At 45.5% G+C, this 72,089-nt stretch overlaps 1 protein-coding gene across 1 annotated transcript; it reads right to left on the bottom strand.

The window, feature by feature from the left end:
* Positions 1 to 34,087: 34,087 nt before the first annotated feature.
* On the bottom strand, positions 34,088 to 65,891 carry LOC123191642 (wiskott-Aldrich syndrome protein homolog 1-like). Its single transcript, XM_044604303.1, has 4 exons — positions 64,968 to 65,891; positions 64,148 to 64,200; positions 34,250 to 34,402; positions 34,088 to 34,156 (listed from the first exon to the last, which is right to left on the bottom strand). The coding sequence occupies exons 1-4, from the start codon at positions 65,554 to 65,556 to the stop codon at positions 34,088 to 34,090; spliced, it is 864 nt and encodes a 287-aa protein (XP_044460238.1). The 5' UTR covers positions 65,557 to 65,891.
* Positions 65,892 to 72,089: the final 6,198 nt, after the last annotated feature.

Raw genomic sequence — 72,089 nt, 5'->3', positions numbered from 1 at the left:
AAACTCACATTGATAGGGAAGGTGTTTCTAAGGGTTTTCAGAACAACAAGTAAAATCATATATTTCACATAAATTCCAAGCATAGCATTGCAAACGATGAATTTGACCCAGTAAAAGTTTCCCTTTTTCAGATATTCGGTGTGGCCACTACTAGGAAAAACACTACTAGTAGCGTTGGTTTTTTCCATACTAGTAGCGCGGGTTCCCGCGCTACTAGTACGATGCTACAGCTAAATATTACCAGTAGCGCGCTTTTTACCCCGCGCTAGCGCGGTGCCACCCACGCTACCACTATTCTACACCTACGCTGCTGTTATCCTAAGTAGTAGTAGCGCACCATCCCCCCCCCCCCCACGCTACTATTATCCTAAGTAGTAGTAGCACACCATCCCCCCCATGCTATAGCTAACTAATTAGAAATTAAAAAAAAAAAGTCAGATGCTATATTCGTGGATGGAAATCAAGACATGTCCAGTGCAAAATAAACTAAGATCACAGAACCAATCTTAGCACTTGCAGCGTTCATGGACGCAACATTGAACATCTCAACTCGTAGAGTTCACGAGATCCCATTTAACACCAGACGCAAACAACCAGACCACTTGTCTAGATGTATCTACCAAAACTCGGAGTTCAACTACCAGTGGACCCGAACCCTCCCTCCCGCCGGACGGTGGCGTCGAGGTCCTCCACCTCGGTGACCTGCGGTGTCGCAATTCGCAATCACCTAGACGGTTATCTGCATGATGCAGTCTCCAGGCTTCATGGCGAAGTCCGCCTCCTAGTGGTTGAAGAGCACGACACACTACAAAAAAGACACATCCGTGACATTTTGGGCCGAACAAATTTTTTTTCTGTCATACATATGACACTTCTATGACGATAATTGTGAAAAAACCCGGTATCATCATAGATGTGGTGGGCTCCTACTTCTATGACAAAAAATCATGACAGAAAATGGGCTTTTCATCCTGGGCGGGCCGGAGACACAGCTGCATGACATTCTTTGGGCCGTCCATGACGGAAAAAACCGTGGTAGAAGCGAGGGCGAGGAAAATTTCGGGGAGTTCTCGGTTACGGTGGGAGGTTGGGGCCGAGCGATGCGCGTTTCTCTCGTACACGTACGCACGTGTGTGCGAGGCGTTGGCTCTAACTGAACCCGAGCAAGGCGTTGGACTCTAAGTGAACCCGAGCGATTGCACTGCAGGCTACGCGTTACTGAACCCGAGCGATCGATCGTTGGCTGTTAACTGAACCCGATCGAGCGATTCCTTCGCTACTGCTGCTAACAGAAGCCGATCGATGCTTCCTCTAGATGAACAGTGAGCATTGCGGGGGGGGGGGAGGGGTTGGATGAATAGTTCCCGGTGGGGGTGGATGAACAGGACCCCGTGGTGTTGCCTCTGGATGAAAAGGACCCCGATCGATCGAGTCGGTTGGGGCTGGATGAACAGGACCCCTTGGAGGGCTGGATGAATAGGACCACCCCGTGGAGGGCAGGATGAGCAGTAGATGGTGGAGGGCAGGATGAACAGTAGCCCGTGGAGGGGTGGTTGAACAGGAGCCCGTGGAGAGGGCTGGTTGAATAGTAGCCGGTGGAGTAGCGCGCGGTGGAGGCTGGATGAACAGGAGCCCGTGGATGAACAGTCGCAGGTGTAGGCTGGAGGAGGTCGACGGTGGATGAACAGTAGCTCGTGGAGGCTGGAGGGGGTCGACGGTCGAGATGAACAGTATCCCGTGGAGTCCCGTTTTGCGGTACGCCACACCCCTCCCGATGAACAGGACCCCCGTTTCGACCGTAGCGCTCCAACACAAGTCCGTTTCCTTCGTTTTGCGGTACGCCACACCCCTCCCGACGAACAGGACCCCCGTTTCGACCGTAGGAGGTCCGTTTCGTCCGTTTTGCGGTACGCCACACCCCTCCCGATGAACAGGACCCCTGTTTCGACTGTAGGAGGTCCGTTTCCTCCGTTTTGCGGTACGCCAGACCCCTCCCGATGAACAGGATCCCGTTTCGAACGTGGCCGGTCGAACACAAGGCCGTTTCCTCCGTTCTGCGGTACGCCAGGCCTCGTTTCCATCGCATGTTCCGTCCAAGCCCTCCCGATGAACACGACGCATTCCGTTGCCTCCCCATGAACATGACACATTTTGTTGCCTCCCCATGAACACGACGCATTCCGTTGCCTCCCCATGAACACGACGACGATGCTGTTTCTCCGTTCCGACCCAGCCATGTACATGAGCCCTGGCCATACGTATGCGCGAGTAGGCGTTCGAGACCCCGCCCATATGTACACATGCGTGTTCGTATTTTCTTTCTTGCACCCTCGCCGCCTCTACTACGACACGTGCGCGCCTCTACATCCACCAGTATATATGTACATACACGTTCGCGACCAGAATGACAACGCTACGTACGCTTCGACCAGGTGGGTCCCGACTGTCAGGCACTTCCTTGCATGCGAAGATGTAGCTGGTGGGTCCCAGCAGTCAGGGGGGAGAAATACGGTGGCCCGTCCGGTGGGTCCCCGCTGTCAGGTGGAGGAATAATTATTTTGCATGTAATAAGGAGGCACTTACTTGCTGCGGCCGTGGACCCAGCTGTCAGCCTCTCCATGTACAGTCCACGTCCGATGGAAGCCGTTCCTTGACCACGTTGACCACGCCACGCCGAGAGCACCAGGACGGTGGACGATGGCGAGGCCTAGGAAGGGGACGACGCAGAGCCGGGGAAGACGCAGTAGTGGATGCCCACGCATAGAGGAGTACGAGGGTTCACTGGTTCGCTGCGGTGTGAGGCTGTCATCACCGCAGAATAACAGGGGTGTGGGTGAGTAGAGTGATGGCCTGGCCAACGGTGGGAGTAGTAGGGGGCGCTGAGGCCTCCACCGCATCGCAGCCGGCCACGGGAGGCAGGAGCACGAGGCACGACCGGCGCTGGTTTGGGCGGCTGGAGCAAGAAGACCAGAGGTTAAAGAAGCACTACGGCCGTTGGATGGACATCGTATGGTTTGGGCGGGGGAGTATTCATTTTTTTGTGCGTAATAAGGAGTCACTTCCTTGCGTGCGGAGATATAGCTGGTGGGTCCGAGCTGTCAGCGGCGGTAACGTTTTTTTCACGAAATACAGAGGCCCTTTCGGTGGGTCCCTGATGTCAGGTGGAGGAATCATTATGTTGCGCGTAATAAGGAGGCATTTCCTTGCGTGCGGCCGTGGACCCAGCTATCGGCCTCTCAACATAAAGTCCACTTCAGATGCATGTCGGTCGTTGACCACGTTGACCAGGCAGTGCCGAGAGCACCAGGGCGGTGGACGACGGCGAGGCCTAAGAATGGAATGACACGGAGGCAGGGAAGACTCGGCAGTTGTTTCCCACACGGAGGGGAGTACGACTGTACGAGGGTTTACTAGTTTGTCTCCCGTCGCCGGAGAATAACAGCAGGTGTGGGTGAGTGGAGGGATGGCTAGGCTAGCGATGGGAGTACGGTGGGGCGGTGAGGCCTGCGCGGCAGCAGAGCCGGCCGCGGCGAGGAGGGAGCATGCAGTCCCGCCGGCGCCTGTTTGAGCGGCTGGAGCAGGAAGAGTAGAGATTGAAGAAGCACGACAGCCGTTGGATGGCCATCCAACAGTCACTGCTTGTGCGTCAACCTTTTTTTAGGAAAGCCTCAAATCTGTGGAAAACATCATACCGCCCATCTGCCATTATTTCTAATAATTTACAGCCCATTTGCTAATAATTAAGGTTTTTTTGGAGCCCATATTGTTTTTGTTAGCATCACAGCCCATTTTGTGGCCATGGTTAAAAAAATATACAAAACTTTGCATATTTTGGTGCGGTACGAACTGTTTTTAATCCCGAAATTTCTTCTCACATTCAAACTGATTTAAAAAATAAATATATATCAATATAAAATCCAACAAATTCTCCACGCATAAAAATTAATGTAATTTCAAATCTCGAAATGAAAAAAAGATATTTGACACTAATTGTCGGTTTGATGTGTTTTAAAAATGTGCAACTGATTTCTCATTAATGATGGGCCATTTTCTCGGCCAGCCGAATGAAAGCTCTCCTCGTCTTGGAAGATTTGCAGCCCAACAGGCCTGACAAAGCGACTTACTTGGCAAATCACCAAAAAACAGGGTTGTGGCCATGGACCCAGCTGTCAGCCTCTCCACATACAGTACTCTTCCGATGGAATGTCGTTGACCACGTTGACCATGCCGCACCGAGAGCACCAACGCGGTGGACGACGGCGAGGCCTAGGAAGGGGACGACGCAGAGCCGGGGAAGACGCGGCAGTGGATGCCCACGCGGAGAGGAGTACAAGGGTTCACTGGTTTGGCTGCGGTGTGAGGCTGCCGTCACCGCACGGCCTGGCTAGCGGTGGGAGTAGTAGGGGGCGATGAGGCCTCATCGGCAGCACAGCCGGCCACTGGAGGAAGGAGCAGGCGGTCTCCCCGGCGCTGGTTTGGGCGGCTGGTACAAGAAGAGCAGCGATTGAAGAAGCAGCAGGACCGTTCGATTCAAATCCAACGTTTACTGCTACTAGAATCGTTTGTTAACTAAGTTGACAAGCCCAGCGTACGCGTCAACTTAGTAGGCCCACAGGTCAGCCTCCCAACCGGTGCACCCCAGATGTCAGTGGGAGGAATCATTTTTTCGCGTAATAAGGAGGCAATTGATTCTGTGTGGCCAGGCCAGTGGAGGGAGTAGGGTGGCCCGGGGAAGCCTGTGCGGCATCACAGCGGGCCACAAGAGGAGGGAGCAGGCAGTCCCGCCAGCGCTAGTTTAGGCGGCTGGAGGAGGAAGATCAGAGATTGAAGAAGCACGTCGGCCGTTGGATGGACATCCAACACTAACTGCTGCTAGAATCGTGTGTTCACTGACAAAGCCTTGCGTAAACAAGTCAGCCTCGAAATCTATGGCATGTACAGCCCATTTGCTATTATTTTTGTAATTTTTACTCATTTTCTAATTCATATGGAATTTATTGCAGCCCGTTTTCCATTTTTAGAATTGCTGACCATTTTCTGGTCACTAGCAGGGTCAAAAAATTAACTAAATATGTGGGAAATTTTAAAAATTCGCAAATTTTTGCTGGGGAACGAAATATTCTTAATCCAAAAATTAATAGCCATACTATAACAAATTTAAAAATAAATTAGTACTATGTCATGTTAAATGCAATGAAATACGTATAAGATATCAGTGAAGAACAAAAAGAAAAAAGAAACTTATATCCCATTTGCTATAAATTTTTTGGAATTTCCAACCCCTTTTGATATTACTTTTAACAGACATTGACCATACTCTTCAGCCAGTCCGGAATGCATCCCTCCTTGTCTTGGAAGATTTCCAGCCCAGTAATTCAGAGAAAACAAATAGGCCTAGCTTGGGTATTCTTCAAAAAGAAATACTGGGCTACCTATTTTCCCAAAGAACTGGTGCATGAGCATTTAGCTTTATTTATTTATTTATTTACTTATTTATGTTTAGGGGACCATGAGCATGTACCTGGGCCGGATTCATGTGAGAGCCTCCCTTCCACTTAATTATGGGCTTCTTTATTGGGCCTTCATCAGTGGGCTGCATGTTATCAACAAGTGGAAAATGTGTTCCAAGTTTCAAAAAAATGTGTTCCATACGATAAATAGTATGCGCTACGTACTGTACGGGGCACTAAAGGATCGAACCGTGCAATGACTTCCAAAACATTGTGTTTGTTGTTCTAACAACACATTTATTCAACCAACAGACGAAATATACTACAGATTGTACATTGAAAACAACAGCAGCAACAACCAGGGCTAGGGGTGCAACAGAAGCAGTAAGCAGGCCAGAAGAGTGAAGATGCAACTCTCTCTTCCAAACCAAACATCACCCATCATTACAAAAGGGCTACCAAAAAAGAACAAGGGTATGCATCAAACTAAATAAAGATCCAACTACACCAAGTGTACGCATCTAACTAACTGGCTCAGTTAGACGTTACTATTTATTTTTTTCGAAACGGAGGCAAAAGAATTGCCTCGATGATTAATTAAGAAGAAGAGAATTGCCCGGTTAATCTACGGAAAACCGGGCTAAAACCGAAGATGTTACTATTTATTAAGCTGCAGTGGAGTCGCAGATGGAGAGGAGTGGGAAACTTCACTGGTTCGGGTGCGCGGCAGCACAGCCGCGGTGCCGCCCACGGGAGACAGGAGCAAGAACAGAGGTTGAAGAAGGAGCACGGCTGTTGGATTAACATCCAACGGTCCAGCTACTAGAATCATTTGTTGATTAAGTTGACAAAGTCGTGCGTACACGTCCTCTTAGTAGGCCCACAAGTCAGTCACCAAATATGACGGCTCCCAGCTGTCAACGGGATGAATAATTTTTTTCGCAAAACAAGGAGGCACTTCCTTCCATGCGAAGATACATCCGGTGGGTCCCAGCTGTCAGGTGGAGGAAACATTTTTTTTCCAGCTTAATAAGGAGGAACTTTCCTTGCGTGCGACCATGGACCTCATGGGTCCCAGCCGTCAGGCTCTCCACGTAAAGTCCTCTTCCGATGACTCTCGTTTGTTGACCACGCCGCACCGAACGCAGCAAGGCGGTGGACGACGGCGAGGCCCCGGGCGGGAACGACTCGGAGATGGGAAAACGCGGCAGTGGAGTCACAGATTGAGAGGAGGAGAAGGGTTATAATTGGTTCTGTTGTGGCGTGGGGCTATAGTCTGTGGAGAATAACAGGAGGTGTCGAGGGGTGGAGGGATAGCCTGGCTGGTGGTGGGGTAGCGCTTCGCAGCGATGCGTGCTAAGCAGAGATGCTGGAGGAAGAAGACGAGAGATTGAAGGTGCAAGTCGGCCGTTGGATATAAATCCAATGGCTGTGGATGACACAATCATTTGTTCACCAAGTTGACAACGCCCTGCGTAGGCATCGACCTATTGGCCCACATGTCAGCCTGCAAAAATGTGGCATATATTTAACCCATGTTTTCTAGAATGTACAGTCCATTTGCTGGGCTGGGTGAACAAATAATTTCGCGTCAATCAGAACCAACAAATAAGATCCAAATAATAAGTACAACAAAGATGCCTACACATCTCATTGATTCCTAGCTTGCAAGATTCAGAACCAACAAATAAAATCCAAATAATAAGTACAACAAAGATGCCTACACATCTCACTGATTCCCAGCTTGCAAGATTCAGAACCAACCCATTACAGCCTTTTGATAAAGTGAATATCGGGATTAAATCCATCTTGGCTAGCCATGTCATACAATCGAAGAACTTGGCGAATGCTCTTGACCATCACAACATTTGTAGTTGAGTATTCCTATTTGCACAGCATGTTTGCACAGCACAAACAAGGAGATAGGAGAGCATGATTTCGCTTTAATAGCGGCCTCCTTGAACTCAACCTCCAGCTCTACTTGGATGAGGTCTGCCTAGAGTTCCATGATTCAATTCGTGCGCCTTTTTCTGCAGTTCACCTTAAATGAAGCAAATATTGCATCATTCAGCTAACAAGAAGTACTTGCTCTTGTGAGCTGGCAGGTTCTTCTTTAGTAGTTGCACTAAAATTGAGGAACATTAAGGTTGGCTGTCCGGCTCATGTAAGGTGCAACTATAATTTTCATATCCTTTTGTGCAGTTCCACTAAAATAAAGTGCCATTATGGTGACAGTGATGGCTCCATCTTGCAAAGGCTAATAAAATGTTGCACGAGATTACCAGCAGAAATTGACGGAGATTTTGGAAACTCCAATCACCATTTTGTGCAGTTCCACCAAAATTGAGAGAAGTTTCCCACGTGACATTTTAGTTGAACTGCACAAGACACTCATTCCAAAAAAAGTGTTTTGTGCAGTTCACTAAAAGGTCACAATAGCAACAAGGTGAAATGGATATCCCTATCTGCACAAAAGGATAGAAAGTAAACAGTTGCTGGTCAATAAGAATATATGAAACATATACAAAATGAAAAGAAGCATCTTAATTATGTTCATGGCAATCACGCAAGGACAGTAGAAATGTTAAAACATCAGCAATGCTTCATGTTACCAGAAGCATTACGATCAACAATGAGATTCCTCAAATATGGGATTACTTTAATGGTGGCATTGCTTGTTTACCAGACACGGTAAATCAACAGCAGCTAAAGAGTTGGTTTAAGGGCATGGGACCGTGGGAACACCAGGACACTCAGTAGAGTAAAGGAGCAACTTACTTATAATACTGGGGAAAACAACAGGAGTGCCATTGTACTATGTGAGGGCAACAAATCTAATCTTGGAGACTTTTTACTATGTGAGGGCAGCAAATCTAATCCTGGAGACCTTTTACTATGTGAGGGTAGCAAATCTAATCCTGGAGACCTTTTACTATGTGAGGGAAGCAAATATAATCCTGAGACCTTTAACTATGTGAGGGCAGCAAATCTAATCCTGGAGACCTTTTACTATGTGATGGCAGCAAATCTAATCCTGGACATACTCTGTTGACTTGTCCACCAGCCGCCACTTTCTATCCTTTTTCAACCAATAATAGATCTATTCCTTATCCTTTTTGTACTATGTTTTCCCAGTATTTCCCTTTTCAACCAAGAGACCGGTTGGGTATCCGGTCTCTACTACTTTCACCATATTATTTCCTCTTTGAATCAAGTCCTAGTTTCATCTTACAACTCTCCCCCCTTTCTTCGTTGTTTGAACAAAGCCCTAGATTCGAATGCATGAAGTAGCTTTACCTCTAATAATACTAAAAATTTAGGTGGCTTTGGAAGAGCTGATGGGAGTAGAAAAATATGCACATGCAGACACGTGGGGAGCTGGGGCAGTAGAGCAAGGCCGCTTTCAAAGAACTTATACCTGAGGGTCGCCGGGATGTCGGCGGCGGGAGGTCGGATCTGCGGACAATACGACAGTGAGGAAGAAGGGTCGGAGGACCTCCCGAGCCGGCCATGTGACGAAGAGAACGGCACGGGCAGAGGATCAGGCCCCTTCGGCAGCTGTGGGTTTCCTCCCTCGGCAGCGATGACCGCGTGAGTGATGCACCTTTTAGTCCTCTACACACACCGGCCGAAGGGATCCGGCCGGATCTATGACCAGCGGTGAGCAGAGAGAAAATGTCGCTACCACTGTCTTGTTTATATCTAGAGAGGATGAGAGAATGAAGAGAGCAACCCTAGTAAAGCAAGCGCTCAGGCCCCTACGTCCATATATAGTGGAGTGATTATCTTTTTTTCACCACAACAAGCATTTCAATTTGTGTACGTGGCATTAAAGAAAAGAAACTCTCTATTTAAGGTGACTACTGTACGACTCCTACTTACTACTAGTACTACTATAGTATTGTTCACTTGTGCTCCCCGCCCCTCCATTCATTGAACAACCCCACGGGTGAATAAACATACAGTAAGTACTGTATTTATATAGAACGAACAAGCTCGAACTATTTTCGCGTAGTTAAAAGTTGAGGGCGGGGCTTTTCCCGGGTAGTACGCGCGGCAGTTTTCGGGTAGGGCTAGAAGACTATTTTAATTTTTTTTTAAACTTCGAGACGGCCACATAGCATAGAGCCGACCCCAATGATTTTAAGCTTACAAGCACGGTACACGCTATCCTAGACTACTATACACATGAAACTGCCACACGAGCGTCCGGGCTGCGCTTGGCTCTTCGCCTCTTCGGGAAGTCGAACAATGATGGAATACTACTGCACTGGAGGAGTACTAGAGTACGCTTCTGGCCATCTGACACAGATTGAACTGCTGCATGTCCACCGCGTGCGGGAGGGAGAGCGTGTAGCAAAAGCTTCTCCTAGTCTTGCCAGCCACCACGCTCATGGGCGAGGGAGGGACGCTCCTGCCTTTGCGTGTATGACAGGTGGGCCCTATAGTGTGTGGCCAACCTGTCATATAGCCAAAGGCAGTTGCAGTTAAGTCCGCGAGGGAGAGGATAATCAAACTTCTTGTTGATGTACGAGTTGACGCGACACATCAAAGCACTGCCCTGGATATATTTCAATAATTTGCGGTGTGACTCCCAGATGCAGAGGCCAGGGGTCATCATCCTCCTTTTCGAGAAAAAACAGACGCGTGTGTGAGAGGACGAGTGTGTGCGTGCACCTCTTCTCTTCCTGTATAACGTACTACTAAACTCAGAGTACAAGTTTTTGTGGGTGGCACGATGGTGCATGCGAGAAGTCCCGAGAGATAGGTTTAATGCATTAATTGCAATGCATGCATGCATAAAGTACGTGCATTGGTCAATTTTCTCTTAATACTTGCATGCAATGATTTAATGCACCTTGGAATCTGAACATGTGTTGGGGACAACCAAATTGAGCCTTATAAAATGGAAAAACTAAAATTTTGAGATAAGCCCTATAAAACCGGAAAGGAGGGAGTAGAAAAAGAAGTACTCCATCCGGGAATAATGCCGCACTTTGAAACTAGAACCGTCAATAAATTTTGAGCTTGCGTCTCGTCACATTCCAAATTACTCCACGCTATATTGAATTGCAAACCTGTTCACACTGATCACAACCTAAACGGTTTCCCACTTAGGAGTGTATTAGTACTCGGTTATAAATACTAGTATGCCAAGATGACTGCACATTCCTCCTCAAATCCTCATCCACAAAAACAAACAAGTTATTCAGCATCCTTCCCTTGCGTCTGCCATGGCCAGCGTGATTTCTGGGTCGAGAGATTGCCACCAGGGAGAGGCGAGCATGGAAGCGGAAGCACGAGAGATGTCCCGCCTCACTGCGAGAGCAGCCGACATGTCCCGCTGCGCGGAAGTAACAGCACAGAGGTCCCGCCGCACCGCTGAAGCAGCACGGAGGTCCGGCCGTGCCGCGGAAGCAGCAGAGATGTCCCGTCACGCCACGAATGCAGCAGAGATGTCCCGCCGTGCCGCGGCGGCCTGGAAAAATTTCTCGCGGGCAGGCGACGACTGTTACAGGCGCATGCATGCGATCGTCCATAGCCAGATGGATCAGATCTCCGGCTTGGCGCGGTTCCAGGACGACATGATAGCCTCGTTTGAATAGGCTACCGGCGTCATCCGACAACTAAGGGAGGGCAATGAGAGGCTCCGGGACGAGCGCAACCTGCTGAGGGAGAAGATCGTCCGAAGTGCAGACTTGCAGGAGGAGACCAGTGCCTTGTTGAAGAAACTTATGGACAAGAATGACATGCTCCGCAATGAGCGCCAAAGGCTGGTGGAGGAATCCATGAATGTTCTCAAGAAGCGTCTTGAGGACACGAAAGAGCTCATCGCCGCTCGCCGCGGAGACTAGTTTCCTGGTTTATTTTGATGTAATAATCGATTTAGGATGTGGATTGCGTCGTCGGTTGTGAAATGTTGGGTTCTAGCGCGGATGTTGCGATTTCAATCTGGTAGCTTTTAGTCCTTCGTGTTAGGCTGGAGTTGTGCTGAACTTCTTGTGAATTGTGGTGGTTTTCAGTAATGAAAACCGGAAGCGGCAAGCCCTTCTTTGATCAAAAAAATATTTAATCGTCCTTATATATTCATTAGTCTTGCTATAAGTCGCAGTAGATGTTATATAGGTCTGTCGAATCTTACATCAAGATCCGTGCTTTCAGATTTTCTTTTTTCTCTCTTAAATCTCAGTCAAGTGAGACATAGCCACGCCATTAAATAGAGGCTCGGGCGCCATTAATGGAGACCTTGAGAGTGAGGTGGACGGCAGATGGAGGTCAAAGGGCTCTCCTCCCGATAAGCATGTGCAGGGCTCTGATCGCACGCCTCTCGTACTCAAATAGTTACCCTGCACGGCGCCTCCTAGCTAATAAAAAATGGGGACGCGTGGTGGCACATAAATTGTACTAGTAAGTAGAACGCCCACGGTTTCAATAATACTTGTGTTTCCGATTGTAACGTGACATCACTTGTTCAAAAATGACTTTGTTGATTGTTAATGTTTGCGCCTTCGCAAATCGGACTGCAAATTTACCACAGCATGTTGGTGCCATGTCATGGCACCAAGCCAAGTTTCATTATTTTCATGCGTGTTTTGGATCTACAGGAATTAAAAAACTAAGTTTCTCAATGTTTCCAACCCAGCCACGACGCCCAGAATTTTGAATTTCATTCCCATTTCTTGCATGGAACCTAGAAATTTACCTGAGGACACACATGTGATTTTTCAACCAACTTTGGTGCACTGGAACATGTGCTTGTATTTCAAATTTGAATTATGCACACAGAGGTGACACGTTCCCTCCCAGAACCATGAGTCTTCTTGAGAGAAGCTCCGATTTGCAATAAGCTTATACCAAAATTTGTTCCTATTCGGCCAATTTTTTTACCATGGCATGGTACTACCATGACATGACACCATGCCAAGTTTCATGATTTTAGAACCAGGTTTCACAATGTTCTCGACCGAGCCACGATGCCCAGATGTTTGAATTTTATTCTCATTTTTTGCATGGGACCTACTCCCTCCTTCCATCTATATAGGGCCTAATGTGTTTTTCAAGACAGCCTTTGACTATTAACAAGATTAATAGCACATGAGATTTATACTATGAAAATTATATTATTGGAAGCTCCTTTGACATACAAAATTGAAGGTATGCTTTGTGTAAGTTGCATGTCATATATTATTGCTCTAACGTTTGGTCAAAGTTAGCCTTGAAAAACGCATTAGGACGTATATAGATGGAAGGAGGGAGTAGAAATTCACCCGAGGACACAAATGTGATTTTTCAACCAACTTTGGTTCACGGGAGCATGTACTTGTAGTTCAAATTTGAATTATGCACATTAAATGACCAAAACTCAATTAATGTGTAAATAAGGCCAAACGAAGCCGGAATAATTCCAAAATTTAACAGGGCACTCATGTAGTTCTATGTTGCCTTTGTAAATAAGCTCAAGGGGGACAATGTATACGTTTCGCACTCAAAGGTGGCACGTTCCCTCTCAAAACCACGAGCCTTCTTGAGAGAAGCTTCGGTTTGCAAAAGCTTATACCAAAATCTGTTCCTATTCGGCCAATTTTTTTACCACAACATGGTAGTACCATGACATGACATCCATGCCAATTTTCATGATTTTCAGACGTGTTTTGGATTTACAAGAATTTTAAAACCAAGTTTCTCAATGTTCTCGGCTGAGCCACGATGCTGTAGCGACCAGACCTCAAACAGTCTGATCTCTGTGCTCCGGTGTCATCCCTGGATCAGTAATGCTGACACCACACAGTAATCGGAGGATTTATAGCAGAGTAGCAATCACACACTTATTACATTGAGTGTCTCAAAAGAGAACTTATTACAATAAATATGGCTTAAGGCCATCTAATTATGATAACAGCGGAAGGCTTAAGTGAGTCCATCAACTCCAACGGCATCACTGAGTATAGAACCACGACCTAAAAACTCCTTAATCATCGTCTGAAAAGTCTGCAACATTAACGTTGCAGCCCGAAAACGGGTCAGCACATGGAATATGCTGGCAAGGTAACACATAGAGAGTAATGGAATGCAACAGCTATACTATATGCATATTTGGCTGGTGGAAAGCTCTATGGTTACAGTTTTGCATAAAGCCAATTTTTCCCTACTTCAAAAGGAATAAATTTAATTACTATCATGGTGGTTCTTAAACATTGAGAATGGTTGACAACATTCTCAATCCCAATTAAGCATCATCATTAACCCAACAACATTGTGTAAGTTGCATGTCATATATTATTGCTCTAATGTTTGGTCAAAGTTAGCCTTGAAAAACACAGTAGGACCTATATAGATGGAAGGAGGGAGTAGAAATTCACCCGAGGACACAAATGTGATTTTTCAACCAACTTTGGTGCACGGGAGCATGTACTTGTAGTTCAAATTTGAATTATGCACATTAAATGGCCAAAACTCAATTAATGTGTAAATAAGGCCAAACGAAGCCGGAATAATTCCAAAATTTAACAGGGCACTCATGTAGTTCTATGTTGCCTTTGTAAATAAGCTCAAGGGGGACAATGTATACGTTTCGCACTCAAAGGTGGCACGTTCCCTCTCAGAACCATGAGCCTTCTTGAGAGAAGCTTCGGTTTGCAAAAGCTTATACCAAAATCTGTTCCTATTCGGCCAATTTTTTACCACAACATGGTAGTACCATGACATGACATCCATGCCAATTTTCATGATTTTCAGACGTGTTTTGGATTTACAAGAATTTTAAAACCAAGTTTCTCAATGTTCTCGGCTGAGCCACGATGCTGTACCGACCAGACCTCAAACAGTCTGATCTATGTGCTCCGGTGTCATCCCTGGATCAGTAATGCTGACACCACACAGTACTTGGAGGATTTATAGCAGAGTAGCAATCACACACTTATTACATCGAGTGTCTCAAAAGAGAACTTATTACAATAAATATGGCTTAAGGCCATCTAATTACGATAACAGCGGAAGGCTTGGAAGATAAGTGAGTCCATCAATTCAAACGGCATCACTGATTATAGAACCATGACCTAAAAACTCCTTAATCATCGTCTGAAAAGTCTGCAACATTAACGTTGCAGCCCGAAAACGGGTCAGCACATGGAATATGCTGGCAAGGTAACACATAGAGAGTAATGGAATGCAACAGCTATACTATATGCATATTTGGCTGGTGGAAAGCTCTATGGTTACAGTTTTGCATAAAGCCAATTTTTCCCTACTTCAAAAGGAATAAATTTAATTACTATCATGGTGGTTGTTGAACATTGAGAATGGTTGACAGCATTCTCAATCCCAATTAAGCATCATCATTAACCCAACAACATTAATTTTAGAGTAACATGTTGAGATTCACATGATAATCCAGATACTAGATACTCAAGATGTCCATAACCGGGGACACGGCTAATCATGATTAGTTTGTTACACTCTGCAGAGGTTTGCGCACTTTTCCCCACAAGACTCGATCGCCTCCGTTGGATTTCTCGCACTACATGGTGTTTGAGAAACGGATGACCGAGACACAGTCTTTCAGAAGCGCTAGCACCTTACGATGGATAGACCGGTACACCTACTTTCCCCTACATCTGCTAGTCTACCCTGTAAGAGTTCGCACGACTTAATCAACTATGCCAGAGCCCATAATGGCTTGTGGCTGCACACGGAAGTTTCTAGTTTGAAAAATCTCATGATCCCTTTGAGCCTGGGTGGCGGTCCAAAAGAAAACAGGCAGGTCCTGGAATACCCAGGTGCCTCAATCCACCCAGATGTGTGTTTAAGTTGCCACCTTAGATAAACCATTAATTATCAATCTCACATCTGTCATGGATTTCACTCACCCAATCCACGTCTACTAGCATAGCATGGCATAATAAGCAAACGTAGAAGTAACTCCCAAAGGTTTGATAATAAACAGGTAATAGGTACTACCTCATCTACTTCCCATCCCACAGTTTAATTAGATCCTAATCATGCAAGGTGTGAAGATTGATCTAATGCAAAAAAACTGGGTTGAAGAAAAGGTATGATCAAAGTGTTACTTGCCTTGCTGATGATCCGTGAAACCTAACGATTCGAAGTAACAGGCGGCGCACTCCGGGTACTCTATCGCAGGCAAACAAACAAGCATACAATAAGTACTCATCTAATGCACAGGTAAAACTCAAATAAGAGATCTAACCAGAAGGTTCAACTTAAGAACTCCGGTTGGCAAAAAGAATCAAATCGAACGAAGCAAAGAAAGTCAAACGGCGAAAGAAAACAACTTCGTTCTAGTAATCTGAACCTAAGTCAAATTTTACAGTAGAAAAAACTTGTTTAAGTTGATTATTCGGATAGAGGGTTTCGAGACGAAACTCCAGGCGCTTGAATCGCCTGATTCCGATAAACGAGCGAAAAGAAAAACTAAAACGAAAATCGGATCAGAAATCGCGATCAGAAAATAACCGCGGAAAAAATCCGACGAAAAAGAAAAACGACGAACGGAATTTTTTTTAAACGGCATGGATTTTGAGGTGCGGCGAACCTCGGGCGACGCGCGGCTCCGGCGGATCGGCGGCGGGGCGGCGGCGGCGGCGGCTGGCGGCGGCGGCGGCTAGTGACTAGGGTTAGGGTTCGGGCGGCGGCTGCTGGTGGGCTGGCTCGGGCCCGAGGCGCGGCTTATAAAGCCCCCCGGCCGGCAGAGTTCTGGCCGGTTATGGCCTGTAGTGGGTTCCGTTTTTTTTCCCTCGGAAGAAAAATAAAAAGAAATACTAAACGGACTCCAAAAATCTCGAAATAAATTTTCCCGGGCTTCTAAAATCAAGCCGACAAGGTGAACATTTATTTGGGCCCTAAATGCAATTTTGAAATACGCGCATTTTTCCTAATTCAAATAAAACAACAAAAGAAACTCTGAAATAAAACTATTTGATTTTTTATTAAATCCTCAATATTTCTATATTTTGGGAAAGTCATTTTATTCCCTCTCCCATATTTTTGTAATAGAAATAATTGATGATAAAATAAATAAAATCAAATGATCCTATTCTCAAAATTTGAGAAAAAACTCAAATATGAAAATAACGAAATCCCCAACTCTCTCCGTGGGTCCTTGAGTTGCTTAGAATTTTCTTGGATCAAAACCCAAAGCAAATAAAATATGATATGCATGATGATCTAATGTATAACATTCCAAATTGAAAATTTGGGATGTTACAAACCTACCCCCTTAAGATGAATCTCGCCCTCGAGATTTGGGTTGGCTAGAAAATAGGTGAGGTGGTCTTTGAGCAAATCTTCCTCTCGTTCCCAGGTGGCTTCATCCTCCGTGTGGTGGCTCCACTGAACCTTGCAAAACTTGATAACTTTGCTGCGAGTAACTCGGCTGGCAAACTCGAGGATCTTAACTGGTTTCTCCTCGTAGGTCAAATCGTTATCCAACTGAATAGTTTCCGAAGGCACTGTGTCTCTCAATGGTATGTCAGCCATCTCCTCGTGACACTTCTTTAACTGAGAAACATGGAACACATCATGAATTCCTGACAATCCTTCGGGCAATTTCAACTTGTAGGCCACTTCTCCCATACGCTCCAAAATTCGATATGGTCCTACAAATCGTGGCGCTAACTTCCCTTTAACTCCAAAACGCTTTGTTCCCCGAAGTGGAGATACTCGAAGATAAGCTTTGTCTCCCACTTCGTAAACTGTCTCCTTGCGTTTAGAATCTGCATAACTCTTCTTTCTGGACTGGGCTACCTTGAGCCTATCGCAAATCAACTTCACTTTTTGTTCAGACTCCTTAATCAAGTCAGGTCCAAACAACTGACGGTCTCCAACTTCGTCCCACGACAACGGTGTCCTGCACCTCCTTCCGTACAAAGCTTCGAAAGGGGCCATCTTCAAACTAGTTTGGTAACTGTTGTTGTAAGAGAACTCTGCATATGGCAAATTATCGTCCCAACTAGATCCATAATCTAGCGTACAAGCTCTCAACATATCCTCCAAGATCTGATTGACTCTCTCGGTCTGTCCATCTGTCTGCGGATGAAAAGCTGTACTGAATTCTAGCCTGGTTCCCAAAGTTTCGTGCAACTGCTTTTAGAACTTTGAGGTAAACTGGGTTCCTCTATCTGATACGACACTCCTCGGAACTCCATGCAGACATACTATTCTGGTCATGTATATTTTTGCCAACTTAGCACTGGTATAAGTGGTCTTTACTGGGATGAAATGAGCTACTTTCGTCAATCGATCGACTACAACCCAAATCGAGTCATAGCCTGAATGAGTCCTGGGAAGTCCCGTGATAAAATCCATGCCTAACTTATCCCACTTCCATTCGGGTATCGGCAATGGTTGTAACAATCCTGCTGGCTTCTGATGCTCTGCCTTTACTCTCTGGCATACATCACAAACTGCTACATACTCTGCTATTTCTTTCTTCATTCCGGTCCACCAGAAAATATCCTTCAAATCCAGATACATCTTGGTATTCCCTGGGTGAATCATGGGCCTCTTGCAGAATTAACTTCCTGATCTCTGGGTCATTGGGCACATAGACACGGTCTTCAAACCATAGGGTATCGTGCTCATCCTCACGAAATCCTTTAGCTTTTCCTTCTTTCATTTTCTCCTTTATGGAAGCAATCTCCTTGTCAGTCTTCTGAGCTTCCTGATTCTGTCCATCAAAGTTGACTGAATTTCCAACATTGCTACATAGCCTCTCGGAACTATTTCCAAACATAGTTCACGAAGATTTTCTGCTAACTCCTTGGGTATTTCTCCCGTCATTAACGTATTGACATGGCTCTTGCGGCTTAATGCATCAGCTACTACATTAGCCTTCCCGGGATGATAATGCAATCTCATATCATAATCCTTGATGAGCTCCAACCATCTCCTTTGTCTGAGGTACAACTCCTTCTGTGTGAAAATGTACTTCAAACTCTTATGATCCGTGTATACCTCACAATGATTTTCGATGAGGAAATGTCTCCATGTCTTCAAGGCATGCACTACGGCTGCTAACTCCAAATCATGCGTAGCGTAATTCAACTCATGGGGCTTCAGTTGTCTTGAGGCATATGAAACAACTCTCCCTTCCTGCATAAGCACTGCTCCAACTCCTCGACGTGAAGCGTCGCAATACACCTCATAATCTTTGGTCTGATCTGGCAAAATCAACACTGGTGAGGTAACCAAGCGTTTCTTCAACTCCTGGAAACTAGCCTCACACTGCTTAGTCCATTTGAACTTGGTATCTTTCTTCAAAAACTCCGTCATAGGCTTCGCAATCTTCGAAAAATTCTCAATAAACCTCCAGTAGTATCCTGCGAGTCCAAGAAAACTCCGGATCTCTCCAACGGTAGTTGGGGCTTCCCACTTGGTCACGGTATCAAATTTAGTGGGATCAACAGCTATACCTTCTCTAGATATAACGTGTCCGAGGAATCCTACTTCCTTCAACCAAAACTCACATTTGCTGAACTTGGCATATAAGATGTTCTCTGAGCTTTCCAAGTACCAAACGCAAATGCTCCTTATGTTCCTCTTCATTCTTTGAATAAACCAGGATATCATCAATGAACACTACGACGAACTTATCCAAAAACTCCATAAACACTTTGTTCATCATGTTCATAAAATAGGCAGGCGCATTAGTCAGACCAAATGACATAACGGTATACTCATACAGCCCATACCTGGTGGTAAAAGTTGTCTTCGGAATATCTTGTTCTCGAATCTTCAACTGGTGGTACCCTGATCGCAAATCGATCTTGGAAAACACTTTAGCTCCTGGCAATCGATCAAACAGATCATTGATCATTGGTAGCGGGTACTTGTTCTTGATTGTACTTCATTCAATCCTCGATAATCAACAACCATCCTTAACAATCCATCCTTCTTCTCTACTAATAGTACTAGTGATCCCCCAAGGTGAAGAACTTGGGTGAATGTAACCTTTATCCAGTAACTCCTTAATCTGTTTCTTAATTTCCACCAAATCCTTTGCTGGCATCCTATATGGTCTCTTTGATATTGGCCTTGTGCCTGGCAATAGCTCAATCAAGAACTCAATATCTCTATCCGGTGGCATGCCTGGCAACTCCTCTAGAAATACATCAGGGAATTCCCTTACCACTGGTACTTCCTCCTGCACAACTCCTGTTAATGAATTTACTTGTGTCTTGTTTGGCGCATGCCGGGATACATACTTGATCCTTCTCCCTTCTAGGGTGGTAAGCAAAATTGACTTACTAGCACAATCGATGTTTCCTCCATACATCGACAGCCAATCCATACCAAGAATCACATCCAGACCTTGAGATTCCAGAATAATTAAATCTGTTGGGAAAACATGCCGTCCTATACTTAATGGCACTTGAAAACATACTTGACTGGCCATGTACTCTGCTCCTGGTGAGCTTACTAGCATAGGTGTTTTGAGAACCCTAGTGGGTAGGCTATACTTTTCCACAAATCCCCTTGATATGTATGAATGCGATGCACCAGTATCAAAAAGAACGAGTGCAGTAAACGACTTAACCAAAAACTTACCTATTACTGCATCGGGCTGAGCTTCAACCTCCTCCACATTAACGTGGTTCACCTGTCCCCTGTTGAAAGGGTTCGGCTTCTTTCCAGAGCTTCCATTGCCGTTTTGGCCTTTAGGACATTCATTGGCATAATGTCCGGTTTTGGAACACTTGAAAAAGGTGACTTGACTCAGATCTCTCTTGGCTGGGGTTGATGGGGTGCTGCGGTTCTGGCCATTGCTTCCTCCATTCCCATTACCATTCTTGGTGCCATTGTGATTGTGCGAGCTACCTACTCCATGGGTATGCTGAAAATGTCCTCCCGGTCTACGGGTAAAACGTGGCTTCTGCTGAGCTCCTGAATTATACTTTCCTTGTCCATACTTCCTCTTGCTGTTCTCAATTTGCTGCTGCTTCCCTTCAATCATAAGAGCACGGTCTACCAACTCCTGGTAGTTGTTGAAGGTGGCTACCATCAACTGCATACTCACCTCATCATTCAGTCCTTCCAGGAACTTCTCCTGCTTAGCTGCATCCGTAGCAACGTCATCTGGGGCATAACATGCTAGCTTACTAAACTCCTCCACATACTGGCCAACTGTCCGTCCTCCTTGGTGCAAGTTACGAAACTCACGCTTCTTCATGGCCATAGCTCCTGCTGAAACATGGGCAGGACGGAAAGCCTGCTGAAACTGGTCCCATGTGACAGTGTCGACTGGAAAGGTGGCTGTGAAATTATCCCACCATGATGCTGCGGGTCCTTCTAACTGATGTGTGGCAAACTTAACCTTCTCCGCATCTGTGCATCCTGTTGTGGTCAACTCCCTAGCTGTCTCGCGGAGCCAATCATCTGCTACTATCGGCCCGGTGCTACTGGAAAACACCGGCGGATTCAGCCTAAGAAAGCGGGCTAAGTGGTCAACAGGTGGTGGTGGTGGTGGGTTGTTGTTGTTGTTCCCCTGATTCTGATTCTGGACTAGCAATTGCACCAAGGTGTTCTGCTGCTGGATCAACTGGGTGAGCTCTAGCGGAAAGGCAAATCCGGGGTCACGTCTCGGAGGCATCTGAGGGTTTAGAAAAGATGAGATATAAGAATAGAGGGGGTCTAAAGAGAAAACACTACCCATATGCACATGAGGCAAAAGCAAACAATTCACTTCATTCAATCAAACAAAGGCATACAATCGATCTAACTATCGCAAAGTGCTCGGACTACTATATTTACATGGTGGACTACTACTACTGATGAGGTGGTCTACTAGAAATATTCTACGGTTGTAGACTCCATGATATCTGCTCCTGCTTCATCAACATAGTCATCATCGGCACTATCTGCTTCCGAGTCGGTGCCGTCGATGATGATGTAGTCTTCCGGGCTAATCTCCTTGGGTTCTTCGTCTTCATCTACTGGTGTCGGGCCTCCCATAAATATTCCAATCTTCTTGATCAGGTCGTCATTCTTCTCCACCAATACTTCAATTTCTTCTTCATAATCTCCGTGTATAGCCTTGAGTTCTTCCTCCAGTTACTTGATTCTAGTCTTAGCCTTCTTCAGATCTATCATGTCGGCGCACATCTGATTCTCCTGTCGTCGAATGTGCTGGTTTAACTCCTGGATAAAAGCTGTGATTGATCTATCTTTCCTGGTGTTAATCATCTCCCAGTGTTCATCTCGGCGCCCACAAATCTAGTATATAGTATCCTTAAGATCCTTGCGGTAGACTTCTCCAATGCGTCCCATGGTGATGTGAGCTGCCATACTCTTTCCTAGACTCCAAGTTGGTGCATCAAAAGAAAACTCTATGGGCTCAGTGACTGGCATGAACGTCCTTCCTGGAACTTGAACTTGAATCATCCAGCGCTCTTCTTCAGGTAAAGTGGCATTGTAGGTTCCTGTGAAGCTTGGTACTCCTATGTTCAGGTATCTAGTGACTTCCTTCAAGTGGCGTCCAAAGGGTGTATTTCATCCGGTTGGGTGAACTTGTTCCTTGCATCTGCCATCCTAAAGAGTAGAAAAGATGAGAGGTTAGAAGAGAAGAGAGTGAGTAGTGATCTAGGTCTTTAACTTAGTAGTCATTTCCTACAGTCAGCGTGTGCTCTCATACCATCTCTGTAGCGACCAGACCTCAAACAATCTGATCTGTATGCTCCGGTGTCATCCCTGGATTAGTAATGCTGACACCACACAGTACTCGGAGGATTTATAGCAGAGTAGAAATCACACACTTATTACATCGAGTGTCTCAAAAGAGAACTTATTACAATAAATATGGCTTAAGGCCATCTAATTACAATAACAGCGGAAGGATTGGAAGATAAGTGAGTCCATCAACTCCAACGGCATCACTGAGTATAGAACCACGACCTAAAAACTCCTTAATCGTCGTCTGAAAAGTCTGTAACATTAACGTTGCAGCCCGAAAACGGGTCAGCACATGGAATATGCTGGCAAGGTAACACATAGAGAGTAATGGAATGCAACAGCTATACTATATGCATATTTGGCTGGTGGAAAGCTCTATGGTTACAGTTTTGCATAAAGCCAATTTTTCCCTACTTCAAAAGGAATAAATTTAATTACTATCATGGTGGTTGTTAAACATTGAGAATGGTTGACAGCATTCTCAATCCCAATTAAGCATCATCATTAACCCAACAACATTAATTTTAGAGTAACATGTTGAGATTCACATGATAATCCAAATACTAGATACTCAAGATGTCCATAACCAGGGACACGGCTAATCATGATTAGTTTGTTACACTCTGCAGAGGTTTGCGCACTTTTTCCCACAAGACTCGATCGCCTCCGTTGGATTTCTTGCACTACATGGTGTTTGAGAAACGGATGACCGAGACACAGTCTTTCAGAAGCGCTAGCACCTTATGATGGATAGACCGGTACACCTACTTTCCCCTACATCTGCTAGTCTACCCTGTAAGAGTTCGCACGACTTAATCAACTATGCCAGAGCCCATAATGGCTTGTGGCTGCACACGGAAGTTTCTAGTTTGAAAAATCTCATGATCCCTTTGAGCCTGGGTGGCGGTCCAAAAGAAAACATGCAGGTCCTGGAATACCCAGGTGCCTCAATCCACCCAGATGTGTGTTTAAGTTTCCACCTTAGATAAACCATTAATTATCAATCTCACATCTGTCATGGATTTCACTCACCCAATCCACGTCTACTAGCATAGCATGGCATAATAAGCAAACGTAGAAGTAACTTCCAAAGGTTTGATAATAAACAGGTAATAGGTACTACCTCATCTACTTCCCATCCCACAGTTTAATTAGATCCTAATCATGCAATGTGTGAAGATTGATCTAATGCAAAAAAACTGGGTTGTAGAAAAGGTATGATCAAAGTGTTACTTGCCTTGTTGATGATCCGTGAAACCTAACGATTCGAAGTAACAGGCGACGCACTCCGGGTACTCTATCGCAGGCAAACAAACAAGCATACAATAAGTACTCATCTAATGCACAGGTAAAACTCAAATAAGAGATCTAACCAGAAGGTTCAACTTAAGAACTCCGGTTGGCAAAAAGAATCAAATCAAACGAAGCAAAGAAAGTCAAACGGCGAAAGAAAACAACTTCATTCTAGTAATCTGAACCTAAGTCAAATTTTACAGTAGCAAAAACTTGTTTAAGTTGATTATTCGGATAGAGTGTTTCGAGACGAAACTCCAGGCGCTTGAATCGCCTGATTCCGATAAACGAGCGAAAAGAAAAACTAAAACAAAAATCGGATCAGAAATCGTGATCAGAAAATAACAGCGGAATTTTTTTTAAACGGCACGGATTTTGAGGTGCGGCGAACCTCGGGCGAAGCACGGCTCCGGCGGATCGGCGGCGGGGCGGCTGGTGGCTAGGGTTAGGGTTCGGGCGGCGGCTGCTGGTGGGCTGGCTCGGGCCCGAGGCGCGGCTTATAAAGCCCCCCGGCCGGCAGAGTTCTCGCTGGTTACGGCGTGTAGTCGGTTCCGTTTTTTTTTCGCTCGGAAGAAAAATAAAAAGAAATACTAAACGGACTCCAAAAATTCTGAAATAAATTTTCCCGGGCTTCTAAAATCAAGCCCGACAAGGTGAACATTTATTTGGGACCTAAATGCAAATTTGAAAAACGCGCATTTTTCCTAATTCAAATAAAACAACAAAAAAAACTACGAAATAAAACTATTTGATTTTTTATTAAATCCTCAATATTTCTATATTTTGGGAAAGTCATTTTATTCTCTCTCTCATATTTTTGTAATAGAAATAATTGATGATAAAATAAATAAAATCAAATGATCCTATTCTCAAAATTTGAGAAAAAACTCAAATATGAAAATAACGAAATCCCCAACTCTCTCTGTGGGTCCTTGAGTTGCTTAGAATTTTCTAGGATCAAAACCCAAAGCAAATAAAATATGATATGCATGATGATCTAATGTATAACATTCCAAATTGAAAATTTGGGATGTTACAGATGCCCAGGTGTTTTAATTTTATTCTCATTTCTTGCATGGGACCTAGAAATTCCCCCGAGGACACAAATGTGTTTTTTCAACCAACTTTGGTGCACGAGAGCATGTGCTTGTAGTTCAAGTTTGACTTATGCACATTAAATGACCAGAAACTCAATTAATGTATAAAAAACGACAAATGAACCTGGAATAATTCCAAAATTTAACAGGGCACTAATGTAGTTCTATGTTGCCTTTGTTAAGAAACTCAAGAGGGGGCAGCGTATATCATTTCACACTCAAAGGTGGCACGTTCCCTCTTAGAACCACGAGCTTCCAAATCGGCCCAATTTTTTACCACAACATGTTAGTGCCATGACATGACACCATGCCAAGTTTCATGATTTCCAGGCGTTTGATTTACATGAATTTAAAATCAAAGTTTCTCGATGTTCTCGGTCGAGTCATGACGCCTAGATGTTTGAATTTCATTCTCATTTCTTTCATGGCACCTAGAAATTCAACCAGGGACACACATGTGATTTTTCAACCCACTTTGGTGCACCGGAGCATGTGCATGCAATTCATATTTAGATTATGCACATTAAAAGTCCAGACACTCAATTAATGTATAAAAAGGCCAAATGAACCCGAAATAATTCCAAAATTTAACAGGGCACTCATATAGTTCTATGTTGCCTCTATAAATAAAATCAGGGGGCAACGTATATCGTTTCGCACACAAACGTGACAGGTTCCCTCTCGGAACCACGAGGCTTGTTGAGAGAATCTCCGGTTTTGCAAGAGGCTTATGCCAAAACTTGTCCCAATTCAGCCAAAAATTATATGTATGAAAACAGGGTTTAGATTATCCCAAACATCTCGCTACCTAGACCAATAATGTACTATGATTTGAATTCAACACAAAATGGATACAAATATTTGAATTGGAGAGGGTATGGTACATGTAGTTCATAGTGAAATATGATTACTGCTATATGTATGTTTTTTGTTATCAAGATAATATTTAAATTATTGTATAACTTGACAACAATCGTATTCAAGTAAGGAAAATTGATTCAAATTTAGTCCATATGGTAGACGACAATATATATGTTCACATGGTGGAGTAAAATGTTCATATATGATGGAAGATCAAAATGTACGACTACATCAATTATAAACCGCAAGGTCACCTAACGATATATTCGAATTCAACATAACGTGGATTCAAAAATTGAAATTCGAGATCATGGCATCTGTAATCATATAAAAAGCTACATTACTCTTTCTTTGGTGGGAATTGATTTGTTTTTTGTTGTTGCTGAGGGAAGTGCGAATCGATTTGGTACTGTGCAGGGTAATCTTGTTCTCCCGATTTTTTTTACATTTTTGTTGTAGTTTTTTCAATGGCATCTATAGCAATATAGTAAAAGGGGACATGACTCTCTTGTGTCTTGTATGAATTGTTTTTTTACACGTTAAGTTTGTTCTGCCGAACAAACAATCCGCACCTTGTTATCCCAAAATTTTCAAGCTCGAGTATCTTTTGTCTCACCTGCTTTGAAACTCCCGCTTCTTCAACCCACGCCGCGCCTTGTTATCGCGAAATTTGGACGCGCGTGAGAACTCCCTCCTCATCCGAAATCGCTCCCGCAGCCCAGACACGCGAAATCCCCCTTCTACCCCTCAACCAGAAATGAAGTTCCATGTCGCGGTGTCAAAACCGGTGGGGGTACACTGGAAACTTACCCTACATTTCGTACAAGCGTGTCCCTAAGCTTGGCTCACCCCTCCCCCTTCGCCCCCCATTGGTACACCGAGGCCGCCAAAACCCGCGAAACCCCATGCTCCTCCGTCGGCCTCCCGACCGCCGCCCAGCCGGAGACTCTTCCCTGACTACGTCATCCACCGCAACAGCTCACCGTCCCTCATCCACCGCACCGGATGAGAATCCGTTGTCGATCTCGTCGTCCCGCCGGATCAGCCGCCCCGTCCTCCACCTCCAAGGAGTTGCGCCGATGTTCGCCTCGTCTATCGCGCCACCTCAATCCCCACAGCACCGTCTTGACCTACCCCACCGGAACTGCAACACCCTCACCAATTCCTCCGATGAAGCCGAGGCCAACTCGGCGCCACCAAGGAGGTTCTGCACTCACCGCTGCATTTTATCTTTTATTCGATCTCACGGGGCTGCCGGTGCTCGATACCGAGCAGACATGGCGTTTCTCCATCGACGGCGCCGTCACCGGCCACATCATCCACGGTGTCTCTCCCTCATGTCGTTGCTTCCTCGGCGGCGACTTCCACAACGGCACTAGCTGCAGCTGCTCCGGCTCTCGCTCGTGCTGCGGCTCTATTCTTGTTGTTGGTCGCGCTGCTGCACTGCTCTTGCTTTCGTTCGTGCTGCTGCTCTGCTCTTGCTCTCGCTTGCACTGCTGCTGCTGTTGCACGACCTTTGACAGCTACAGGAGTTGCTGCTTTAGCACTCGCTCGCGGTGCTACTGCACGACTTGCTCTCTGCTAGTGCGTTCCCTGCTCGAGCGTCTGCTGATTTAGATCACTGCTTCTTTGCTACTAGTGCTCGAACGCCCGAAACATCTATTGCAATGCTCCGTTACTAGTTCAATCAGTTTCGACAGTAAAATTCAGTTTCGACTGTGAAGTTCATTTTCTTCAGTTAAATTCGGAGTGAACAGTGCTTACAACATCTGTCGGGGCAGCCGTGGCGCGGCTGATGCGTTTTACATCTAGCACTTTTTGATGAAGTATTTTACATCATCTATTGCAGATGATATTAGGGTCCCACTTCAGATTAATGTTGTCTATCTTGTAATGCTTCAGCCTCGTCGCCATACACCTTAGCGGAGCTGCTCCAACGACGGATCCGTCCATCACAGCGGAGCAGTACCCTCGGCGTCGTTTCTAGAGGCCTCGGATCTTCTTCCCCGCCTTTGACAGTCACACCAGCATCATCACCATCCTCCATGTCCAACCTAATGATGCTGAGGTCCACAAGGCTATGCCAAAGAGGTTGTACACTCGTCGCATCACTTTGTTTCTCCATTCCTCTGTTCTTCCAATTCATGTGAGCCAAACACCCAAGTTGACTGAAATCCTATGTTTCCAAATGCTCTGTTTTGCACGTGCATTCCTATCCTATTCCTGTGTTTTTCCTGTCCCTGTGTTTATAGAATCCTCCAATTCTAAGGAGCCCTTACATATTTACTTCATTTTCAGATAGGCGTCAAAGAAAACTTTGTGTGTTATGTCCTGCTCTTGCCGTGCCGTCATCCACCCCACGTGAGGTGCACCATCGACAGAAGCGTTCACTACAGCAGAGATCCCCCTGCAGACTTCCTTTTGCCGCCTCAGATCATCTTCCCCGTTGCCAGCAGCCACGCCAACTGCATTACCATCATCGGCTGAGCAGATGAACCTGAGGACTACACAGTTTCGGAAGAGAGGTCGCAGTCTTTCGTGTTTGCTTACGTTATACATCGGTTATTATTACCTGCTACTTTATCGTTCAATCTTGAGTTTTGAATTGCCCATGGGTCTGATATCGAGCCAGCAACGAATAGTATCTGTCTACTATCTGGTTCATCTGGGTCTTCTATGTGGTTCATGTTGGGTGGGCAACAAACAATAGATGAGCCATTGTCTATCTTTTTAAACTTAAGCTATAATCTACCTGCTATCATTAGTTTTGGATCCATCCACTCATTTTCTACCATCATTCTTGATTTTTGCATGCACCCTTTAGGCCTTACAAAATCTAACTATTTTTATTATTATGCATGTCAGATATTGTACACAATCGTACTGAACATGTAGAGAAAAAGAGAAGACGGTTGCGTGCGAATATAATGTCATGCAGACGCCGCTCCATGGTGGGCGAAGTGCCCCCCCTCCTGCATTTCTAGATTGTATTCCAGAGGAAGATAACTGTTCAGATGGAGATTCAGAAGGAGCCGACCACGCCTGTTTACCACCTGAGGTGTTTGCTCTAACCTGGCATGCTGATGTTGGTCATATCATGCATATGGCGCCTTGCATTGCTTACATTATACATCTTGTATGTCATCAGCTTAGTTTAGATTTGCTTTGTGTGAATGCCACCTGTTTGGTTTCTATATCATACTCCCACCATTCCTAAATATTTGTCTTTTTAGAGATTTTAACAAGTGACTACATACGGAACAAAATGAGTGAATCTACACTCTAAAATGTGTCTATATACATCTGTATGTGGTAGTCCATTTGAAATCTCTAAAAAGACAAATATTTAGGAACGTAGGGAGTATATGGGAATTATGCAATGCCATATTCTTTAGCCAGGCATCATATACGTGAATCATGCAATGCCATCCTGTTTAGCCAGTCATCGTATATGTGAATTGTATCGTGCCATATTTTTTCCATAATGTATTCCATTTGTCAACAATGTTTATACATTCATCTACTCTTCCTGTGCATCAGCCATTTGAGTCGGTCATGGGAAAATCTAGAGTGAAAACAAGGTCTTCTGAGCAGTCAGCGCTACCTGTCGATGCAGATTTCTTGCTGGTTACAGATAGCTCCTTAGAGGAGGATTCAGAGAGAGGTGACTAGTCGTATTCCCCCCCCCCCCCGAGGTGCATGCTCTAACTTGGCTGGGTTATATTGCTCATATCATGCATATGGTGTCTTGCATTGCCATGCCATCTGCTTAGATTAGACATGCTTTGTGTGAATGCCTCCTGTTTTCTTTCTATATCAGATATCTGAATTATGCAATGCCATGTTTTTCAGCTAGTTATCATATATGTGAATTATGCACCGCCATGGAGCCAGGCATCATATATGTGAATTATCTCATGTCATATTTTTTTCATTATGTATTCAATTTGTTGACAATCTGTGTATATTGAACTACTCTTCATGTGTATCAGCCATTTGAGCCAGTTATGGAAAAATCTGGAGTGAAAACAAGGTCTTCAGAGCAGGCAATGGTACCTGTTGAAGCATATATCTCGATGGTTACAGGGAGATCCTCAGCGGAGGATTAAGAGACAGATGACCAGTCCTATATCCCACCGGAGGTGTATGCTCTAAGTTGCAATGTTTATATTTCTCATATGATGCATATGGTGTCTTGCATTGCTTAGTTTAGACATCATATGCACAATATTGAATTCTATCTGCTTAGTTTAGAGATCATACATGCAAGTGCCAACTGCTTAGTATATGAATCAATTATGTCAATTATATCATGCCATTTTGTATACTTAGACAACATGTATGTGAATTATTTCATCCCAACCTATTTTAGAAAGACATCATATAGTTATGTCATGTCATCCTGTTTAGGTACTCATCATATGTTGAATTATGCCATTATATCCTGTTAAGTTATCCATCATATATCTGAAACTGTGTCATGCTATCCTGTTTAGTTAGGCATCATATATGTGAAACTGTGTCATGCTGTCCTATTTGGTTAGACAACATATATGTGAATTACCACATCTGTCTATCATACAATGTCTGTACGTTCAGTTTCTTTTCTTGTTTATCAGCCATTTGAATTGGAGGGGGTGATGGCAGTATCTATGGGAGCAAAAACCCGTTCTTCACAAAAGACAGTGCTACCCGTCGATGCAGATAGAACCATGGTTGTACTGGCCCACAAACTAGCCCCACCACACATAATCGAGACTCTTCCAGCTTGCACACTTACACCGTTGGGCAGAGAACCAGCTACAACCCATCTAACCGCAACCCCAGCAGATAGTAACCCACTTATAATTGACAAAGCACCATGTCCACCACAGAGAACCCCCACACGAGCAGTTTGTAAAGCTAATACAATGCCAAAAGCACGAAGACCACCACAGCTAACCCAAACTCCACGTTTAGAGCAGAAGAGCAACTGTTCTCAGGTCAGATTCCGTATCTATGGTCCATACTCCTTTGCTGTTGCATCACTGTATTTACTCATACCAACTACTTTCGAATTTGAAGGATCCAATTGAAACTCCAATGTCGCAACAGGTATGTTTTAAACCTATTTCTTTAACTGGATTGTTGTTCAAACTTCTTGCTCTATGTTGATTTCAGTTTAAGTTGTATAAACAGTTATGTTCTCATGTGATGCACATTACAAGTGCTGCCAATGATGTGTAGTTCTCACACTTATATTCTATCTATGCTGCTATGTCTTAAAAATATATGAGTTGAACTGTGTCTCTATCTTGATTAGGGAACATAAACTAGAATGATATGGACAATACAGTGACCATAGTACATAGATATATGTTTATTTCATGCTATTATCCTGTCCACCTTACTACTGAACCGGTTTACCAAAATGAGTTTCGTATACTACAAGCTAAACCTGTGATGCGTCTGCTTGTTTCTCTTATAGTATGCAAACAGAATATTGTAGAAGAGCACCCCACTATGCAATGGTAGAGAAAGTAATGCAGATAAGGTTCAAGATAGTGAGAGAACCCTGTTGGTCTCAAAAAAGGTGATAAAAACGATCTTGTAGACAGTGAGAAAACCCCACAGTTATGTGTTGATGTAGTGTTCGAGTTACTGGCCAGTACCGCTGGCACAAGCTCTTCGAACTCGCTACCTGAATTACTTCGGCTTCTTCAGTCTCAGCTACAAGCTGAAAGGCATCAGTCAGCTGTGCTACGGCAAGAAGCCGAAGGACTGAGGAAGTCCCTGCAGAATTCGGATGTGTACTTTCTTGTGCAACAGCAAGCGCTGGAGGATTTAAGCGCCAAACAAGAGAAAGTTAATAATCTTGCTAAGCATCTTGCCAGCATTATGGGTACCCAGGATATTGTTTCTTGAACTCTTCTGAAGTGGTTTCAGTTCTGGACTTGTTTTGCTGTGGCGTTTATATGCTGCTTTGTTCCCTATATTTGCACTGGTGGCGAACTTTGATGCCCAATGGATGTAATATGTGTAATAGCCCTGATAGCTTAGCATAAGTTGCTTGCTTATTTATTTCCTTGTTGTCTTGTTTATTTGTTTACTTGTAGTCAGTGCAGTTCTTTTTCCGCGGTTTGCTAGTGGCTGCAATAACCTATTTTAAAACTAGGCCACAATAACCATGGGCTAATATTTACTGTAGTGACACTGGGCCTCCTATGGGCCGTAGAAACAGTGGTCCTTCTACAAGCCGTAGAAACAGTAGGCCTTCTACGGGCCGTAGAAACAATGGGCTTTCTACGAGCCGTAGAAACAATGGGCCTTCTACGGGCCGTATCATAAATGGGCCTTATACAGGACGCATGATCGATTGGCCAAACATGGGCCAATAACAGGCCGCATTATGGCCGTAAACGGGCCATCGTTAATAGGCCATATTTGATGACGCTATGAAAATGGCCCAACGTATTAACAGACCACAAATGGGCCGACTGTAACCACGGGCTGAATTTGGCCCACAAGCAGAAAATGATAGTAACGGGCCGTAAGTAAACGAATGCTGGAAATGAGCCCAAGAATAAATGGGCTCTGAGAAGGCCGAAAGATAACATAGGCTGGAAACGGCCCAACGGAATAACGGGCCGTTAATGGGTATGAAGTGATACATTGTTCATTACGGGCCAGTTTCACCAAGGGCCATTAATGGGTGTAAAGTGATACACTGTTCATTACGGGCCAGTTTCACCACGGGCCGTTAATAGGCCAAGAGTTACATAGGGCCTCATATGGGCCGAAAGACGTCATGGGCCATACATGGGCCAGAAGTGAAAACGGGCTGGAATCATATTGGATGGCCCAGATGACGCTACTGGGCCTAATTCGGATAGGGCGTAACGGGCCTTGGGTTAGCGGGCTGTAAATGGGCTATATGCGAACAGGTCATTAACACGCTTTCCATGGGCCTCTGTTGGGCCGTGCCACGTGTCGACATATCATAGGCGCCTTCTGTCCAATGAGTGGATGACATCTGTCCCAACGATGAGCCGACACGTGTCTCCTCCAGCCAATGATGATTTTACACGTGGAAAATCCCCATTGGTCGGGGCTGTTAACGGGCTATTGGATCCAAAATCCGACCCGATAGCTTAACGGCGTTCCGTTACGGTGGATGCCACGTGTCGGTCACCCTTGATGAAAGCACTTCTGTGACGCGCGATTTATCGTCATGGAAGTGCACACTTCCGTGATGATAATTTTGGTAATGTCATGGAACACTTCTACGACGGCGCAGGTATGACTATCTTGATTCTTTCATAAAATCGTCATGGACGTACATGCAGGACAAAAAACGTGACCTACTGTGACAAACACGTATCATCATGGAAGTGTATTTTTTTTGTAGTGACACCCACCGGGCTGTGGTAGTCTGCGTCGATCACCCATGCGCCCACGTCGGAGAAGTAAAAACTTATTAGTTCGCGTCCTCTTTCAAATCCAGTAGGGTATTTTCTTTCTTTTTAGCACATTCACATGAATCAATAGTGACAACCAAAGGTTGGACCATACTTGTTGTACGAGACATGAAGAAGGTCGGGCCCCCTTCTTGTGACGTGAAGAAGGCTAGTTCCCCTCCTTCTGCAAATAGCTCAGGTGCATGAAGTTGTAAGGAATCTGAATACAATGAACTCATTGTAATGTATAATAACCAGAAAAAAAAACCATGAATCCTAAAAAAAGATCGTTCCATGAGCTAGGTTGATAGTTTTGAGACACGAGAAAGGATAAAGTTGCTAACAATCTTCATTAAGAAGAACAATGGGCCGAGATTTCTCAAATGACATTTGTTTCACCAACAATGATTAGTAGTAGCATCAACATACCCTATGATCCTTGCATAAGTTATATTAATCATGGAGAAAGCCTGCAAATTGAGCGACAAAATAATCTAGCCTCAGTACACTCATAAGAATGAAATTATATATGCAGGTTTTCCAGCATACCAGGTAAGGAAACGGTCATAACAGGAACCCAACACTTGACAGAAACAATTTCAGGTTTGATATATCAGTAATTATGCATAAGAGTTGCAAGCGAGGGAAAATTATTCTACTTCTTTAAAACTAAAATCAGCATCCTTATGTTGTATGCATAGCACAATACTAATTTCCATGTGATGCATAGCATAGTACTAATGTTCAAACTAATAGCACAATACTTGATAAATAGGATTCTTCCTTCAGTAATATCTAACAAATGGGTGTGACCTACCTTATATCATGGTAGTAACTAATGCATCACATGATAATATAACAAAAAACAGAAATATTACATCCCAAAAGACTGGAAGGTTATACCCCATCTCCATATCAAAAGAACAAGCATCATAATGCTGATCAAGCTTTCTTATGGTACTGTGTGGATAAACATATATGTACCCATCCCTAAGTTTACAAAGAAGAATATATATGTAACCATATAAGAGTATAAAACTACTATGGTACTACATACTGATGTATTGCACAATTAGACATATGCATTGGATATCTTACCTCAATCTACTCCGCATCCAAAATGTGATTAAACTGGACCCAAAATGGTTCCTCGTCGGTGCAATGGTCAATAAATAAGAAGCATTAGAGTCGAGAATGGATGCTTACATGTTGAGATAGTGGCGTCCTTCTCTCTGATCTTCTGGAGGATGATATCACCAAGCGATCATTTGGAGGAGGTTTCCTTGGACATGAATGCAGCGAGGGCCTTTTCGTCCTCCTCGTCGATCTCCGTCTAACCAATATCACCAATTTCGAGTCAGCAACAGCCAAAAAAGGCAGTCCCATTTTATCATGAACACTGACGAAGCAAGGCAAGAGCACGCACCACGCCGGCATCGTACTCGCTCAGTGCGCCGAAGCCGTTGAACTCATCGACGTCCTCATCGTCATCCTCACCATCGATAGCAGGGACGGGGAAGGACAAGGACGACGTGGACGGGCCTGCGGCGGTGGCGGCGGCTGGTGTGGCAGTGGTGGCCTAAAATAGGGATCTCAAAACTAAGGTGAAAAGAAAAACAAATGCACACTCTCTAGAAAAATATAAGCAGTTGTAAAAATTAAACTAATGTCAGAACAAGAATGCGTCCTTTTTCACTAAATACACTACAGTTCCGGAAAAGAAAACTTTTCACCCTCTCTAGAAAAGCTAAGCAGTGAAGACTAGGCTTGATACTTGGTTTTTTTATTCCACTTGACCAATATAATTTCACCAGTAACAAAACTGCACGAGAGACCAGAAGGAATTAAAAATTAAGCATCTCCAGAGTGTAAGCCCATTTCCTGGTGCACAAAACATCAAACAGATTATAGGCGTTACTCTGAATCTCTTGTTCTAAACTGAACTGAACTCATGCCTCTCTATACATGCCACATCAATGCATAGTAATATACAGGCACAATTTGCAATTGCAGAGAGGAAAGAGGGAGCAGGGAGGGCCGGCCGAGATCCGGTCACCATACAATCGTTTATACAGTTCACTAGCGTGCGTCAATCCACACTTTATCCAAAGAAAAAACAGCATCAGGTGTGATTCAAGGAACTCCAATCAATTATGTGCCCTAGTCTCATGGCACTATTTTTAAATAGATAGTATGAAATGCTCCCATGAAACGAGTATAAAGGGGTACAAAGCGTCGAGCACCTGGCGCGCGAGCTTCCGGTAGGCGCTCCCATGAGACAGGTTCGTAGCTTAGAGTTGCTATGGCAGGCATCCCTTCCCATCGGCCAATTGCTAAGTCAACGCACTAGGTGTTCCATCCATCCACGACAACTATTGTACGGCCCCAGCATCTCAGCTTTGACACCATCGACGCCGGCATGGTAAGACATCATACGGACGGACGCGTGAGGAGGAGGATGACGCATCAGACTCACCGCGAGGGCCGGGGCGGCGAGGGGGCGGAGGGGGAGCTAGCGCCGTCGCCGGAGTGGTTGGAGGCCGACATCCGGAGCGGGAGGAGGCAGGTTGTAACACCCCGGATGTAACTTTCCCAATTTGAACTGCAACTCTTGCCGTTTCCGGTGTTAAGTTATTTTATTTTCTCGAGTTCGGGTCTTTGTCTCCATGTGTTGTTGTCATTTTCATGCATCTCATATCATGTCATCATGTGCATTGCATTTGCATACGTGTTCATCTCATGCATTCGAGCATTTTCCCTGTTGTCCGTTTTGCATTCCGGCGCTTCGTTCTCCTCCGGTGGTCATTTCTACCTTTCTTTCGTGTGTGGGGATTAAACATTTCCGGATTGGACCGAGACTTGACAAGCGGCCTTGGTTTACTACCGGTAGACCGCCTGTCAAGTTTCATACCATTTGGACTTCGTTTAATACTCCAATGGTTAACCGAGGGACCGAAAAGGCCTCGTGTGTGTTGCAGCCCAACACCCCTACAATTTGGCCCAAAACCCACCTAAACCCTCTCCATCGTCTAGAGCGTCCGATCACAATCGCGTGGCCGAAAACCGCACCTCATTTGGACTCTCCTAGCTCCCTCTATGCCTATAAATAGGTCTCCCCCCGAAAATCTTGGATCCCCCCCTAAAAACCCTAGATCCAACTCGACTCCGCCGCGCCGGACATAGTCCGCCGCGCCGGACATTGTCCGCCCGATCCGCCCGGGCCAATCCTGCGGAGCCACGTCGCGTCGTGCCCACTTCACCGCCTCCCGCCGCCACCGGCCCGCGGGGCCCGTTCCCCTCCGCCGTCTCCCGCCGCCCGACCCCGCCAACGTCGTCCCCGACTCCGGTCGCCTCCCTCCGACGACCACGACTCCGGCCGGCCTCCTCCTCTCCGGTGAGTTCTTCGTCTGCTACAGTAACTCCGGCAAACCCTAGATCCGTGGGTGGTGTTTTTTTCTAAGTCCCTGTTTCCACAGATCCATATGCTCCTGTTCATCGTGTCGTATCTCTGTATCCGTAACTCCATTTTTGGTATATAGTATATCAAAATGTTCATCTCAGAGAGTACATCATTTCATTCCATTGCATCATTTTCGTTTGAGTTCATATTGATGCCCAAAATTCTGTTAGAAGAGGGCTACTTGAGATAATTGTCAGATCTGCTGCTCCATTTAGCTATTTGTCATTTTTCCCATGATTAATGTGTGCATGATATGCCCTGATGCTCTTCATATGTTTTGTTAAGAGTTTTGTCATCTTTCCAGAGGTGCAACCCATGTATTTTTGTGATGTGTGTGATGACTAGCACAAGCTTGCAAAGTGGTGCACTTGGTAATTCTGATTTCAGGGACTTAGCATTTCCACTAAGTCATTGATCTGTTTATCTCATATGGCCATATGTTCATGTTGTTTCCTAGAGATCCGTGCCTCTTTTGAGGATGATCAGTAAGGATGTTTTGTTAATCTTGTAGTGCTCTATCCATCCATGTCTTTGTTTGCAATTATGGAGCACCCTAGCTTGAGTCAATCGAGCTCTACTTTTGCTACTTTTTGAATCTGGGCAGATTGTCAACTTGTTTGCAATTTTGCTGGTGATGTTGTAGTTGATCCGTGCATGCTATGCTATTGTTTTTGCCATGTCTAGCTTGCATTCTGTGTATTCTTGATGTGTGTATGCTTAGCTTGTCATGACTTGCACCGTAGTGAGTACATCGAGCTCTTAAACATGCCTACTTGAGTTATGTTTTAGCATGCTCCAGTTTTCACTAAGTCTGTGATCTGATTATGTTTTTGCTATGTTCACATGCTTGCAATTGTATTTTCTGATCCCTTTTGGCTCAAGGTCACTAAGGGACTTTAGTTAAGATCTTTGAGTAGCTCCATGTCATGCTTTACTTTGCCATGTTCAGGTCCTGTATCACGTAGTTTTGTTGCTCCGAAGAGAGCTACCTGATCTGAAATTCCAGACAAGTGTTAATTTCACTAAGTCTGAGATCTGTTTGCCATATGCATTTTTGACATGCTTGTTTGAACCTGTTAATGGATGAATTGGCCGTATCTCAGTGCTAGACTTTTGTTAAGCATCATGAATGCATCCCTTCCATGTATTTTTCTGTCTTGTTTGAGTGTTGTACCTTGTTCATCTCATTGCATTTAGATGGCTACTTGCTGTAAATCGCAGACCGGTGCCATATTTGAATCGCTTGCCATTTCCAAACCGTAACCCCGATTTCGGCGTTCTTTACATTGTTTTCAAGCGATTTCATCTCATCTTTCCAGTGGCACGCTTGGATTTCCATGTTGAGGCCAGGTTCTTGCTTTCCCTTGTCAAATCTTGCATATGCATCCCGCATCGCATCCCGCATAGCATACCATCTTTGCATCATTTTGTTTGTTCCTTGCACGTGGTTGATTGTGTCCTTGTTGCTTGTTTGTCTTGTTTGGGTAGAGCCGGGAGACGAGTTCGCTAACGAGGAGCCCGTTGAGTTTGCTTTCGAGGATCCAGTCAACTCTGACAACTGTGCAGGCAAGATGATTATACCCTCGAAATCACTACTATCTTTGCTATGCTAGATTGCTCGCTCTTTTGCTATGCCAATGCTACGATGCCTACCACTTGCTTTCAAGCCTCCTAAATTGCCATGTCAAACCTCTAACCCACCTTGTCCTAGCAAACCGTTGATTGGCTATGTTACCGCTTTGCTCAGCCCCTCTTATAGCGTTGCTAGTTGCAGGTGAAGAATGGAGGCCGTTCCTTGTTGGAACATTATTTTACTTGTTGGGATATCATTATATTATCTTGTTATATTAATGCATCTATATACTTGGTAAAGGGTGGAAGGCTCGGCCTCTCGCCTAGTGTTTTGTTCCACTCTTGCCGCCCTAGTTTCCGTCATATCGGTGTTATGTTCCCGGATTTTGCGTTCCTTACGCGGTTGGGTTATAATGGGAACCCCTTGATAGTTCGCCTTGATTAAAGCTTTTCCAGCAATGCCCAACCTTGGTTTTACCATTTGCCACCTAGCCTCTTTTTCCCTTGGGTTTCCGGAGTCCGAGGGTCATCTTATTTTAACCCCCCCCCCCGAGCCAGTGCTCCTCTGAGTGTTGGTCCACCTGTCAGCTGCCGGTGGCCACCAGGGGAAACTCTGGGCCGGCCTACCCGTAACTAAGACAATCTGAGTGTGCCCTGAGAATGAGATATGTGCAGCTCCTATCGGGATTTGTCGGCACATTCGGGCGGTGTTGCTGGTCTTGTTTTAACCTGTCGAAGTGTCTTGAAGAACCGAGATGCCGAGTCTGATCGGAATGTCTTGGGAGGAGGTCTATTCCTTCATTGACCGTGAGAGCTTGTCATGGGCTAAGTTGGGACTCCCCTGTAGGGATTTGAACTTTCGAAAGCCGTGCTCGCGGTTATGGGCAGATGGGAATTTGTTAATGTCCGGTTGTAGATAACTTGAACCTTAAATTAATTAAAATGAATCAACCGTGTGAGTTACCTTGATGGCCTCTTCTCGGCGGAGTCCGGAAAGTGGACACGGTGTTGGAGTAATGTTTGCACAGGTTGCTCTCTAGTTTCTCGCTCGCGCTTTGCCTCCTCTTCTCGCTCTCTTTTGCGAATAAGTTAGCCACCATATTTGCTAGTCGCTTGCTGCAGCTCCACATATTTACCTTGCCTTACCTATAAGCTTAAATAGTCTTGATCGCGAGGGTGCGAGATTGCTGAGTCCCTGTGGCTCACAGATTACTATTACACCAGATGCAGGGCCTGATGATTCCGCTCCAGAAGACGCGTTTGAGCTCAAGTGGGAGTTCGACGAGGACTCTCAACGTTACTATGTTTCCTTTCCTGATAATCAGTAGTGGTGCCCAGTTGGGGGTGATCGGGACCGTGTCCCATGTTGGGTTCTCTTTTATTTTGGCGCCATAGTCGGTCCATGAGTGATTGTCTGATGTAATGTTATTTATGTACTTGATTAACGTGGCGAGTGTAAGCCAACTATGTTATCTCCCCTTTTATTATCTATACTACATGGGATGTTGTGAAGATTGCCTAACTTGCGACATATGTCTTCAATGCGATTATGCCTCTAAGTCCTGCCTCGACACGTGGGAGATATAGTCGCATCGAGGGTGTTACAAGTTGGTAATCAGAGCCTTCCCCGACCTTAGGAGCCCCATTGCTTGATCATTTTTAGCGGTCGAGTTGTGTCTATAAAAATGTTTTGAGTCATTTAGGAATTATATATCGGAGAGTTTAGGAATTCTTTTTACTTCCCAGTCTCCTCATCGCTCTGGTAAGGCATCCTGACGTAGAGTTTTGACTCTTCTCTTCTCAAATTTCACAAAAAAAATTAGGATCACGCGGGTATCTTGGAATCGTTCCGATGGTTTTATGATGAGAACATTGTCTTGGTGCCTCCTGTCAGGGGTTTTGTGGAAGTGTCCCGGGGAGTTGAGCTCTGAGGTGTTGTCGTCATAATTTTATCGTTGCAGTTCTGAAATACCAGAGTTTAGTACGCTGACATCGAAAATCTCTTTTATGCAGTTCGTTGGTGAGATAACCTCGACGCCACCCAGTACTGGGGCGGGAGTTCGGGAGTATCGCCATAACGTGTATAACGGATGCTTTTATATGTTTCCTTTCCTGATGATCAGTAGTGGTGCCCAGTTGGGGGTGATCGGGACCGTGTCGCATGTTGGGTCCTCTTTTATTTAGGCGCCGTAGTCGGGCCATGAGTGATTGTTTGATGTAATGTTATTTATGTACTTGGTTGACGTGGCGAGTGTAAGCCAACTATGTTATCTCCCCTTTTATTATCTATACTACATGGGATGTTGTGCAGATTGCCTAACTTGCGACATATGCCTCCAATGCGATTATGCCTCTATGTCGTGCCTCGACACGTGGGAGATATAGTCGCATCGAGGGTGTTACAAGTTGGTAATCAGAGCCTTCCCTGACCTTAGGAGCCCCATTGCTTGATCATTTTTAGCGGCCGAGTTGTGTCTAGAAAAATGTTTTGAGTCATTTAGGAATTATATACCGGAGAGTTTAGGAATTCTTTTTACTTCCCAGTCTCCTCATCGCTCTGGTAAGGCATCCTGACGTAGAGTTTTGACTCTGCTCTTCTCAAATTTCACAAAAAAAATTAGGATCACGCGGGTATCTTGGAATCGTTCCGATGGTTTAATGATGAGAACATTGTCTTGGTGCCTCCTGTCAGGGGTTTTGTGGAAGTGTCCCGGGGAGTTGAGCTCTGAGGTGTTGTCGTCATAATTTTATCGTTGCAGTTCTAAAATACCTGAGTTTAGTACGCCGACATCGAAAATCTCTGTTATGCAGTTCATTGGTGAGATAACCTCGACGCCACCCAGTACTGGGGCGGGAGTTCGGGAGTATCGCCATAACGTGTATAACAGATGCTTTTCGAAGGTTGAGGTAGATGGTTTCCGATGTTTTTCTCGGTTATGTGTTGAAGGATGGATACAGCTGGATGTAGGATTTGCTAGTTTGGGTGAGATATTATGCTTCCCCTGTATCCCCAACACCTGATTGCATAACCGGAAAGGTTCGGGAGTTTCATAGGTGGGAATTCTTGTAGCTCTAGTTCTTCTTCCACGGATATTGGTTTGAGATTGGGATTTCTTACCGATTATTCGTTCTTGATCCGTACCTTGTTGATTTATTTCTCTACCTAAATTCTAAGTGGCTTCTCAATTTATGGATATGTGACCATTTCAAGAGGAATGCATTCGTTCATTTTGTTCGGATGTGAAGACTATATGTTGCAATTTTCATTCTGTTGGATTCAACTTCATTTTATCTGTCAATATGCTAACGGTGGTCAACCTCTTCAGGATGGCTCCCGCTAAGAGCACCAATCAGAATCAGAATCAGGATCCGCCACCACCTCCACCTCCTCCGGAGGCATGGCAAGCTGTGATGGCCGCAACCAATGCAAACACACAGTTGATCATGCAAATTCTTCAAGAGCTCAATCAAGGAAACCAAGGGAACCAAGGCAACAATCAGAATCACTTAGCTACACTCAACCAGTTCCTTGCTAACGGGCAAAAGACTTTCAGCAATTGTGTTGAGGCAACCGATGCTGACGATTGGCTTGTGGATCTGTGCAAGCATTTCGAGTGCAGTAACGTCAGGCCTGAGGACTTTGTCAAGTTCGCTTCCTTCCAACTCAAAGATCAAGCTGCAGAATGGTTCCAGCAGTACAAGGATTCCAGAGGTGGACGTGTTATCACTTGGGATGAATTCCGTCGAGATTTTCGAGCTCCCCATATTCCTCAGAGCGTGGTTGAAAGCAAGCGTGAGGAATTCCGCAACCTGAAGCAAGGCTCTTTGTCTGTCTATGACTACAACAAGTTGTTTCAGAAGCTCGCCCGCTTTGCTAAGCAGGATGTCCCTGATAAGAAGAGCATGATATACCAGTTCAAGGGTGGTCTCAGAGAAGAAATTCAGCTAGCTCTTGTTCTCTTTAAGCCCTTGAGGTACGATGAGTTCTACAACATGGCATTGAAGCAAGAGACCGCTCAACTGAGGTGTGATGCTTCCAAGAAGCGAGTCAGAGATGTTACTCCTTCTTCCTCTACTCAAGTGGCCAAGCAGCAGAAGTATTGGCTTCCTCCTCCTCCGTTCCGTCAGCCGTATCAGCAGAAGAGCAAAGGTGGCAGTGGATCTTCCCACCCACCCAACCCTGGCTTTCAGAACAAGACTTCGTCTCAAGCTCCAAAATCGAGTGCTCCGTATCACCGTCCGCTTTCAGAGGTCATGTGCAACAAGTGCCAACAGAAGAGCACTATGCCAACAACTGTTTCAATCAGAGGCGTCTTCCTCCTCCTCCTCCTGTCAGATCGGCAAGTACAGCTATGGTCAAGCATAACCCCAAGCACGCCAAGGTCAATTTGATGAATGCAGCTCAGGCAGAGGACTTGTAAGATGTCATCATGGGTAACCTTCCAGTTAACGATATTCCTGCAAAAGTTCTTTTTGACACGGGTGCATCGCATTGTTTCATCTCGAGACCGTTTTCATCTAAGCATGGTTTGGCTTTGCAAATTTTGCCTAGTCCATTAGCAGTTGTCTCTCCCGGTAGGCGCATGCATGCTAACTCCATTGCTCCGGATGTTACTATCACTTTGGGTGACTACAAGTTTCTATCTTCTCCTACGGTTCTTGGTGAGTCGGATATTGATCTTATTCTCGGAATGGATTGTCTTTCTAAGCACAAGGCTCAGCTTGATTGTGCAGACAGGCAGATTCAATTGACTCATTCGTCTGAGGATGTAATTGTCTTTGCCGCTCGTGATGATACCATCCGTCTGTTTTCTCTCAATGAGAAGGGTGAACTGGATGCTATCTCGCAAATTCCAGTCGTTTGTGAATATCAAGACGTCTTTCCAGAAGAGCTTCCAGGAATGCCTCCGCACCGGCCAGTTGAATTCGTTATTGATCTTGAGCCTGGCACGGAACCTGTGTGCAAACATCCTTACAAGCTCGGACCTGAAGAGTTGAAGGAGCTGAAGAAGCAACTCGATATTCAAGAGGAAATGGGTCTCATCCGGCCTAGTTCTTCTCTGTGGGGTTGTGGTGTTCTTTTTGTGAAGAAGAAGGATGGAACGGACCGACTTTGTGTTGATTACCGTCCATTGAACAAGAAGACCATCAAGAACAAATACCCACTTCCCAATATCAATGAGCTGTTCGAACAACTCAAAGGTGCCCAAGTATTCTCCAAGCTTGATCTCCGTATGGGTTATCATCAGATTCGAATCCGTGAGCAAGATATTTCCCAAGACGGCTTTCAGTACAAGCTATGGTTCATATGAATACACTGTCATGTCTTTTGGCCTCGTCAACGCTCCTCCGACGTTCTCTCGCATGATGAACTTCATCTTCAATGCCTACACCAATGACTTCGTTTTGGTCTATCTTGACAACATTCTGGTTTTCTCGAAGAACAAGGAAGATCATGCCAAGCACTTGCGTTTGGTACTCGATAAGTTGAGGGATCATCAGTTCTACGCCAAGTTCTCCAAGTGTGAATTTTGGCTCGATGAGGTTCTTTATCTTGGTCATATCATCTCTGCCAAGGGAATTGCCGTGAATCCTGAGAAGGTGTCTGCAATTGTGAATTGGGAACCTCCTCAGAACGTGCAGCAACTCCGTAGCTTCCTCGGTCTCGCAAGCTATTGCCGAAGTTCGTTGAAAACTTTTCTAAGATCGCGAAGCCTCTCTCTAATCTTCTCCAGAAGCACGTCAAGTACGTTTGGTCTCCGGAGTGTGACATTGCTTTCAACACTTTGAAAGAGAAATTGATCACTGCTCCAGTTCTGACTCCGCCTGATGAATCCAAACCGTACGAGGTCTTTTGTGATGCCTCTCTCCAAGGTCTTGGCATAGTATTGATGCAAGAGAAGAAAGTTGTTGCTTATACCTCTCACCAGTTGAAGCCTAATGAGAAGAACTACCCCACTCATGATCTCGAGTTGGCGGCAGTTGTGCATGCTCTTTTGACTTGGAGACATCTCTTATTGGGAAGAAAAGTGAACATTTTCACTGATCACAAGAGTCTCAAGTACATCTTCACTCAGCCTAATCTCAACCTCAGGAAAACTCGATGGGTCGAAATGATTCAAGAGTATAATCCGAGTATCGAGTATACTCCAGGCAAGGCCAATGTGATTGCTGACGCATTGAGCAGGAAAGCTTATTGCAACAGTCTGATTCTTAAGCCTTATCAACCCGAGCTTTGTGAAGCTTTCCACAAACTTAATCTTCAAGTTGTTCCTCAAGGTTTCCTCGCCAACCTTCAAGTCTCTCCTACCTTGGAAGACCAGATTCACCAAGCCCAGCTTCTTGATGCTATGGTGAAAAGGTGAAGATTGGGATTGCCAAGAGTCAACCCAAGTATAAGTGCTACCGCCTTGATGACAAGGACACTCTCTTCTTTGAGGATCGTATTGTTGTACCCAAAGGTGACCTTCGTAAAGTGATCATGAACGAGGCTCACAATTCTCTCCTCTCCATCCACCCTGGGAGCACGAAGATGTATCAGGACCTCAAGCACGCTTATTGGTGGACTCGAATGAAGCGCGAGATCGCTCAATCCGTGAATGAATGTGATGTCTGCAGAAGAGTGAAGGCAGAACACCAAAGACCAGCTGGTCTCCTCCAACCTCTTGCCATTCCAGAATGGAAGTTTGACCACATTGAGATGGACTTCGTGACTGGGTTTCCAAAGTCCAAGCGTGGCAATGATGCTATATTCGTTGTCTTCGACAAACTCACCAAAGTGGCTCACTTTCTGCCTATCAAAGAGTCGATCACTGCAGCTCAATTGGTGGAACTCTATACCTCTCGGATTGTCTCTCTGCACGGTATTCCACAAGTGATCTCTTCAGACTGTGGCAGCATTTTTACCTCCAAGTTTTGGGATTCTTTTCAGAAGGCCATGGGCACTAACATCCGCTTCAGCACAGCTTTCTATCCGCAAACTAGCGGTCAAGTCGAGCGTGTCAACCAGATTCTTGAAGATATGCTCAGGGCTTGTGTGATCTCCTTCGGCATGAAGTGGGAGGATTGTCTTCCTTATGCTGAATTCTCCTACAACAACAGTTTTCAAGCAAGTTCGGGCAAGGCCCCATTTGAAATTCTGTATGGCAGGAAGTGCCGTACCCCTCTCAACTGGTCTGAAACCGATAAACGTCAGCTTTTGGGTAATGACTTAATCACAGAGGCAGAGGAAATGTGCAAAGTCATTCGCGATAACCTCAAAGCAGCCCAATCCCGCCAGAAGAGCTACTATGATAGTAAGCACCGTGATTTGGCTTTCGAGATCGGAGATCATGTTTACCTCTGTGTCTCTCCTATGAAAGGTACTCGTCGCTTCAGTATCAAAGGGAAGCTTGCCCCCAGATACGTGGGACCTTTCAAGATTGTCAGCAAGAGAGGCGACCTCGCCTATCAACTCGAGCTTCCTTCAAACTTTGCAAATGTTCATGACGTGTTCCAATCCCGCGGAGCCACATGGCGCCGTGCCCACTTCACCGCCTCCCGCCGCCACCGGCCCGCGGGTCCCGCGTCAGGCCCGCGGGGCCCATTCCCCTCTGCCATCTCCCGCCGCCCGACCCTGCCGACGCCGTCCCCGACTCCGGTCGCCGCCCTCCGACGACCACGACTCCGGCCGACCTCCTCCTCTCCGGCGAGTTCTTCGACCGCTACAGTAACTCCGGCGAAGCCCCGGCGACGAACCTCGGGGCACGTGCAAACCCTAGATCTGTGGGTGGTGTTTTTTTTTCTAAGTCCCTGTTTCCATAGATCCATATGCTCTTGTTCATCGTGTCGTATCTCCGTATCCGTAACTCCGTTTTTGGCATATAGCATATCAAAATGTTCATCTCAGAGAGTACATCATTTCATTCCATTGCATCATTTTAATTTGAGTTCATCTTGATGCCCAAAATGCTGTTAGAAGACGGCTACTTGAGATAATTGTCAGATCTGCTGCTCCATTTAGCTATTTGTCATTTTTGCCATGATTAATGTGTGCATGATATGCCCTGATGCTCTTCATATGTTTTGTTAAGGGTTTTGTCATCTTTCTAGAGGTGAAACCCATGCATTTTTGTGATGTGCGTGGTGACTAGCACAAGCTTGCAAAGTGGTGCACTTGGTAATTCTGATTTCAGGGACTTGGCATTTCCACTAAGTCCTTGATCTGTTTATCTCATATGGCCATATGTTCATGTTGTTTCCTAGAGATCCGTGCCTCTTTTGAGAATGATCAGTAAGGATGTTTTGTTAATCTTGTAGTGCTCTATCCATCCATGTCTTTGTTTGCAATTATGGAGTACCCTAGGTTGAGTCAATCGAGCTCTACTTTTGCTACTTTGTGAATCTGGGCAGATTGTCAACTTGTTTGCAATTTTGCCGATGATGTTGTAGTTGATCCGTGCATGCTATGCTATTGTTCTTGCCATGTCTAGCTTGCATTTTGTGTATTATTGATGTGTGTATGCTTAGCTTGTCATGACTTGCACTGTAGTGAGTGCATCGAGCTCGTAAACATGCCTACTTGAGTTATGTTTCAGCATGCTCCAGTTTTCACTAAGTCTGTGATCTGATTATGTTTTTGCTATGTTCACATGCTTGCAATTGTATTTTCTGATCCCTTTTGGCTCAAGGTCACTAAGGGACTTTAGTTAAGATCTTTGAATAGCTCCATGTCATGCTTTACTTTGCCATGTTCAGGTCCTATATCATGTAGTTTTGTTGCTCCGAAGAGAGCTACCTGATCTGAAATTCCAGACAAGTGTTAATTTCACCAAGTCTGAGATCTGTTTGCCATATGCATTTTTGCCATGCTTGTTTGAACCTGTTAATGGATGAATTGGCCGTAGCTCAGTGCTAGACTTTTGTTAAGCATCATGAATGCATCCCTGCCATGTATTTTTTTTGTCTTGTTTGAGTGTTGTACCTTGTTCATCTCATTGCATTTAGATGGCTACTTGCTGTAAATCGCAGACCAGTGCCATATTTGAATCGCTTGCCATTTCCAAACCGTAACTCCGATTCCGGCGTTCTTTATATCGTTTTCAAGCGATTTCATCTCATCTTTCCAGTGGCACGCTTGGATTTACAAGTTGAGGCCAGGTTCTTGCTTTCCCTTGTCAAATCTTGCATATGCATCCCGCATCGCATCCCGCATAGCATACCATCTTTGCATCATTTTGTTTGTTCCTTGCACGTGGTTGATTGTGTCCTTGTTGCTTGCTTGTCTTGTTTGGGTAGAGCCGGGGGACGAGTTCACTAATGAGGAGCCCGTTGAGTTTGCTTTCGAGGATCCAGTCAACTATGACAACTGTGCAGGCAAGATGATTATACCCTCGAAATCACTACTATCTTTGCTATGCTAGATTGCTCGCTCTTTTGCTATGCCAATGCTACGATGCCTAACACTTTCTTTCAAGCCTCCCAAATTGCCATGTCAAACCTCTAACCCACCTTGTCCTAGCAAACCGTTGATTGGCTATGTTACCGCTTTGCTCAGCCCCTCTTATAGCGTTGCTAGTTGCAAGTGAAGAATGGAGGCCGTTCCTTGTTGGAACATTATTTTACTTGTTGGGATATCATTATATTATCTTGTTATCTTAATGCATCTATATACTTGGTAAAGGGTGGAAGGCTCGGCCTCTCGCCTAGTGTTTTGTTCCACTCTTGCCGCCCTAGTTTCCGTCATATCGGTGTTATGTTCCCGGATTTTGCGTTCCTTACGCGGTTGGGTTATAATGGGAACCCCTTGATAGTTCGCCTTGATTAAAGCTTTTCCAGCAATGCCCAAACTTGGTTTTACCATTTGCCAACTAGCCTCTTTTTCCCTTGGGTTTTCGGAGCCCGAGGGTCATCTTATTTTAACCCCCCACCCCGGCCAGTGCTCCTCTGAGTGTTGGTCCACCTGTCAGCTGCCGGTGGCCACCAGGGGCAACTCTGGGTTGGCCTACCCGTACCTAAGACAATCTGAGTGTGCCCTGAGAACGAGATATGTGCAGCTTCTATCGGGATTTGTCGGCACATTCGGATGGTGTTGGTGGTCTTGTTTTAACTGTCGAAGTGTCTTGAAGAACCGAGATACCGAGTCTGATCGGAATGTCTTGGGAGGAGGTCTATTCCTTCGTTGACCGTGAGAGCTTGTCATGGGCTAAGTTGGGACTCCCCTGCAGGGATTTGAACTTTCGAAAGCCGTGCCCGCGGTTATGGGCAGATGGGAATTTGTTAATGTCCGGTTGTAGATAACTTGAACCTTAACTTAATTAAAATGAATCAACCGTGTGAGTTACCGTGATGGCCTCTTCTCGGTGGAGTCCGGAAAGTGGACACGGTGTTGGAGTAATGTTTGCGCAGGTTGCTCTCTAGTTTCTCGCTCGCGCTTTGCCTCCTCTTCTCACTCTCTTTTGCGAATAAGTTAGCCACCATATTTGCTAGTCGCTTGCTGCAGCTCCACATATTTACCTTGCCTTACCTATAAGCTTAAATAGTCTTGATCGCGAGGGTGCGAGATTGCTGAGTCCCTGTGGCTCACATATTACTATTACACCAGATGCAGGGCCTGATGATTCCGCTCCAGAAGACGCGTTTGAGCTCAAGTGGGAGTTCGACGAGGACTCTCAACGTTACTATGTTTCCTTTCCTGATGATCAGTAGTGGTGCCCAGTTGGGGGTGATCGGGACCGTGTCGCATGTTGGGTTCTCTTTTATTTTGGCGCCGTAGTCGGGCCATGAGTGATTGTTTCATGTAATTTATTTATGTACTTGATTGATGTGGCGAGTGTAAGCCAACTATGTTATCTCCCCTTTTATTATCTATACTACATGGGATGTTGTGAAGATTGCCTAACTTGCGACATATGCCTTCAATGCGATTATGCCTCTAAGTCGTGCCTCGACACGTGGGAGATATAGTCGCATCGAGGGTGTTACACGGGTGGTGCTGCGGGGCAGGGGCGGTGCGCGCCAGGCGAGGAGGCAGACGACGTGGGGGAGGAGGAGGTGGTGGGCCCTGTGGGGGCGGAACGATGTCGAGCCGCGGCAGGCGGGTGCCGGATTGGAAGGCGCGAGCACCATTAAGCAGAGCGCGCGAGCACGGAGGGGCATCGGCGGCAGGATGGGGAGGAGCAGTGACGTTGGAAAGACAAGGGAGTTTTTTTGGGGGGGGGGGGTGTTTATGGGAAAGACAAGGAAGTTGTGGTGCGGTGCGGTGTGGTAGCGCATGATGATTAGCTATAGCGCAGGGTGTCATACCTACGCTACTATTATAAATTTAGTAGTAGTGCGGTTTTTGTACCCACGCCACTACTATTGCATGCTCCGGTGGCACGGTCAGGATCACTTAGTAGTAGCGCGGGAAAGGTAAAGCCACGCTACTACTAATCTTTAGTAGTAGCGCACTTTTTTTCCCGCGCTACTACTACTTAGTAGTAGCGCGGGGCGTATAACCCAAGCTACTAGTAAATGATTGTCTATAAGGGTTTTCCTAGTAGTGCGCACATAACAAGCATGCTCATCTAAGGATTTTCCCTCAACTAAGTTAGTTGGGGTTTCCGCATGAGCACATAGGGATCGAAGATTATCCAAGTAATAAGCTTCAGCAGTGTGATAGATTTTGAGTGGTTCTTCAACCATTCGTTTAGTAGGTACAACTATTTTTTTTGGTATTCTGTGTTTCCTACCCATAACTAAAGATAGAAAACAACTAAGAATAGCAAATAAAAATTACTTAGTGATAAAGCAAACAAGCACACACGAGAATATTCACCCCACGCTATTGCTCCCCGGCAACGGCGCCAGAAAAAGGTCTTGATAACCCACAAGTATAGGGGATCGCAACAGTTTTCGATAAGTAGGAGTGTCAAACCCAATGAGGAGCTAAAGGTAGAACAAATATTCCCTCAAGTTCTATCGACCACCGATACAACTCTACGCACGCTTGACGTTTGCTTTACCTAGAACAAGTATGAAACTAGAAGTACTTTGTAGGTGTTGTTGGATAGGTTTGCAAGATAATAAAGAGTACGTAAATAAAAAGTAGGGGATGTTTAGATAAAGAAACGATAAAGTAAATATAGCGAGTTTGGGAAAGTGGTGGTAGGAGTTGCGAAATTGCCCCTAAGCAATTGACTACTTTAGTAGACCGATAGCAAGTATTATGTGGGACAGGCCACTGCTAGCATGTCATCCCTGACTTGGAACTCTATGCACTTATGATTGGAACTATTAGCAAGCATCCACAACTACTAACGTTCATTAAGGTAAAACCCAACCATAGCATTAAGATAAATTGGTCCCCCTTCAATCCCGTATGCATCAATATCTATGCTAGGTTGAAGCTTCTGTCACTCTTGCCCTCCAATACATAGTCCTATCAACATACAACTAACCCTATGGTGTGATCCACGCGCGCTCTCATATGATGGGCACCAAAGGACAGCAACATAACCACAAGCAAATTAAATCAATCATAGCAATTCATCAACCACCGATAGGACAACAAAAATCTACTCAGACATCATAGGATGGCAACACATTATTGGATAATAATATGAAGCATAAAGCACCATGTTCAAGTAGAGGGTATAGCAGGTTGTGAGAGTGGACCGCTGTAGATAGAGGGGGGAAGGTGATGGAGATGTTGGTGAAGATGGCGGAGGTGTTGGAGTAGATCGCGGTGATGATGATGATGGCCACGGCAGCGTTCTGGCGCCACCGGAAGAGAAGGGGAGAGGGGGCCCCTTCGTCTTCTTCTTCCTTGACCTCCACCCTAGATGTGAGAAGGGTTTCCTCTCTGGTCCTTGGCCTCCATGGCATGGGAGGGGCGAGAGCCCCTCCGAGATTGGATCTGTCTCTCTGTCTCTCTCTCTGTTTCTGCGTTCCCAGATTCTTCCCTTTCACCGTTTCTTATATTCCCAGAGATCTGTAACTCCGATTGGGCTGAAATTTTAACACGATCTCTATCCGGATATTAGCTTTCTTGCGGCGAAAGAAGGGCATCAACCGCCTTACGGGTGGCCCTCGAGGGTTAGGGGCGCGCCCCCCTGCCTCGTGGCCACCTCGGGCACCGTCTCGCGTGGATTTTTCTTCCCAAAAATAATATATATTCCAAAAAAATCTCCGTCGGTTTTTATCCCGTTTGGACTCTGTTTGATATGGATATTCTGTGATACAAAAAACATGCAACAAACAGGAACTGGCACTGGGCACTGGATCAATATGTTAGTCCCAAAAATAGTATAAAAAGTTGCCAAAAGTATATGAAAGTTGTAGAATATTGGCATGGAACAATCAAAAATTATAGATACGACGGAGATGTACCAGATCATTTTTTGATATGAAAATGTAAATCGATAAAACATTCTATGATACATTAACTAATTGAATCAATTTTTAAGGAGGATAGATAGATCCATTCATGCATGGCTGCATGAATACATGTATGTATTGTAACATTTTTTGCTTTACATATTTTTTGCTTGTCCACTATTGTTTTCTGATTGTTTTTATGCATGTCTACGGTTCCATGAACTAAATTATTTGCATGCTTACATGAACTAAATTAGTTGCATGTCCATGGTTGCGGATCCAAAAAAATTGCGCCCTAATAGAAGAGCCCATAAGTCATTGAAGAGAATACTTTCTCAACTCCAGCTGTAGCTACTGGTTGGATTAGAACCAATTTAAGAAGCTCTCGGTGCTCAACAAACACCTACTAGATAGGGTGACCTACTAGCTACTAGTAGATCAGAGAAAGAAGGAGACATGGGAGAGCATTGCTACTGACTAGGGCCTAGATACATGCATGCATGCCTACATGCAGCACACCTATATATGATCTTTTTTGCAAAAATATTTGGGTGTACACTTGCATGTCCATAGTGGAATCTTCCTTTTATTAGTAACACATAGATCAACTAGATAGAACGTCAAGCACGATATATATCAACTAACCCATATCAAGTAGATAGAACACATCAATTAGTAGCATAAGTAGTAGTATTGCATGAACTAGATAGTACCATTACAACCTAGATAGATCAACCCAAGCATGACATAGATAGTACCATTACAACTTACATAGATAGATCAACCCAACACGACATAGATAAAATGGGACCCTAGATAAGATAACACATGGCACCTAACACCACCGGCTTGCTTGCTTGCTCCAAGGCCAACTCCTTCACTCGTCATCGTCAGTGCGGTACGGGAGGGTGTGCATGCGTTCATCGATGGGGAAGACGCTGACAAAATCCATGAAGATGTTGTATGTGGTGAATGCGATGAACTCGCATCCACACCAAAAACACAATCGAGGAGGTGGTAGGCATCGAAGGGGTTGGTGAACCTCACGAGAAGCCCGATAGGATAGCCGTTGTTACTAACCTCTTCAACTTGGAACATGACCGGAGAGCCCCTCGGGAGGTGGAGGTAGCCGGCGGAGAGGAAGTACTCAGTTAGCCCCCTTGTACCCCTCCACCTCGAGATCTCCCACACCCACAGGGTATTCTCCACTTGGACCCTGGCAGGGTAGAGCCTCTCGGGGACGGTGGGCGGCATAACCGTATGCGGCCCCGGTGAAGTGCATCTTCACTTCCATCGGGTGGTCTTGGGATGGCCTGTGGTGAAGAAGGGGCTGGGTGGGCAGATGGGAGATGAAGGAGAGTGATAGGAAGATGTAGTCTTGGGTGTGCTTAAATAGTCGGGGTGCACCGTTTTGTTTTCCTGTCCATCATGGTAGTAATGGCATGGGAAACGGGCAATGTGGCATCGAGTGTGTACACGCGCATGGCAATGGTAGCTAATGGTCTGCGTGGCACATGGGCCATTAAAATGCATCGAAAGATGAGCTTCTGTGTGCCTGCTGTGACGGTCAGGCATCCAATAAAATAGCCATAATATGAAGGTCGAGCATGCTCGATGGCGGAGCGCGTGCACGCAACATCGAGCGCTACGAGGGCTGGCAGCATAGGGCTGCGCGCGCATGCATGCATGCTCTTTAGGCTCGTTTGGATCAATGCAATGTCCATTGGTCCAACGGGTGGGCCAATTTTAATTAAGCCCAACAACGCATGGCAGGCCTGCTCAATCTTATCCAACATAAAAAAGGGGCTAAAAAGACCAATCAATGAAAGCGCAACCCGCGGATCTGTGACGTGGCTCCAGATCCAGACTGTTGCTTCAGTTCACATCCATCCAATGGTCCAGAATGTTGCATGTTATAATATCCAGCATCATCGAATCAGCCAATCATAGTGCATCCCATGGATTGCTGACCTAGCCCTAGTGCCTATTCCAGACCATCCATTCACATCGATCCAATGGTCCGGACGGGTGCGGGGTTTCGAGAGGTTTTGATGGGGTTTTGAGAGGTTTTCAAGGGTTAGGGTTGAGCATAACTAATTCAAAAAATAAAAATAAAAATATAAAACTTGTGCCGATCATCGTTCTATGTGACTAAGTTGCTAGGAGAAAATAAGAAACTTAGAATACAAATATTTTCATGAAAAAAACCTTCACAAAAGATGGCTATCAAGAACGAGGTTGTAGGGTTTTCAAGAGAAATGAGCTAGGGTTTAGCGTTAAGCATGTCATACTTTATCGAGACGATCCCATATTAGGAAGGACTCTCATATACACATACTAGATGTCAAGTTTCCTTTTTGGCTCAATTAGACAAGGTCGAAAAAAAACTTGCTTACAAATGGGGCTGTTTACCCTAGCTTCGGAGGGGTTTTGTAACACCCACAATGCGGCTATATCTCCCACGTGTCGAAGCACGACTTAGAGGCATAACCGCATTGTAGGCATGTCGCAAGAGGGGTAATCTTTACACATCCCATGTACTGAATAAGAAAGAGGTACATAGTTGGCTTACAATCACCACTTCACACAATGCATGAATATAGCATTACATCATCCAGATATAATCAAGGTCCGACTATGGAACCAAAACAAAAGAAGACCACCCCTAATGCTACAGATCCCCGATCGCCCCAACTGGGCTCCACTACTGATCGACTAGAAACGAACCAACACAACGAACAAGATCTTCATCGAGCTCCTCCTTGAGCTCGGTTGCATCACCTGTACGGTATCACCGGCACCTGCAACTGGTTTTGGAAGTAATTTGTGAGTCACGGGGACTCAGCAATCTCACACCCTCGCGATCAAGACTATTTAAGCTTATGGGTAGGGAAAAGGTATGAGGTGGAGCTGCAGCAAACACTAGCATATATGCTACGCAAATGAGAGCGAGAAGAGAAGGCAAAGCACGGTCGTGAGCTAGAAGTGATCAAGAAGTGATCCTGAAACTACTTACGTTCAAGCATAACTCCAACACTGTGTTCACTTCCCGGACCCCGCCGAGAAGAGACCATCATGGCTACACACGCGGTTGATGCATTTTAGTTAAGTTAAGTGTCAAGTTTTCTACAACCGGACATTAACAAATTCCCATCTGCCCATAACCGCGGGCATGGCTATCGAAAGTTCAAAACCCTGGAGGGGTGTCCCAACTTAGCCCATCACAAGCTCTCACGGTCAACAAAGGATATTCCTTCTCCCAGGATGACCCGATCAGACTCGTAATCCCGGTTACAAGACATCTCAACGATGGTAAAACAAGACCAGCAAGACCACCCGCTGTGCCGACAAATCCCGATAGGAGCTGCACATATCTCGTTCTCAGGGCACACCAGATAAGCTAAGCGTACAGGACCCGACGTAACCCAAGTTGCCAAGGGATGGCCCTGCACGGTCCTCTAGTTTGGACCAACACTCAGAGGAGCACTAGCCCGGGGGTTTAAAATAAAGATGACCCTTGAGTCTGCAGAACCCAAGGGAAAAATGCTTAGGTGGAAAATGGTAAAACCAAGGTCGGGCCTTGCTGGAAGAGTTTTATTCAAGGCGAACTGTCAAGGGGTTCCCATTATAACCCAACCGCGTAAGGAACGCAAAATCAAGGAACATAGCACCGTTATGACGGAAACTAGGGCAGCAAGAGTGGAACAAAACACCAGGCATAAGGCCGGGCCTTCCACCCTTTACCAAGTATATAGATGCATTAATTAAAATAAGAGATATTGTGATATCCCAAACATGTTCCAACATGGAACAAACTCCAATCTTCACTTGCAACTAGCAATGCTATAAGAGGGGCTGAGCAAAGCGGTAACATAGCCAAACAACGGTTTGTTAGGACAAGGTGGGTTAGAGGTTTGACATGGCAATATGGGAGGCATGATATAGCAAGTGGTAGGTATCGCGGCATAGGAATAGCAATAGAGCGAGCAACTAGCAAGCAAAGATAGAAGTGATTTCGAGGGTATTGTCATCTTGCCTGAGATCCCGCAAGGAAGAAGAACGAGTCCATGAAGAAGACAAACGGTCGTAGTCGAACGGATCCTCACAAACATGACGTTATTGGAACCAACCGGAAGAAGCAACACCGGAAAGAAGTACACAACATAGTAAACAACCAACACATGAACATGGCATGATGCAGCATCAAGTATGATGCATGTCCGGTTTAATGAAGCATGGCATGGCAAAGTGCACAAACAATCCTACAAATTAAGTGGAGCTCAATATGCAACTCCGATGCATATTGACAAAACACCACATGACTTATTTAGTTTGATCTCGTTTATGTACTCAACAATATTAAATGTTGTTAGCATGGCAAGTGGTGAAGCATAATGAAACTATCTATCTAGGCAAGTTTAAATGAGGCCGGAACAACAAAACAACAAGTCCGAAAACCCCTCATATGCATATTTTAGGTTTGGTACTGATCTCCCCTAAACACAATTTTAGAGTTGTTAAACATGCAAAGCAAGTACATCATGTTAAACTAGGCAAATTTCTACCCCATTTACATATAAAGTTTGTTAGGTTTGGAGCTACGATTATTTAGTTATGAATTAAATCATTTTAGCATGCTATATGAGCAAATTTAATCAAACATCATTTTGAGAATTTCAAACATGGATGAAAGTGGCATATTATGAAACTAGATAGAAATCTAAGCATATTTCATATATAAAGTTTTTCCATCTGATGCACAGTTTGAGATATATGATATGCATGAAGTTTGAGGGCTTTTCTGCAAAACTGTTTTAACTGGATAAAAGTGAAAATCGCAGCAGCAGGAATAAAACACTATGGGCCGAAACATAGCAGGCTGGACCAACAGAGAAAAAAAACAAAAGGGGGGCACTGGGGGCCTCACCATGGGCTTTGGCCCAAGGCGGTGGAGAGGAAGCCCGGTTGGCCGGGAGGGGGAAGCTGCTTGGGACGGCCTTGCTGCGTTCCCTGGCGCGTAGCGGGGGCGCGGTCAACGGGCGCTCGTCGATCCCTTGACTTCCTCGTGTACAAAGACGAGCGGGAGGAACAGAAGCAGGACACGACGGCGGCAGCGGGGACTGCAGGACGAGCTGCTCCGGCGGAAGAGGCGCAGGGACCTGGGGGCACCGGCGGCGGGATCCAGGCGACGGGACAGAGGGGGCGCGAGCGGGGCTCTCGCCGAGGTCGTCCGGGAAGCAGAGCAGCGGCGCGACACAGAGCAGCAGAGGGGCTTGCGGCGGAGCTCGGTGCCTCGTCTCGCTGGAAGACGAACGGGACGGTGGCGGCCTTGACGCGATCCCGGCGACGCGGACGGTGTGAGGAGGAGCGGAGGCTGCCTGCTCTGGGCGGCGGCTTGCGAGGACTTGGCCGGCGAGGAGGGATCGAGGAGCTCGGGCTCCTACCTCCTGGACGAGGGGAAGGATCGGGCGCAGGGGCGGAGGCATGTTATGGACACCGGTGTCACTGGCACCGGGTAAAATACGCATTTACCTTATACAAAGTCCAGATTTTTAGGCTGGACACCGGTAACTTTTGGACCTGGACACCGGCCAGCCCAGCGACTGACAAACACAAGCGAGGCAGTCCAGCCCATCTACGTAATGCCCACTCATGAAACGATCGATTAATCCTTGGTCCCTGTATGTGCGCGTGTTGAAAGAAAAAAACACTATCGATCTGATTAATCGATCCCCAATACGGCTGTACCTTATCTATACGTGCGCCTGTTCGGTTACTCATCCGCCCGGCTTCTGCGCCTCAACCCTCACAGCATCGCCCGTCTCGGCCCTTCTCCGTCGCGCGGCCAGCCGCCGGTCCGCCCAGTCACCATTGTTCAAGCATCGCTAGCCGGCGACCTGAACCCTCGCCCAGTCATGGATTGTTGAAAGTTTGATGTACGTCTCGACTTCAACTCAGCACTTGGTAATTGCCGATCTCTTTCAAATCTGAAATCTCAGCTGTGTGTAGGAATTACAAAAAAAATTAAGTTCTATTTTTCTAAGTGTATGGCTAGGGTCGTAAAATTTAAAGCTATTACAATTGGAAACAATTCGCTGTGATTCATATCTAACCAGGGGAGGATTATTTATGCAACAACGGCGAGACACAATGTTGAGTAAGTTTAAGTCCTTAATCGTATCATTCGATCGATACATTTTGTTTATTGTTTATGCTCTTGCATATGCAAACACAAATAATGTAACTCGTATATTTTTGCTAAAACAGTAATAATTAATCACAGGAGAATTTATAGAAAGGTTTCTTAAATAATATTGTAAATCGTTCATTGTTTGGCGTTCTTAGGCTTGTTCAAATTTGCATAATCAACTAGTATTTCAAATGGAAGTGAACAATTTATTTTGATAAGAAATCTCGTTGCCATATAATTAGCGTTCTTGGTGTGTTATTTTACATTATTGCTTGGTGTCCATCCTTATATATATGATGTGCACGTGCACGTGGACACCGGGACATTTTTGTTCTGGATCCGCCCCTGATCGGGCGTGAGGTCCCTTGCTCGGCTGCTGCACGCACGGGAACGAGGAGGCAAGAGGATCGGGCATCGGGGCCGGAACCGATGCAGAGGAGGTCACAGGCGAGGCGGGGGAAGACGACGGCAGCAGCTGCTTGCGAACACAGCGCCCATGGCTGTTCCTGTTGCAAGAAGAAAACGAGGGAGATGAGCACCAGAGAGAGAACCAGGGAAGAACGAAGAGATGGACCGGGGACGCGGGGTCCTGCTGGAGCGGCGGCTTGCTGCGGTGGTGGATCGGGCAGAGCAAATCGGGGAGGAGCAGTGGGGAGCGTTGGTTGGTGGGTGGAGGAAAACAAGGAGAATGGATCCCGAGGTGGATCGAGACCGGGTGGCGGCGGCGACAGGGACAAAAGTCCTAGAATTTAGGGTTTCGCAAAATAGTCTAGTGGTTGATCTATATATAGCAAGTTGGTTAGGTTAGGGGCTATCTTGTCCCTCTGATCAAAATTGGACGGTCAGGGAAAATAGGCTATGGAGTCCAAATAAAAAAACGGTGATGTTTTATAGATGTTTGGGGATGATCCGGACCCAACGGTGACGACTGTCCGGATCGGGTCCGGGACAACTCTCGGACGCGCGCGATGGGCCGATGCACTGTGCAAGGAGGGGGTTTCGGGGCCTGTGGGTTGGTAGCGGATTGTGCCGAAAGCATGGGACTGAGAGAAGAGAAGAGAGAGACCCAACGACTGTTTCCGGAGACCGAAAATGTCTGACGAAAAGACCAGCTATAATGTCGCTATAGTTATCCGTTGGGGCGTCAAACGGACTCCGAATGTGATGAAACTTGCCGGGCGGCCTACCTACACTATAATAAGACCGCATGCCAACTTTCAACCCATTCTGAGAACATTTTCCGGCCACTTATAAAATAATATTCGAACGTGCCGCGGGCGCGTGCGAGTGTGTCTGGGCTCAGAACGGATAACGGATGGAACTGGGGGAACCCGGACGGATGCATGTTTTGAAAACATGCAGATGCAATGCGGATGATGACATGACAAGATGCGCCACGCAAGCAAATGACAAGGCAACAACGGCGAATAACTGGAAGACACCTGGCGCAACGGTCTCGGGCGTCACAACACTCCACCACTACGAGAGGATCTCGTCCCGAGATCTAGAATGGCACCAGAGAGAAATGAAAGAGGAAGAGAAGAGGTAAAACTAAGTTGCTTGATGACAATTGAGTGAAACCAAAGAACCTTGAGAGGTTGAACAAAACGAAAGAAAGAATACAACGAAGATGAACAAAGTCAAAAACACTCCGTTAGAAAAGAGGAACAAGTAACATTACTAGAACCTTGTAGGTTGAAAGACATCAAGAAAGGGTGCAATGGATAAGAAGTACATGCAAGCACTCCGGTTGAAACGAGATGTACAAGAAACAATAACGATTAATTACGACAACACTCCGGTTGGAAATGGAAGGTAAGAATATGAACTTGGCAAAATGAGAGGACACGACGCTCCGATTAAAAGGATAAGCACGAAAAGAACACGATCCTCACCATTCGAGATGATGATTGAAAAGAGCAACATTACAATGCCTCTGGGAGAAATTAAAGAATGGAATGAATGAACGGAGGGAAACACGATCTTGGGAGAGCACGCTTACGACAAATGCTGGAACAGAGTCGTTATATTATCAACAATGAAAGGATAAGCTTTAAGTGGGCTTATGGAGAACATCTCAAAACTGAGGTGAAATTCTGCCACTAACGGAAATGATAGATTTGATTGAGGTCAACAAGGAGACGAGAAAACTATTTCACCGGGAGGATAAATGAATAACTTGGGTCATTTATAAGCACCATAATAGCAAAAATCCTTAGGGAAGGCTTAAGGTGAAATATAACCCAAGATAACTCCAAAGAAGAGAAAGATTGGTTGAAAAGATGTCTTGAGCGAAGAGAAAATGATGGTTTTAGATGTGTCACTCTTGAAAACTTGTGAATCATGAAACATGAAGGAAAATTATCAACAATGACATAACACCACCTCAAAAGATGAGATATGAAAGAATTGCACTTTGGAATGCAAGATGAAGAATCCTTGAGCTCCTCTTGGCGAACACTTCGAGAACGAATTAAATCCTTGTTGAACCACCATGTTGAGCCTCCATGAAGAACTCTGGATAGGAAATGATAACATAAAAGAATTGAAGGTTTGAAGCAAATATGATTGAAGCCTTGTAATGGTTAGATGGAGCTTCGCGATGATATAACCGAGAAAAACTCGGAACTCTGGAAAGAAAGTTGAACAATTGAAATCAAGAATTTTGATGAACCTCCGGAATAAGGAATTGAATTTACTCGATGAAACAAGAATAAGAATTACATTATGCTTATCCTTCACCAATTTAAATTGATGACAAGTAACGGATTTGGTATACTACTTATTCACGTAGTAAGGATTAAGAAGAGATATGGCGCAAACTTGAGACGATCTTCGATGATCCACCGGTAGGATGAAGAACGAATGAATCTGTATGACAACAAAGGAGAAGAACTCTTGAATGAACCACCGTAAGAATAGAAAACGATCAAGGAAAAGATACAGAAACACTGAGAAGAATTAGCACATGAACGAAGATGCTTGAGGGGATTTTGATACAAGTGAACGAAAAGATCACGAGCTGATTAGAGAAAACTTGAATGATGCATCGGTAAGATTTAGAGAATGATAGTTGAAAGCTGGAATGGATAATCCCAAAATGATGGCCTTCGGATAAACAAACTGAAAGACTCTTGAAATGCTCCGAATGGATGAAAAGAATTCCCACAATCAAAACAATTATGAGAGGATGGCCTCAAACTAGAACCACGAATCTCTGAGAAAACGGATAAGATATGGAGGAAAAACTCTTCTTCGGTATTCAAAATCCGAGAATGACGACAAGAAACACCACCAAGAATTGTTGAGGCACTCCGGAATTAAAATTGGAAAGGTTGAACCAACGATGAAAAGAATTTGAAAGATCTTGGTGAAAGACATTTGACTGATGATAATTCATTCTTACGCCAAACTTTAAAGATTAGAGAATAGCTCCGGTAAAATGAGAAGAGTCAGGTAAGATCCTGGGAATAGACCTGTGGGTTAGGGCCCACTCAAAAGAAACACTGTTGAATGATTTAAAAGATAGATTGCGCCGGTTGAGTTAAATGACTTGAATGAGATAACATTCTCGAAAGATCTTGAATGAATGAGAATAAACACTAGCATCTTCTGAGATATCTTCAGCACTCCAGAACAAACGAATAGCGAGAGGTGAATGATTAAGAATTGCACCGGCATGAGAAAGCATTGAAACGAGGAAAGGATATGATCAACAAAGCTTGACTTGAAACCACCGGAGATGAAAAGAATGAAGAATGACGAACTTGAAGCTCCATTAGAATCTTCATGAGAATCACCGGATAAGAACATTGACAGAAAAGGAATGGAGAGGCTTCCCATCAATAAAAGGATACTTGAATAAGAAATCTGAGTCCTTGAAGAAAAAGGGTGGGAGGATGGGAAAACAAAGAAAACTTTGAGACGGATGAAACAAACACCGTTGACGAAAAATTTGAGTTGATCTTGCGGATGTTGAAAATGATCGGATCCACTTGAATAGAGACACACCGGTTCAGAAGAAATTGAGATGGCAAACTCGACGATCAAGAAGGATTGGTATTCACGTAAAAATATGAGAACACCGCTTAGAAAAGGTATGGAATCAACACTTGCATTGAAGCAACTCGAATACCACAACTGAAAACAAATCAAAGGATTGGCTTGCAGAATAAGCCGGAACAAACATATGATAGAGATTTTGTCCGAAGTTTTCGTGGTGGGGCCCACACGGGATCGATCGTACAACACCATCATGTACAAGGCAGTGCACATGACATAGGAAGTGTCCCCGAGTCAGCATAGCCAAGGACTCTTTAAGACACAACGAGACCACTGTAAAACCAACCGTGGATAGGCGGACCACTAGACGTCGAACCCCAATTTCATATCATGCATCTGTCGGAAAGATATCCTAAGAGCTACTTGAATTCCCACTTATAAACTCCCGAAACTTTCTAGTTATGCAATCAGGTGTTGGGGATACAGGGGAAGCATAATATCTCACCCAAAACTAACAAATCCTACATCCAGCTGTATCCATCCTTCAACACATAACCAAGAAACCTTCGGAAGTCGTTTACCTCAACCTTCGAAAAGCATCCGTTATACGAGTTATGGCAATACTCCCGAACTCCCGCCCCAGTACTGGGTGGCGTCGAGGTTATCTCACCAACAACTGCATAAAAGAGATTTTCGATGTCGGCGAACTCAGGTATTCCAGAACTGCAACGATAAAATTGTGACGACAACACCTCAGAGCTCAACTCCCCGGGACACTGCCACAACCCCTAAATGTCAGGAGGCACCAAGAACAATGTTCTCGTCACAAAACCATTGGAACGATTCCAAGATACCCGCGTGATCCTAAATTTTTTTAGTGAAATTTGAGAAGAGAAGAGTCAAAACTCTATGTCAGGAAGCCTCACAAGAGCGACGAATGGACTGGGAGTAAAAAGAATCTGACTCTCCGATATATATAATCCTAAAAGACTCAAAACATTTTGTTCTAGACTCAACAACGCCAGCGATTCGATCAAGCAGGGGGCTCCTATGTCGGGGAAGGCTCTGATTACCAACTTTTTAACACCCACGATGCAGCTATATCTCCCTCAGTCGGAGCATGACTTAGAGGCATAACCGCATTGTAGGCATGTCGCAAGAGGGGTAATCTTTACACATCCCATGTACTGAATAAGAAAGAGGTACAGAGTTGGCTTACAATCGCCACTTCACACAATACATGAATATAGCATTACATCATCCAGATACAATCAAGGTCCGACTACGGAACCAAAACAAAAGAAGACCACCCCTAATGCTACAGATCCCCGATCGCCCCAACTGGGCTCCACTACTGATCGACTAGAAACGAACCAACACAATGAACAAGATCTTCATCGAGCTCCTCCTTGAGCTCGGTTGCATCACCTCTATGGTATCACCGGCACCTGCAACTGGTTTTGGAAGTAATCTGTGAGTCACGGGGACTCAGCAATCTCACACCCTCGCGATCAAGACTATTTAAGCTTATGGGTAGGGAAAAGATATGACGTGGAGCTGCAGCAAGCACTAGCATATATGGTGGCTAACTTATGCAAATGAGAGTGAGAAGAGAAGGCAAAACACGATCGTGAGCTAGAAGTGATCAAGAAGTGATCCTGAAACTACTTACAGTCAAGCATAATTCCAACACCGTGTTCACTTCCCGGACCACGCCGAGAAGAGACCATCATTGCTACACACGCGGTTGATGCATTTTAATTAAGTTAAGTGTCAAGTTTTCTACAACCGAACATTAACAAATTCCCATCTGCCCATAACCGCGGGCACGGCTTTCGAAAGTTGAAAACCCTGCAGGGGTGTCCCAACTTAGCCCATCACAAGCTCTCACGGTCAACGAAGGATATTCCTTCTCCCAGGACGACCCGATCAGACTCAAAATCCCGGTTACAAGACATTCCGACGATGGTAAAACAAGACCAGCAAGACCACCCGCTGTGCCGACAAATCCCGATAGAAGCTGCACATATCTCGTTCTCAGGGCACACCGGATAAGCTAAGCGTACAAGACCCGATGTAACCCAAGTTGCCAAGGGATGGCCCTGCACGGTGCTCTAGTTTGGACCAACACTCAAAGGAGCACTGGCCCGGGGGTTTAAAATAAAGATGACCCTTGAGTCTGCAGAACCCAAGGGAAAAAGGCTTAGGTGGCAAATGGTAAAACCAAGGTCGGGCCTTGCTGGAGGAATTTTATTCAAGGCGAACTGTTAAGGGGTTCCCATTATAACCCAACCGCGTAAGAAACGCAAAATCAAGGAACAAAACACCGATATGACGGAAACTAGGGAGGCAAGAGTGGAACAAAACACCACGCATAAGGCCGAGCCTTCCACCCTTTACCAAGTATATAGATGCATTTATTAAAATAAGAGATATTGAGATATCCCAAACATGTTCCAACATGGAACAAACTCCAATCTTCATCTGCAACTAGCAACGCTATAAGAGGGGCTGAGCAAAGCGGTAACATAGCCAAACAATAGTTTGCTAGGACATGGTGGGTTAGAGGTTTAACATGGCAATATGGGAGGCATGATATAGCAAGTGGTAGGTATCGCGGCATAGGCATAGCAATAGAGTGAGCAACTAGCAAGCAAAGATAGAAGTGATTTCGAGGGTATGGTCATCTTGCCTGAGATCCTGCAAGGAAGAAGAATGAGTCCATGAAGAAGACAAACGGTCGTAGTCGAATGGATCCTCACAAACGCGGCGTTATCGGAACCAACCCGAAGAAGCAACACCGGAAAGAAGTACACTACATAGTAAACAACCAACACATGAACATGGCATGATGCACAATCAAGTATGATGCATGTCCGGTTTAATGAAGCATGGCATGGCAAAGTGCACAAACAATCCTACAAATTAAGTGGAGCTCAATATGCAACTCCGTTGCATATTGACGAAACACCACATGACTTATTTAGTTCGATCTCATTTATGTACTCAACAATATTAAATGTTGTTAGCATGGCAAGAGGTGAAGCATAATGAAACTATCTATCTAGGCAAGTTTAAATGAGGCTGGAACAACAAAACAACAAGTCTGGAAACTCCTCATGTGCATATTTTAGGTTTGGTACTTATCTGCCCTAAACACAATTTTAGAGTTGTTAAACATGCACAGCAAGTACACCATGTTAAACTCGGCAAATTTCTACCCCATTTATATATAAAGTTTGTTAGGTTTGGAGCTACGGTTATTTAGTTATGAATTAAATCATTTTAGCATGCTATATGAGCAAATTTAATCAAACATCATTTTAAGCATTTCAAACATGGATGAAAGTGGCATATTATGAAACTAGACAGAAATCTAAGCATATTTCATATATAAAGTTTTTCCATATGATGCACAGTTTGAGATATATGATATGCATGAAGTTTGAGGGCTTTTCTGCAAAACTGTTTTAACTGGATAAATGTGAAAATCGCAGCAACAGGAAAAAAACACTATGGGCCGAAACATAGCAGGCTGGATGAATAGATAAAAAAACAAAAAGGGGGCACTAGGGGCCTCACCATGGGCTTTGGCCCAAGGCGGTGGAGAGGAAGCCCGGTTGGCCGGGAGGGGGAAGCTGCATGGGCCGGCCTTGCTGCGCTCCCTGGCGCGTGGCGGGGTCTCGGTCAACGGGCGCTCGTCGATCCCTTGATTTCCTCGTGTACAGAGACGAGCGGGAGGAACAGAAGCAGGACACGACAGCGGCAGCGGGGACTGCAGGATGGGCTGCTCCGGCGGAAGAGGCGCAGGGACTTGGGGGCACCAGCAGCGGGATCCAGGCGACGGGACAGAGGGGGCGCGAGCGGGGCTCTCGCTGAGGTCGTCCGAGAAGCAGAGCAGCAGCGTGACGCAGAGCAGTAGAGGGGCTTGCGGTGGAGCTCGGTGCCTCGTCTCGCAGGAAGACAAACAGGACGGTGGCGGCCTTGACGCAATCCCGGCGACGCAGACAGAGTGAGGAGGAGCGGAGGCTGCCTGCTCCAGGCGGCGGCTTGCGAGGACTTGGCCGTCGGGAGGGATCGAGGAGCTCGGGCTCCTACCTCCTGGACGAGGGGAAGGATCGGGCGCGAGGTCCCTTGCTCGGCTGCTGCAGGCAGGGGAACGAGGAGGCATGGGGATCGGGCGTCGGGGCCGGAACCGATGCAGAGGAGGTCACAGGCGAGGCGGGGGAAGACGATGGCAGCTGCTGCTTGTGAACACAGCGGCCATGGTTGTTCCTGTTGCAAGAAGAGAACGATGGACATGAGCACCAGAGAGAGAACCAGGGAAGAACGGGGAGATGGAGCGGGGACGCAAGGTCCTGCTGGAGCGGCGGCTTGCTGCGATGGTGGATCGGGCAGAGCGAATCAGGGAGGAGCAGTGGGGAGCCTTGGTTGGTGGGTGGAGGAAAACGAGGAGAATGGATCCCGAGGTGGATCGAGACCGGGTGGCGGCGGCGACAGGGACAAAAGTCCTAGAATTTAGGGTTTGGCAAAATAGTCTAATGGTTGATCTATATATAGCAAGTTGGTTAGGTTAGGGACTATCTTGTCCCTCCGATCAAAATCAGACGGATAGGGAAAATAGGCTATGGAGTCCAAATAAAAAAATGGTGATGTTTTATAGATGTTTGGGGATGATCCGGACCCAACGTTGACGATTGTCCGGGTCGGGTCCGGGACAACTCTCGGACGCGCGCGAGGGGCCGATGCACTGTGCAAGGAGGGGGTTCCCGGGCCTGGGGGTTGGTAGCGGACTGTGCAGAAAGCTTTGGGCTGAGAGAAGAGAAGAGAGAGAGCTCTCAGAGAGAGAGACCCGGCGACTGTTTTCGGAGACCAAAAACGTCCGACGAAAAGACCGGCTATAATGCCGCTATAGTTATCTGTTGGGGTGTCAAACGAACTCGGAATGCGATGAAACTTGGCAGGTGGCCTACCTACACTATAATAAGACCGCATGCCAACTTTCAAACCATTCGAAGAACATTTTCCGGCCACTTATATTCGGACGTGCCGCGGGCGCGTGCGAGTGTATCTGGGCTTAGAACGGACAACGGACGGAACTGGGCGAACCCGGACGGATGCAAGTTTTGAAAACATGCAGATGCAATGCGGATGATAACATGACAAGATGCGACACGCAAGCAAATGACAAGGCAACAACAGCGAATAACTGGAAGACACCTGGCGCAACGGTCTCGTGGCATCACAGGTTTGAAGCTCATTTGGAGCATATTTTTCATGTCCAAAGTTTTGCATAATAAAAGTGATCCAATAATCACCTAACATGCATAATAGTTCAGAAATCATTGTAACACCAATACCACATACCAAATAACTTCAAATTTGAATTTTGGCTCAAGTTTTTTTTGTCTCAAACTTGAATAGTATTACACCATTACACAAATCCAGGCAAGGTTTTATTTCTACAACATAGTACTGATACACAAGTTTGAACAAATTTTCACTTCAGCTTCTTCTTACCACTCGATTTCTTCCTCTTCTTTTTATCAATGCTTGTTTTTTATTGTACAACACCTAGTTCACTCAAGCTCTTGGCTTTCTTCACTAGACTCCCTAGAATAGTAGCTTCATTTCGCACCACAATAGTTGTAGTATCATTGGGCCCAATATCATCATTTGGCAACACAACTTCCAATATAGGCTCAGTTGGCACCACATCAGCTAGAATATCATCAGTTCGCAACTCAACATCCAACATATCAGCTTGCATAACATCAACTGGAATATCTTTAGAGGTACCCATATCTTCAGTTGGCACCAGAACATCCAAATCTTGCTCGTTTTGCAGCAGCACATTAGAGTCTTGCTCATTTTGCACCACACCATCCACGTCTGGTTCAATGTGCATTGTTTCACCAAAACTTCTGTTTTTTCTACAGCCATTGCCTCTTGCCTTTTTCTTTGACCATCAGTCTTTAACAACAAGGGGCTTACATGCAAGCTTCCCCTAAAAATAAAGCATGTCAATTGGTTAGTAATTGAAAAATGCAGCCAAATAGTAAACATCGCAAACATGAGCCCACATACTTTGGCCTTTCAGGAATGTAACAATATTCGGGAGATCCAACTCGGTGCCCAAGTTTCTGGCACAACTTGCATCTATTTTTGTTACCTTTTTAGGATCTTTTTGGCTTTGCATCCTTCTTTCCCTTCTCCCTTTTACTACTCCCACCTTTCTCAAACCATGCCTTGAATCTACTCTCTTTAGGCCTGCCAACCTTTCTTTTTGTTAAAGGATGACACATGGAAAATTCAATTTCCACTTCAGGCCACTGAGACTAATTTGTAAGTGCTGGAATTGGAGTTGCATATGAAGCCTTGAATCTTGCTACTAGGTAATATTCATGCAAATATGGGTGCATGTTTATCTTAAGTCGGGAGACCAAGAAAAGTATGTCATGATCACATGGTTTCCCAGTGTGTTGCCACTCCAAACAAGTGCAATCATGCATTTCAGTGTTAACAACATGCCTTCGACCAGTTTGGTATCTCCAACTTCAGCACCCTACAAAGAAGATTTTTCAACAGATAAGTGTGTAAGATTTCTGCTCCTGTTGACCACATGTTGTACCATCGTAGGAAGCTTATCCCTTTATAGACAATCACCAATCCTTATTCTCAATTCCCACAAGCGCATGATCAAGATCCTGATTTTGTCAACCATGCCATGCACAAGTAAGTTTTTCAATTGCTTCACCTTGTTGTTAAAACTTTCTGCCAAGTTGTTGTTGATATGATCACACCTGATGGCAGTGTTAAAATCCTGACCTATACCATAATAGAGAATTTTATCATGGAACAAACTCAGGGCATGTTGTCATTATCTTACCAAGATGATATGAATGTGTCTGTTTAGTGTAAGATCCTGTTGCTGGCCACATACGACCAAATTCTTCCCCTCTGAATTTTTTTGATCAAATTCATCCACATGTGGCTGAAGCACTCCCTTTGCCGGCAATGGGGGAAAACTTTCTTGACTGCATTTTCTAGCCCTTTGCATGCATCTTGTGTGGACTGCCAAAGGTGACACTAGCCCTATGCATCTTTTCAATTGCATCATGAACTATGTCCATGAGACCTTTGTCTCTGACTAAAACAAGTCAATAGCAATAGGGAACATCAAGTTGTGTCCATCTAAAGCATTGCAAAGTGCCAATTGACCATTCCACTTTCCAGTCGAAAAGGACGAGTCTATGCTCAAATATGGACGATACCCTGCCTTGAAGCCGTTGATGCAAGGCTTTAAAGCCGTTAAAAAACTTAGAGAAAAGGACTCTTCCATCCTCTGTTACCTCAGTATCTATCTCCACAACACTGTGAGGTGACCTCTTCTCCACCTCTTCTTTGAAATTATAAAGCATCATAAAAGTATTTTCCCAATCGCCATATAATTTTTTTATTGCGCTTTGTTTTGCCTTCCATACCATGTTATACTTCACCTTAATGGGGTATTGCCTTTCCAATTCTACTTTAAGTTTCTTTGCAGTAGTGTTTGGTTTCTTAGCTAAAATGGGAGTGATCCTTTCTGCAATCCAAAATTGTGATGTCATTGTTGATACTCTCTGTAAACTTGTAATACAAGTATGTTGGTGTGGGATTTGATTGACCCTAATGGTACTTCCATCATGTTGGCGTCTAGTAGATATGTACCACTTGCAAGGCTTGACACTTCCATCAAAATCTTTACATCTTGCATAAAACTTCTTTCTACCAGCCCACTTAGTCTTGGCATCAAACTCATGTTTGACTGCATAAGTCTTGAAACACATCCTAAACTCATCCATGTTTGAGAACAACTTCCCTACTGCAATAACATGGTTTTTCTTGTCATAGACATTTACCAACTCATCATCATGTGCATCATCTACATCACCTGCAGCATCTTCCATCAGTTGTCCATCCACATCTTCATATATATCTCTGCTAGCATCAGTAGGCATACTAGATTCACCATTCTCCTCCTTATCTTCATCAGCTACTGGTATGCCAATTTTTTTGGCCATCTCAGTGTCATCCATTGGTTCAATGACTAAATCAGTTGGGTCATCTAATTCTACTGAATTCCAATCAAGAAAAACAAGCCTTGCAACACCATTAGAGCCCTCTTGTGCATCAACCCTCTCAGGTAATACTGTCACTTCACCCGTACACATGGGTATTATCTGCCTCTCTGAAGCCCAACCATCATATACCATCTGTGAAGCTAACTTTGAGGGCACATATCCAACCTTAGAATTGGTTTTCAGATCAACGAGCTCTGCATGAAACGTAGTCCATTTGGTTGTCCAGCCATCTTTTTGATCAATTTCATCAACCATCTCTTCGCCATCCTCAGTTCTCACATACTCTCCTTTCCAATTATCAAACCGTAACAATGCTGCCTCTTGCTCTAGACCCCAAAAAATGCTCTCCCCGATTTTTTCCACCACATTCTTCATGGCCTTCTCTTCCATGCTTTGTAGGTCTTGTGGATCAATATCTGCAAATTCAACCCCCCCCCCCATTTCATAATTGTATCTCTCTCTGTGTCCCGCACGCTACCATCACCTAACTTCGCCTTAGAAGGAATGATTTCGACAGTGAATTCGAAGGTCCGAGCACCATCGCCCCTGTTTGTCAATGGCGGGCAGTGTGAGCTAGTGGAAGCAGACGAGGCACAATGGTTGGAAAGGATGCACATTAAGGGATTACCTAGTCGACGTTGTTGTCTCTGGCGGCTCCATCACGGTCAGCCCCCCTCCCCCCACACAAATCTGGATCCAATCGATCAAAAACAGAGGGAAACAGAGGCGATGCAGTGAGATCTAACTCGACACGGAGGGGAACCGGACAAGGGTTCCAGATTCACTCACCACAGCCGCCGCCGTCGCGAGAACGAAAGCTCTGCCGCTGCTTTCACTGAGAACAAAAGCTCCGATGTCGTCCCGGCTCACTGCCGAGAACGAAGAGGAGGGAGCAACACAGGTTCAGACAGGGGTCCCAGTTCAGACAGGCACGGGGACATGTTTCACCTGATGCACTGCCAAGTGAGGCTCGTAACTAGATGCACTACCAAGTGAGACCCACGTGTCTTAAACATAACCTCACTCACATTGACGACCATTTTAATCGCCCGAGTGGTCCTTGGCTATTTGGGCTTCTCAAACGTAGCACGAGAGCTATTTTCGTCAACTACAGCGCACTCTTTCCATTTCATCTCAACATTGTCGCACAGGAGCTATTGACCCGATAATATCTGGCTGCTCAGGTCGGCTCGCTTCTCTCTGGGTCTCGTTCTGCATCAGGGTGGTTTGGAGCCCTCAGACCGTGATTATTCAAACGCCACTCCTCCCTCCATGGCCGGCCAACTAGCTAGCTAGCTGCTCGAGTTACGGACGTATAGTACGTAGCCAGCGTATTCGTACGTCCGTACAGTGGAGCAGCGCGTGTTGGCTTCCGCTGCTTGTCGGCTGCCTCTCCGGGCATGAACACAACATGCACACATATCATCTCTCTCGGACAGTTGAACAGATCGATGATTGTGGGTTGGTAAGTGTGTGTTTGTTTGCTTGCTATCTTCTCTTTCCAGCCTAATTCGATCGGTCTCTTTCTCTCTCTATATACATTGCTACCGCTAAGCAAGCTGATTAAATTAAGCCGTTCAATCAGTAGGACTAGTGATTAACTTCCTCTTTGCGACTTGGGGGACGTACTTTAGCTATCTTGTGCCACATATATATTAGTTAAGCGATGATTATTGATTGATCACTTAAAGAATGTACGACACAATATGTATTGGCCCGGGACCAAACCGGACGTGTATGCACAAAACGGTGGTCAAAGCTAGCACTCCATGCATGGATGTATTTGGGGTGGACAGGGAATTAAAGTGAGATGCTAGGCCTGAACTTGTACGTGGATGAGTGATTGCGACCGTGGTACATTTACTAAGACCATGTACGGAGTCATTTTTGTCAATGCTATTGCTAGCTAGTAGGTTCCTTTCAAATACAGTTGTAGTATTAGTTTCGCCGGATGTGTCTTTCTTACCTCAAGCAAGCAGTTAGAGCAGCCGTTGGCCCCCCAGGAGGCGCTAAAAATCGCCCCTGGGGCGCACCGGCGCAAAACGCGCACTGGGGGCGTGATGCCACCCAGTCGCGGCGCCCATGAGATTTTTTTGAACAGCACAAACACGGTGAGTTCATGCATATTTCGGCGACTTCAAACCAAATTCAACTAAACACGGCACAAACACGCCCGCTCATACATATTTAAAGTATTTTACAAAAAGAAAAAAAACACTACTAGGCCCGCCCGCCGTCTCGCTCGCCTCGCCGCTCCTCACCGGCCGCCGTCCTTGCAGTTCTACATGCCGAGGAGGCTGTGAAACCGCGTGTAGTCGCCGCCGCCACCCTCGTCGTCGTCGTCGTCGCCGCCGCCTCCGTCGTGGCCGCTGTCCCTGCTGCAACTCTCCCCCGGTTGGCGCGGCGGGTTGGACGGTCCGGCGGCGTCCTCGTCGTCGTCGCTGTCGAGGATCACGACGCCGTGCTCGTCCTCGCGCCCACGTTTGCGGGCGGCGATCTCCTCCAGGGCCCGGGTCTGTTGGGTCATCTCAGTCCGGAGGTAGTCGTCGCGCACCCACCGCAGGGCGTCCGCGTCGGAGAA

Source organism: Triticum aestivum, chromosome 2A (genome assembly GCF_018294505.1).
Source record: "Triticum aestivum cultivar Chinese Spring chromosome 2A, IWGSC CS RefSeq v2.1, whole genome shotgun sequence".
Taxonomy (NCBI): Eukaryota; Viridiplantae; Streptophyta; class Magnoliopsida; order Poales; family Poaceae; genus Triticum; species Triticum aestivum.
Note: the sequence above shows the minus strand (reverse complement) of the source record. Positions and strands in the feature narration are given on the sequence as shown.

Excerpts from the sequence above, each read along its gene's own strand:
- LOC123191642 (XM_044604303.1), bottom strand. The coding sequence starts at position 65,556 with ATGCCTCCTCGTTCCCCTGCCTGCAGCAGCCGAGCAAGGGACCTCGCG. Across the intron at positions 64,201-64,967 it reads GCCTTGGGCCAAAGCCCATG|TGTACTTCTTTCCGGTGTTG; the intron begins GTGAGGCCCCTA and ends TTTACTATGTAG. Across the intron at positions 34,157-34,249 it reads GCGAGTACGATGCCGGCGTG|ACGGAGATCGACGAGGAGGA; the intron begins GTGCGTGCTCTT and ends GATATTGGTTAG.